Source organism: Aythya fuligula, chromosome 6, assembly GCF_009819795.1.
Source record: "Aythya fuligula isolate bAytFul2 chromosome 6, bAytFul2.pri, whole genome shotgun sequence".
In the NCBI taxonomy this organism is placed as follows: Eukaryota; Metazoa; Chordata; class Aves; order Anseriformes; family Anatidae; genus Aythya; species Aythya fuligula.
In genome coordinates, this window is record NC_045564.1 from 14,481,343 (window position 1) to 14,553,431 (window position 72,089).

At 40.9% G+C, this 72,089-nt stretch overlaps 1 protein-coding gene across 1 annotated transcript; it reads right to left on the reverse strand.

Moving 5' to 3' along the window:
• Positions 1-1,141: 1,141 nt before the first annotated feature.
• Positions 1,142-42,001, reverse strand: ITPRID2 (ITPR interacting domain containing 2). The gene is made up of 19 exons (XM_032189631.1): positions 41,933-42,001; positions 41,507-41,779; positions 41,366-41,414; positions 36,080-36,129; positions 35,177-35,233; positions 32,574-32,610; positions 31,265-31,363; positions 30,544-30,752; positions 28,916-29,613; positions 25,761-25,833; positions 19,513-19,604; positions 14,610-15,860; positions 12,141-12,221; positions 11,655-11,782; positions 10,608-10,758; positions 9,424-9,489; positions 8,267-8,677; positions 1,921-2,045; positions 1,142-1,506 (listed from the first exon to the last, which is right to left on the reverse strand). The coding sequence occupies exons 2-18, from the start codon at positions 41,730-41,732 to the stop codon at positions 1,935-1,937; spliced, it is 3,789 nt and encodes a 1,262-aa protein (XP_032045522.1). The 5' UTR covers positions 41,733-41,779; positions 41,933-42,001; the 3' UTR covers positions 1,142-1,506; positions 1,921-1,934.
• Positions 42,002-72,089: the final 30,088 nt, after the last annotated feature.

A 72,089-nucleotide genomic window follows, 5' to 3' on the forward strand; every position in this document is an offset into this window, starting at 1 on the left:
ATTCTTGAGAGCTGCAAGAGGAGCCAACAACCTTAAGAGTTTGCTTTTAAGTGCCAACATTTCTCTCAAAATAATATCTCACATTTCCAAAGTGTATTGGATACATTGAACATCTGAAAGCTTTTTGAAACCCAAGTTCCAAGCTTTCCTGCCATTCTCCATTCTGTGCACTATGGGCCCAAATCTACATAACTTATTTTGCTTAAGAGTAAAACATGCACAGGGAAGTGTAAAAAAACACTGACACAGATCATAGGCAAAATAAATATTTTATTGGTTTAATATACACTTTTTTTTAAAGAAATCAGCCCTTGTGTGTCTTCCTAACACAATTAAAAATCTTAGAAACTTTTTCTTCTAATATTGTTACATTTGAAACTATTTCTGATTAAAGACCTTGACACAGTAAAGAGTTTTAGTTGCTGGAAATGGCAAAGGAGTAAAGAGATTCCAAGCACAGCAAAATGGGATATTACATATCCACTAAGTGTCTATTTGACCACATAAAACCTCCAATGACTTCCAATTTTCTCCACTGGAACAAATGCATGTTCACTAATCTAACTGAAAATAGAATCAGTGAAGGATAGGGAAGGAAAAGATTTTTTTTTTCCATTTTCCCCATAATACAAGCAAGGTCATTCATCCATTCCAAGTTGCACATCCTAATTGCTTTCAGAATATCAGTACTTTTATTGCATTTTGTTAATATAAATCAGAAGAGACCTGTTCTTGGAATGACTAAGAGCAGTCAACACAAAGACAAAAACAGTGCTTAAAATAAGGCACTTTTCTACAGAGGGATGGGCAAACAAACAGTAAGGAAGCAAATAAAATTAGTTAAAAGTTGTCTTCTACACAAAGATAAGGCTTTCAGTGTCAGAACTTTAAGTAGTTTTAAGTAACCTCATGTCATTCAACCACTCTGCTAATAGTAACCGCCCCAAGAATTAACAGCAATTTTTTTCAACAGGATATTTTCCTTCTTTTGAAGTGGCACTAAGTAACAGCAGTGGAAACAATTATTGGTTGTTTCAAGCTCTCAAAGTGGATCAGTTATTGCACAATAAATACCTCATAGAGGTCAGTGTTTTTTTTTTTGTTTGTTTGTTTTTTCTTTTTCTTTTTTTTTTTTTTTTTTAAAAAAAGTAGGCTGAACATGAGCGTGTTATTTATAAATTGGTTAAGTTTGCAAATTTTCAAGTTTCATGATGCATCACTAAAAGAAATTAGCTACACAAAAATTTACAACAAGGACATACAAATAAATACAAAACCTTTCAGAGAGCCACAGTTTTGTTGATGCTTTATGGAAAGTAATAAACTAGTTAAAGTGTCTAAGTCTTTAGATAGGAACTCAAGGAAAGGCACACATCATAGAACCAAGCGTCGAATACAGTAGCCTATCTCAGCAGCTTTAACGTCTCCTGAAGCAAAAACAACTTGACACTTGCCAGTGTATGCCACCCAAAGCAGAATTCCACAGCATTTCGGACTACATTCAACCTTGCAGAAAAGAGAAAGCAAGAAAAATAGCTAAATTAGATTTCTGGAAGTCTGCTTTCTGTGTTTAAGCATGTATTTTGATAACATTTGTGTCTAATGCAGGCATACTAAGGAAATCTTCATGCATTATGCATTAGTATGTGAAGTCACCATGGAGGACACTAAAAGAAACAAATAAAAAAATCAAGGACCACTACATGAAAACTGACAGTAGGATGGGCCAAACTATAAAACAGCTGATTTTCCAAAGCTGTCCAGGATATCAATAACCTTTGTGTTTAATGAACCTCAGTTCTGATCACTTGTATTTCAGGGGGGAAACAAGCAAGATTTAAGTTAACAATGATATTTCACATGATAAAAAAATACCTTCAGCGAGCTACTGAATGGTTCTGGCAGATTGACAAAGATTACCTGTAGTACCCATTTCATGGCTGTGCATCTTGTTTTGCAGTTGCAGATCTGCTTTGGGGTGATACGGCTGCTAACAATCCACTTACTATTTCTCGCCTTATTTCACCAACAATAGATTCCTTGATCTGAAAGGGATTAGAGGAATTTTTAAGCTCAGTAAGTTATACAACCAATGACTAAAACTAAGTGATATTGCAGACATGTTTGACATTATCAACATATGAAAGCATAAAACACCAAAAAAAATCAACTTTCAAATAGATAAATATAAGAGGGTTTCCATTGGAAAAAATAACTGTAAGTAATTTTAAAGTTCTTACAAATCATATAAATGCAAAGCAAAGTAGTTTTATTTTTCCAGATGGTAAGTATATCTGCATTTTCTACTCAGGATTGCTGGTTTTATGGTAAGAAAAAATATATTTCAAGTATGCAAAGTTCTGAAAATAGCATTTCAAGATATACACAACAAAAGCACCCCAAATGCACCTTTTTTTAACATTAGTTATATTTTGAAAAGGAGGGCAGTATCTATCTACCTCACAGATGCATTATGCAGTAGGAAAGGTCTAAGTCTATGAAGATGAGCTGCTCTCTTCATATAAATCAAGAGGAAGATAATCCTAATCATATTCTCAGCAGCAAAGACAAACAGAGAACTTCAACAGTTCCTCACATCATCTGTTGACCAACGGGATATTGTCTGTGCCAGCAAAGACTGTTTTTCACACTATTGTGACAAAACATTTACCCATTAAGTTTAATTACAGGAAATATAGTTTATAGTTAAAAACAGAAACTATACCTAGTAGGCACCTAACTGTGAGTGAGGCCAGGACAAAGAAGGGACAGAGCATTGGTAGCTACAGTAAAAGAAAAGAAAGAGGAAATAAGGTAAAAAAAACAGTTCTATAATAGCATATTGTGCTGGAAAGGAGAAACCTAGACACAATACAGAAAAATAATATGGGCTGTTCACAAGTAAAAGAAATCTTGGGCACCGATTCATTTTTGGACAGTCTTCACTTCAGGAACCAGTAACAAGTGAGATGTGGTTATAGGGACAGGTGAGGACAATGATGGTGGAAGAATGTAGGCAGGTGAGAAACAGAGCATGGCAACCATGGTCAGTTATGTTAACACTGATTAGACCAGCTAGGCAGTGTCGTTTTCTTTTCCTTACAAAATACCTTTCAGCATCACTTCAGAAATAGCTTTCAAGTGCCCGAGTAGCTGTGATGAATGTGAGACTAAATGCCAGAAAAAAAAGCCCTTATTTCTTACCCTGGTTTTGCCAATAAAAAATCTGTTCGTGTTCTGATGCCCCACCAATACCACGGGACTAGTATTTACTCAGATTTAGCCTTCCTAAAGGCCTTGCCATATTTGAATAGCCCTCTTTTCATCCCTGTGAACATCTTGCAATTATTCTTGTAAGTCTCCCCTTTTCCTGGTGCGTCAAAAGGATTAAGCAACAACGTCAGAAGGGTGGCAGCAGAATTCGCAACGGGTTATTTATCCCTTGTCCTCATTGGCAAGCAATTCAATCCCTAAACCATTAGTGGCAAAGTTCCTTGTTTCATTACTACTTTGCATCAAGCAGAAATTCACAGACTACAATATTACTCGGAAACAGGTTTTCAGCTGCATTGCTTGCTGTTTAATAGACAAAAGAAAAGCCAGCGCTCAACAGGACCCATTTTACTGACTGCCAAAAGTCCTGTGAATATCTATGCTGATGCATGCATGCATATGTACAAAGCTTTAGGACCAATGTCAATTCAGTAAGTGCCTCCTGGATTTAGAAACTCTGGCAGATGGAAAGACACCATGCAGACTTGACAGATGCAGTAGGAAGCATGAGTTTTGTGAGAGCCCACGCCACACAGCAGCCTGGCTATCCAGCAGGTCCCTGCTGTAGCAGAGCTCTGCTCACCTCTTTGCAGTGTTATTCTCAGCATCACAAGGGCTGGGTCTCTGAGGACACTAAAAAGCAGGCACTCTGTGCCCTCCTCTCAGGATAGACAAAAATAAACATCACTTTCCAAAGTAAGCTAATAAAAGCTTCCCAAATTAGCAAGTAAATGGTCTACTATGACAGTCTTGTGATGAGGCAGAGACTGGGAGGAAAGCAGCTCCTGCTCTGTTCTCAGCTCTTCCAACAGCTTCTCACTCGACCTTGCTAATTCACTTGAGCCTTGTGCCTCTCACCTTTCAGCTCAGAACACAACAAGGCCACCCTCTGCTGCCGCTTTTCACTGCCGCTGCTTCCTCACTCCTTTTGAGACCCATCAAGGTCATTCCTGCATGGTGAGCATGGTATCGATTCCTGCACTGACTCAGTCCCGTGTGCCTGTCATGACATTTGCCAATATTTGTCTTTTTCATCACAAGCAATTTAGGGCAAGGTGCACCTTCCATTTACTCTGCACAGGGCACAGCACTATGCCCAGGCTTCCTCTGTAGGAAGGACAGAAGGCAGTCAATGCGCGCTCCACCCATATTTTTAGCAGCTGAATGAAAAATTGAACATTTGAAAGTGGAGAGAACCCACTCCACAAGAGGAGATAAGTTATGATATTTATACTACATTAATACAACGCTAATATTTAATATTGCATTAATAACACAGTTCCACATGCACAGATAATTTCACTACAGTAAACCAGTAATCTTTCTCACTATGAAAGAATTGCCATTACCACAATTTTATGTTGCTGCTATATAATGAACTCCTTGACAGTGAAATGTGTCTTAGTGGCAATTCTGGAGGTAGGCCTTCTGCAGCTGTTGATGGAAAACAGGCATAAGGCTTTTCACTGTCCTCTCATTCTTCATCTGAGGTATGTTTTCTAGAATTAAAAGAATTATCTTCTAGTCAGATTTCTTCTTGTGCCACTTCTTCATGGCAGCACTGATGAGTTTGCATGCTTGTAAAATGAGGAACTAAATGACCTGCCCAAGGGAAAGACGACCAACAGACATTAAAATTTTGGTCAATGCTGAGCTAACATGGCTTTAAATGGAAATGGAAGAGTGAAGATTCTCTATCCAGCCATCTGCCCATCCTTAAAAATCTATCACAATCTCCTCAAACCTGTTGACTTGAAAATTGTACATTTTTTTTTAAAGGACAACTTTAAAATGTCATTTATGATGGAGGACTGTTAGCAAAAGCAAACAAACAAACAAAAAAACAACAACAAAAAAACACATTACTCTTAAACAGAAAGCTTTTCATATTATCCCATCTTCTGAACTGCAGAAGAGCAGAGTGAGATGGCCTGGTTACACTCCTAGTCACACTGTGACCTACATGTCAAGTAGTAAGTACCTCATGTGATACTCCAGAGGAGATCAGGCTGTATTTTCAACAAAACAAGGAGGCCACTGTTTGACATTTAACATTTCGCATTGTTAAATGCTTTTCTGTGGGAGTTAGTCCATTAATGCTAAAAGTTAACACCAAGGGGTTGTTTTTTTTTTAATGCCAGCACATAGTTGCGGGTCAAAGCTCACATACGTTGCAACCCACCCAGGCAAATTCTGTAACACTGCCTGACTTCTCTTTCCCCAACACAAGGTCAGGCAGCTACAGAGAATGGGAGGAATAAGCAATGGTTTAACATTTGTGAGTGCATATATCAAGAATGCATACTAATAGACTTCTTTCTTTTGACAACAAGAACAGAACTCCTTCGCTAACAATAGGGCTACTTAAGGAAGACACATTTCAATTTGTGCTATGTTTTAGCTCTAACGAAATATAAGAGATTTTCCTGACCAATATTTAATAGTACATTCTTGCTCTGCAAAAACTACCATGTGCTATGAACCAATGCAAAACTTCTCATGTTCTGAATCAGAGATGATCCAAAACAAGCTGCCAACACAGCCAAACTGACGGACAATCTCTCTGTGTGCTCAAACATTTACAAAGTGAGTCAAGCTCAGCTATTTGCTGACTACTCGTATCTGAATACTAGTCTTGCAGTTCAGCACAGATGCTTTTAGCATTACTAAGTCCCTAGTGCTACACAACCCAAAGAACAATCTCTATGCAGAGTACACATTTTATTTTTTTGTTATCAATTAATAAAGTTAAAAAGGAATCTTCACATAGGATAACCTCAGAGAAAATACTGACTGAAATAACTCTGTACTCCGACTCCAGCTCCCATTATCGTCTCTGTTGTTCTTACAATACATTTGAATTACAGCTCTCTCCTTCCTCTCTTTTTCTCCTTTAGCAGCATCCCACCATGACCTGTGAAATGCAGATTTCTATAGAACTGTTGGACACAACACAAAAGAAATATTTTGGCTTCAGCTCAGAATCAGCAGTAAAGTGCAAGGCATGATAAGTACATGTGCAAATATTCTCTGAATGCTAGGCAAGGAATCTTTTTAAAAATGGATGAAAAGAAAGCAAATGGACCAGGAAGAGAGAAATTGGGAACTTTAGGAGTATTTTATGACATCTCCTAAAACAAGGCCTTTCCCAAGACTTCTTCCAACTCCAGCACATAGAAGATAGCAGCAGGAGGGAGGCAGGGTGGCAGGAAGACATTTGGAACATAAATGCTTGCCACCCTGCCATGTTCATTCATTTGCATTCAAAGTAGAAGTTTAAAACTGTAGTGTCACAGGCTCCACTGTAAGTATCAATGATGGCCAGAGGGTGTTCAGTTCCAAATGCTAAGCACAGTAATGACGAGGTTGTAGGTCCAGTAGTATATCACCATGAGCTGACTACAGTACCCTTCCTTCCACAAGATAATGCCTCTGTCTATAACTCATCCCACTGACTCTAATGGGGCTACCGATGGGGCAAGGTATTATTCAGTACCATGAGGGCACTTATTGAAAGCTGGCATCCACCTCACCTCACTGCCAAACTGTATCCTATTTTAACACCAGCAGTTTTCTGACTGTTAATGCTTGTGGCTAAGCATCATTCTTTGCAGTCTCAGCTCTGATTATATATGGAGTTACCCAAAGCTAAGCAAAGTAAATATCTTCATGTACTTCCAGCTATTATCTTCAATCAGAACATTCCTTAGTAATGCTCTTCTGCTTCACAGATCTCACTGTGCAAGAGTTAAGTGCCTACACATAGCAAAGCCCACAGTGAGTCAGCCAAGAGAACATCTCCACTTGCAAAGACAGACACAGCAGTCTTGTGGTCACACAATGAGTAAAAGGATACTTTATAGTCCAGTACATTCTGCCTGTTTCTGCACTGGAAGAAAGGGGCTAAAGGAGTGGCAAAAGATCCCTCTGGAATCACAGCTCCTGTTTTATTACAGGAGAAGCCTGCCTCTCATCTGTTTTAAAGACAAAGCTGGTTCCAGTTATTCACTGCCTGAAACCAAACAGACCTGGGTGGCACCTCAGCATTACAACCTGGCCTGTTGCATATTCTTGAGCATGGCACCTCTGTTGGCCTTTACAGTGGATTATGACAGCACCATACTAAAGCTTCAAAGGATGTGCTAAAGGGTAAGGATTCAATGACCCCTAGCTAAAGGCTAAGTGGTCCCTCTCCGGTGAAAGAGAGGGAATAAAACCCACAAGTTCTCAATTCCCATATCTGTACTCAGAGCAGGAAGAGCACCACTTTCTCATAGGCACTGCTTTTGAAAAAAAAGTTTCTTTTTCCCATTTATACTACTTGCCATAAATCTTTTTGTCACGTCACTGACAAAGCAAGCATGTAATTTTAGTGCTGTTTTTTAACCTGGACCACAGGATAAATATCCAAGCACCCTTCAGTTTCATTGACTGCCAGTGAAACTAGTCCAACAGCATTGGTCCAACCTCAGTCTTGATGTCTGAAATAATTTCTCATCTGACTTCAGCTTGCTTTACTTACACTCCTCAAGTTGTTAGTGGTTTGGGGTAGAGGGACTGGGCAAGTATTTTTAACATTTTAACATTTACTACAAGTTGTTTTAGATACAGTGTTTCATCAATCAAATGAAATCCAAACTGGCATTTTAGCAAGCAAACATGACAGAGAAATTTTCACTTGGGAATCTGAAATACTGATGCATAACCAAGAAGTAGAGATGGTAAATTCTTTCTCACTTAGACTCATAGTAACAACTAGCTATTAATTTGTGTGCTAATTACTATCACTGAAAAACATCTACTGCTTTGCTTGAGAAAAAAACATGGCTTGACGTCTCATGACACACTGTGAGTCTTTAGAAATAGGACAGTAATAGTAAGGAGACTTGGCTTGAGAGGGAATAAAAACCTGGTGGCAAAGAGTTACATGTAATTTGGCTTTAATTTTCAGAAAAAAACTGAACATCTTAGATCTCAACCCCTCTCTCCTCACCTCTCGTATAACTTGCTGCAGTTCTTCCTGCTCCACGCTTTTGTGGATTTCATCAACCGAAGGCATTCGAGGGACTTTTTCAAGTTTCTGATCCACCTCCAGCTTGGAGTCTGCAAGCTCCTCAGAGCTTTCCACCTGTTGACCAGTGCCTGCTCTCACTGGGGGTGCTGGTGTTAAGGCAACAGAGGCTCGGTACAACTTCTTGCTCTGACTTTTAGACTTTCCCGTTAGCTCAGAAGATCCAGCACCAGCTTTTCTACTTGCAGTGGAGCACACTGAGGAGGAATCAGAGTTTCCATGGGAGAATACGGACTCTGTACCCTCTGCTGGTAGAGTTTCCAGTCCAAGATCTCCCAGTCCCAAACCCAGTTCAGACTTCAGAAATGACTGCTCTCGCATAAGTTCTGAGACCTAAAGATTCAGAAAAGAAACAGGCCTGAATAAGCATATAAAAAAGTCAAATACAGACACAGCCATGCTTTCTTGTTATTTATTCAATCACTTACTCATTCCCTCCATGTAACAAATATGGCTATAAAATAAATATATGCTTCGCCTTTATGACTGCAACAAAGAGGACCATAAAAAGGAATGGGCTCTTTTGAAAGCCAACAAAAATAAGAACTGTGGCAGTTCCCCAAACCACTGACTTTTGCAATACAGATGCACCCTGCCAGAGCAATTGACAGAGGCACACGTAAAAGCTTGATTTTATTTTTCTTTGCTAAAACAATTCAAGTTCTTTTTTTTTTTTTTTTTTTTTTTTTTTTTTTTTTTTTCCCTGCAGTCTTTGAACTCCTACCACTTCAGTGGTTCAGGAGCTTACTCTGGACTCCTAGCATAATCTTCATAGAAAAATAAGAAATAATTTTCCCTGGAAAACTCACCATCATTAGTCAATAAATGCAACAACATCTCACTTCTGCATATTCCTCTTAAAAATAAACAAGACTTTACAGCTGCTTACACCTATGGTTAACTTTGCTTAAGGGAAAATGCAACTATTTTCAACAGAACTACTGAAGTGAGTAAACTATTTCCAGGACTGTGTGACAAATGAATCTCCTGCGATCTTTTATTTTTATTTTTTTTAATAAATTCCTTCCTGTTATTTATTTATTTATTTTTCTTAGCAAAACATACAGCATGCTACTTACTGGTTCAATGACATTCAGTGGAGAAGGGCATGATAGATTGTCAGCACTTCTGCTACCATACATACCCTGAAAAATTAAGATAAGTTAATGCATTGAGGATTTTTTTTAGAGCTGCCAGAATCTAACATTATAAACACATAGTGTCTCAGACAACTTTCAGTAAAAGCAGAAACTTGGAACCAGGAAGCAAAATGGGTTGGAGAAAGTTTATTTCAGTCATTTTTAAAGCTAGCCCTCTTCTATAAAAGGATTTACAAAAAAGAAGAGATATTTATATGTTTCAAAGAATGCAAGCTTGGCTTGGGATCACAGTAATACCATATTTTCCTGTTCTTGGGTTTCAATTTTTTTCCCATGACAAAATACTAAAGTGGAAGATGTGGCCAGTGCTTTTTCTGTAGAAGAGGATTGGCTAAGAAAGAGGAATGAAACCCAGGAAGAACATATAATACTTTCTGTCTCTGCTTCTTTTGTTTGGCTGATGACAGAGTTGCAGCAGGAAATAGAGGAACAGTCTTCTGCTGAGCAAAAAAGAAGAGAAAGGATATAGCCACACCACCAATAAACAGACACCAGTGTCCTTTCCCCCACTGCTCTTGAGCTTCTGGGAGAGTGTCTGTGCAAGCAGAGCCTCTCCCTGTGTTTGGTAGGGAGTCAACATGATCATCTGAAGGAGCTACAAAAAGAAGTGGAAAAAGTAACCTGAAGATGACTACTGGATTTTCCTCTTTTTTGTTCCATGGAGAGCTGGAGGGAACCATACGCTGATTCTTGGGAGAGAAACACAGTGCCTTGTCTCTATACCCTCCTTTCACAAGGAAGGAAATCAGTGCAGAGAAATTCCAGAAAGATCATCATCACCCCACAAGGATTTCAGACATGAGCACTACCTACCAGAACTCAAAATTCCCAGGGTCATGAAGAAGAAAAAGAAGAAAGCACTGAAATCCCCCAAAATATGTCCTGACATGCATTAATAGCAAGAAAGACCCTCTAATTCTACATCTTTTCCCTAAGATGCAGACACAAAACAATAAAATGACCCCTGATAATAGACACATTGTCATTAGATTCCCCAGATGTCATCCCTTTATAAGAGTTTTAACAGTAGTGGTTTATTAACATTAAACCGATGCACATTACACTGAGAAAACATATAATGATGTTGAAAAAGTAATACTTACTACATGTGTTTGAGGTCTATAAGGGGAAGACATGTGCAGACTTCTCAGCTGGTCTTCTAAAGCAAGTAGACGTTCCTCTAACTGCATCTCTAACTCCTGAAGCTCCATGCGGACAGACTTTCTTAAGCTCTGCAGCTGATCGGCTTCATATCTATACAAAATCCATTACAAAAAGAACAGTGGCATTCACTGCACTCAGCTGCACATCGCAAAGGAGGAATTGGGCATGACAATCCCACGAGCAAAGGACTCCATGCAAGGGATTTCAAGGTGGAACACAGGAAACTCCTCTTTCACCAAAATCATCTGAAAGTCTGAAAAGGAACTAAGGTCTTGCTACACTTATGGAAAGGAAGCTTGGAGAAAATATATCGCTCCATGCTGAAAACTAAACAGGGAGTATCACAGTTCTTAGCTTTACAGTAGCAACTGCGTTTTGGCCTAGACACCACTGCCAAAGTAGGCCAACTGATTTAAAACATATTTACTTTTAAAGTGAGTTAGTGAAGAGTTAATTGAAATAAAGTAAATAAATCAGCAAAAAAATTGTTTCACATCAGCGGTTCCTGCAACCCATGGTGAGCAAACACACAGAGCCAGAATAATGAATGCCATCTGTGACTTGTTGAGTGGCTACTGTGAGTTGGAATTGTAGCATCTGAATGCTATTTTTATTTTTTATTTACATTTATACAGAAAGGGATGGGGGAAATCTAAACTGAAAATCTTTAAGATTTTTCCTCTCCAATATCCTATGATAAAGTCCTTAAAATCCACAGTTGTAAAATCACTTTCCAGAAAGGAGAAAAAAAATAATCATCAATTAATGAGAAATAAGAATTAGAAAAAAAAAAAAAGAAAAAAGATCCTCTAGAATGAAGACATACACAGATGAGAGTAAACAACTATTTCAGCCACAATTCAGCTCCAGCCTTGTTCAGATTGAAACTAATAGATTTTTTTTTTTTTGCTCTGATTTCACAGGCAGCAGCTCATTTCTTGTAGTGCCAAAGTGCTTTCTCTCTTTTAAAAATAAAATCATCTTACCTTTCCTCTTCTGTCATGTGCTGATAAACTGTTGTCTGTTGACGTAACATAGCCAATTCCAAATCCATCATTTGGGTTCTAAATAAATTTAGATTTCGCCTTACAACTTGCAGCTCCTGGAAAGTATTCTAAAATAAATCAATAAAGAGGAAAGAAAAAAAAAAAGAAAAGGTGAAAAAAATAATTAAATAAACTGTATTTGACTATGTGTGCTCTTTAAGTCAAGCAGAAGCTCAACAACTTCAAAATACTACAGAAATTGCATGTTACGAGCTAGCAATAATTCAAGAAAACATTTTCAGTTGCACCATACAAACACATGAAATTACTTCCATGTATTTAGGCTAATTCCTTTTCGACATTTAGGATAGAGTCATGTTATCACTTCAGAGCAAAGACCATGCATAGCACAGTCTGTGACACTTATAGGATGTTTCTTTTTATTTTATTTTGACTAAGTATCATTGTGTGAACAGGGGCACTTACTTCATAAAGAGGTAGAATAGATGATCTCTGAGTAGTGTAACCGGTGGCAGCTGAAGAATCCTGACCCCTCATCACTGGGTACTAGGGAAGAAATTAACAATTTGAAAGAGGAATGTCAACAATCCCATTTATGAACTCATCTTCTCAAATGGTCAGATTCTCCAAAAGCAGCCAATGTTAAAACACAGTCTTTCTGGCACTGTTATTTCTACCACCAAAGTAAATATTGTAACAGGAAAAGGAAATTTTACAAAATGGAAGAACCAGCTCGTAACTGAAGCATGTGCACCAAAGCTCTGTAATGCAAATGTGTTGAAGTTGAAAAAAGGAATAAAAAATTAATCCTGTCTGACACAATAAGTAGGGATAAAAGCTAAGTTTTCTGCACCAGACATGGGTCCAGAAAATGCCTAGTGCAGATTAGTGAAAACTCAGTAGTTGCAATTGTCTTAGCTAAAGACAAAGAGAACAACACAAAAAACAGAATTGAGTAAATTAACGTGTCTCATTTTCAAATCGTGATCACGGTCACATTTGTTGTGGGATTTTCCTCAGTTGTGTGTGTGTGTGCGTGCGTGTGCTGATTTTATTCTTGTCGTTTTTTAATTTCACCATATTGCCTACATTCAAAGATCCCTGCATACCAATGATCTCTCATGTAAACAGAATTGTTGAAGAATTTCTATTTGCATGTTGCTTCAATGTTTGCAGCAAGCAGTTAAAATTCAGGGGCTGTTACATGTAGAGACACGGCACAGCAAAGAACAGTGGAAACAGTGAAAACATTTACCTTTTCAAACATGAAAAAGACAGCTTGTCCAATATAATTTTGAAAGAATTCAAAGGACTATTGACACGCCACGGAAAATTTGAAGCATGTCCATTTACCTAGAGGAGCTTTGCTCAAACATGATCACATCAAGGGGATGGATGTTTTGTTTTTCCTCTCCCAGTTTTCTCTATTCCCTGTTCTGTTGGGAACTTATCTACTCCTCTTTTTTCCTTCTTAATAACAGAACCATATATTTGAAACATCTCAATATTTTCTCTAGTAGACTGTATGTGGAATATGCTGTGTGCCAAACTCAATCTTGTCTGCAGAGAAAAGCAGCACAAGGAAACTATGTATTGGAAACAATAGCTTTTCATAAAAATATCTGTAGTGAGAAGGACCAAACTCTCCAAAATGGAACTAGTCTAGACAAATTACTCTGGAAGGAGGACAAGTGGGCTAGGAGATGTTATTATCCCCTCTGAAACTTTTTGTTGTTGTTGTTTATATTATTATTATTGTTGTTGTTATTATTATTATTGTTATTATTATTATTATTTAAATCAGTGTGAACATAAATTGTGGGTGTAATACAGAGGTTTCTTCTCCAGCAGCTTTAGTTAGCATGGTATTAAGTAGTGACACTATACCCTGACCCCATAGCAAGGCTGCAGTTCATTCACACAAGGGAATTTTACAAAGAAGATCAAATTCTGAAGATGCTCACTCTCAGGCACACCTTGAACAATGGCTGACTTGAAACCCCTTTGCCTGCAGCTTTCCACTGCAGTGCTGTGTCACAATACCAAAGGGATCTAAAAAAGAACACCACAGCCCACCACCTCCAATAAGGAGCAGAGAAGCAGATGTTTGTACTTAGATAAAACCCACAGAAGACACTGAAGCTCTACCACTTCATATTCTTCATGCATTCATATATCAACAAGCAGGGTGTGCAAGTGCACTGCCTATATAGCCACCTGCAGCAGCTTGCAGACTCCTAAGTTGGATCATGAACTCAGAGAATAGCAGTACAGAGGTGGCGGAGAGGGGACAGTTGGTAATCAGGAGGGAAAGAGCAGAAGGTGTCACAGAAACCAGTAAAAAAATATGTGCTTCATTTTAAAGCACTTCTCTGACAGGTGAGATGGCCAAAATTTCAGACATTGTGACAATACTGATTCTTTATAAAAGGCTGATGACTTCATGTTGACTAGATGAACACCCAGAGTTGAACATCCAGAAGGTTGGCAAGAAACAGCACAGACATATGCATGGAACAAACAGTCCTCACTGACATTATTACTGAAGCCATGGGACTTGCAATGAAAAAAAAATCATTCACAGAAGAGACAGATTAAAGTACCATTAAAGGCAATATGTATTTTCAAATCTAAAGCTAATGACTATCAACTTAAACTAATAGCTGATGAAGCATACATTGCTCCTCTCCCCCACCCAAAATTCAACTGTAACCAGAAAAAAAAATCAATACAAAAACAGTGGAGCACTGGAGTGATGATCATTTGACACATTAAACAGAAGCTCTTGAAAGAAGCAGCAAACCAAACTTGCACAAAACGTCCTTTTTTCCTGATCTCCCACACTACACAAAAGTATATTCAGGCTAACATTTTGGTTTGATAAGAATAAACTACGAAACCTCTTTGCCAGGAGAAATTTTTTCTTCCTCTTACCTGTGAGAGGTTCTGCAGGGAGTTTCGGATGTCGTGTAAGACTCGGCGCAGTTGCATCTCCACGGTGGAGGGCGGGTTGATAGCATGAGGTCGATGAGGATATCCAGAGTGCCTTGGAGAGAAGGGACAGCCGAAGGGGGAAAGCAAGGAGCTGAAGGAAGAACCGGAGATGCTCGGGACACTGTGGGTGCTCAGCGTCCTGACGTGCTCACAGAGTGGTCTGTCCTGCCACTCAGTGGGAAGGGAGTGGAGGGAGCATGTTGACTGGGACATGTGTGCTGGCGTGTGCAGTGGGCAGCTCTGTCCCCTGGTGGGACTGGGCTCCTCAGACCGCCTGCGGGGCCCAGCCTGGGGAACTTCTTTTTTGGAGGACGAAGGCGCAATGAACAGCGTAGATTTGCACACAGGCTGGCTGGCAGCTGCCTTGCCCTCCTGTTTGTCATCCTCGGACGTTAGTTTCTCATCTTCCTCCACACGTGTGTACTTGTAGGTGAAAGAAGGAGGACCACACAGAGTCTCTTTTCCAGGAGCTAACTGGACGTTCACAGAGGACACCACTTTCACTGGATTCAGTAATGCAGTTGGGAGAGACTGAGACCGCCTTAGAGGATAGCCCGATTCAGCAAGCCATTGTCTCTGCTTTCTCAGGAGATCTTTTGACTTAAGGAAAGCGCGTCCGGCCCTGGAATCAGATGTGCTGATGATCCTCATCTGGGCTCTTTGCAAAGCAACATGAACCCTGTCCACAGATGATGGGGAGGAGCTGCCACCTTCCAGAGACTCCAGTGACTTGAGGATATGGTGCGTTTGATACTGAGGAAACTCAAATACATTGTCTTTGTCAACATCACTTTCATCACTGCCTTCCTCCAGCAGCTCCAATTCTTTTTGCTCACTGGAAACATGTTCCTCTTTAGAGCTGACCTCTCCTGCAACTGTCTTCAACACATAAGATGACTTGCTTTCTCCTCCATTTTGTTCAGTTTCATAGTCATGGATTTTTTTATCATCTCTACTTCTGCTTTCAGAATGTGCCTCTACCTTTCCTTTCTCTACCTGAGAGATATCATCCTCTTCATCTTCATCATCCTCCTCTTCTTCCTCTTCATCTTCTTCCTCCTCCTCAAACTTATTGAAACAGGGCAGTTCCTTGGCTATTGGTGTCTTCTGTTCCTCACTATGTGATGTCACGGTTGTCTCACTGTCACAGCTGTCAGCACTGCTTCCCATGCCTTGCAAAGACTCCTGGACCTAGGAAAGATTCAAACCAGCAAATGGGTGAACATACTGGAGACTCGTCTACTGCCTTCTCAGGAAGTCAGACTAAGAGTCTAAGTCCATATCCATTAGGCATTATGGTATAATAATTCAAAATGATTTTCACGTGCAGGAGAAACAGTGAAAGAGAACAAAGAAACCATAATATCAGGTATGTGAGAAGCATACTGAAGTATGGCACATAAAGGAGATGGTTTGGGGAAAAAAAAGTAAAAAAAGAAAAAAAAGCAAACTATTCACACATTTTCTTGATTTGACAATAAACTCTTTATTACTAGAACAGAAGTGGCAGCAGTAAAATTCTAGTATTTTAGGTAGCAATGACAAAGGGATATCAGGGTGAAGGTACTGTGGCATGTGCCATATATAAAAGTTCACACTCAGCACTGAAACCAAGGGTTGTGTTAGGGAATGCACACAGAGAAGTGAGGAGAATCACGGATTCTCCTGCACCAAGAATGGGAAAAAACAGTCTGCCTATATACACAGCCCGTTTTAAGTCACAGAATTGTTTGATTCTGGGAATCTAATATTCAGCTGCTCATCTCCATTGAAGACAATCCAGCACATTTACCCTATTCTCCATTCCTTTTTCCTAATACATCTTTCCCTTCTTATTATAAACTACATTTTAAATTCCTTATTGCAGAAGGATGCATTTCCCTATATACTTGATCAGAGCATCAGTATTAGACAGCTGTTAATTTAATAGGGAAAAAATGGCAGGAAAAGTCTATGGATTGCAAAGCATATTCCTTAGGCCAGTCTGATTGACAGGTATATTTAGACGTGGGCACAAATTTTTCATAAGATATGTGGTCACATAAACTAGAAATTTAGAGAAGCTTTACTATCTCTAACTTTTGCAGTTCTCTCTGTTGTTAGGATACTATTAGTTCCTTCTAGAGAGAATATTTATGGTATATATTGCACAATACTTCCGTCTCCAACAACCTAAAGGAGAATTTAATTCACAAAGGTCATCATTCTAAATATGTGCTTAGCATTGCACTCACTGACACAGCCACAAATTAGTATTAAAGACTGTACAGGTTCAGATACTGTTCGAGTCAAAGGTATGACAAGAACAAAAGACTGTAATGTCTAGGTGAAATTAGGTGTGCTACAAGCACATGTATCTGTCTCTCTAATTCTCCATCACATTGTTTACTTACAAGCCAAGCAAACAAAAATTCAAGTACTTAGATGGAGAATTTTTTCTAACTTCATTGGTAACATGAAACTCCCCGGAAGAATATCCTACCCTGAAACCAAAATATCCCCTAGAAATCTTTTTTTGGCTGTCAAGGAAGAAAGGAAATATGATTCCAGTTTGTCAGTTTTCTCATGAGTTCCAGAGGAATGCTATGGCTGCTAGAGTCAATTATTTAACAGTAGATGGCACTAACTTACCATACACTCCTCTGTATCCCCTTCATCTTCTTTTCATAGGTTCTCTTCACTAGCTGCCAAGTTCTCTTATTCCCTAGTCTCATTATTCATCCGTATTTTCTAAATTCAGCTCAGTACTTGGTCTGAATAAAGCAGTGACAGTGGCAGAAGAAAGCCTAGCAACTCCATGGCACAGATCTCATGCAGTCTCAATTTATCTTTTCAAAACAGCATAATAGAAAGCAGAAAAATCTCATCACTTTGCAACCAACGCAAACAAACTCCACTAGCCTTCCAGTGAAGAGGCATTTAGTTGCAACACACTTTTAATGGACTCTTTATCAGGTTGTAACCAATACAATGATCAGGAGTGACCAATTCTAGTCTGAGACTCCTTCTAAAATGCCTGCCAATTTCAGTGTAGCCCCAGTTTAGTACAGAGTAGAACCAGTATCTCAGATTACTATGCTCATTACAGAAACTCATGCTCATGATTTCCTTTCTTCTCTCTGTTGCTCTTGGTAAGTGTAAATTTATGTTTATTGGAGACACAAGGACTAACCTGTCTTGTCTTCCATTTTAGTACTCAGATGGCAAAGTACTAAACAGAAAAGGACAGAATACCAGTACCAAAACTGAAAAGCAAACTTTGGTGGATGGGGAGGATGGGAACCTCCTCCTAGTAAGAGCAAAACGGCTTTTAAAATGTGCTTGGTGTGCCACAAGGAAAGTCACTGTAGTGTAAAAAAGCTCAGTAGCTGAAAGCCACAGAAATGACATTACTGGTGATACCCAAGCTTCCATTGTTGTATTCTCTTGACTGTGGTTTAGGTCCCAGACAGCTATCCAATGGCCTTGAGACCAGGACCCATTCCAGAGTTTTCTCAGGCTGATTGACAGGCCAACCAAACTATGGTTAATACTGTGTGAATGACTTAACGAGAGGCAGAGACCACCTCTCCTAGGTATCAGGTATAATGCTGAGCATATGTATGTACTGGGCAGTCTCATAAGCACCTGGCTAAACAAAAGCATCCCTCCCTTACGTCCTGAGAGCTCTGGTCAGCGTCACTGCAAATTCTAGGACCGAGATCAAAGCAACTGGAACAGGAAAGAATGTGGGAGCTTAAGACTGACTAAATATTAGTATACCTTCACAGTAAAATTAGTATGAAATTGTTTTCACATTCTTTCTGCTGCTAGCTAAAAATAAATAAATAGAAAAGCATTTAAAAATGAGTGGTAAGGCAAAAACGATGCAAGAAATTAAATGATCACCAGAAAAGCTAAGTCTTTCGTTACCTTAAATCTGACCACTGCAGTTATGAGAGGAATGGACTGCAATTCTGGAGCATGAGCCAGTGACAAAAGATATGCCATGAACAGTCCAGAAAGCCAAGTGCGTCTTGGACTGCATTACCAGTGGAGTGGCCAGCAGATGGAGGGAGGGGATTGTGCCCCTGCTGCTCTACCCTGGTGAGGCCCCACTGGGACTGCTGCATCCAGGCCTGGGGCCCCCAGCACTAGAAGGATGTGGGGCTGTTAGAGAGGGTCCAGAGGAGGGCCACAAAGATGGTCAGAGGGCTGGAGCACCTCTGCTATGAAGACAGGCTGAGAGAGTTGGGGATGTTCAGCCTGGACAAGAGAAGGCACCGGGAAGACCTCATTGCAGCTTTTCAATACTTAAAATAGATGGAGAACAACTTTTTGCTTGGACAGATAATGAAAGAATGAGGGGAAATGGTTTTAAACTGAAAGAGAGGAGATTTAGATTAGATGTTAGGAGGAAATTCTTCACTCAGAGGGTGGTGAGGCACTGGAACAGGTTGCCCAGAGAAGCTGTGGATGCCCCATCCCTGGAGGTGGTCAAGACCAGGCTGGATGAGGCCCTAGGCAACCTGATCTAGTGGCTGGCATTCCTGCCCATGGCAGGGGGTTGGAATCTTTAAGGTCCCTTCCGACCCAAGCTGTTCTATGAACAGCACACAGGAAATAATGAATTTAGAGCTTATTCCAGGCCCATGTATACTCAGATTCTCCTATCAGAAAGGCTTTAAAATTTTAACACAGTGTAAATAACTCAGCAGATCCAGTTCAGAAAATGAAAAGTTTTATCAGGACCAGGACTGACAGCCATGATCAAGGTCAAACATCAGTATCCCTCCTTCCCTCTCCAGTTCTCTGCTGTACCATACTTAGAGGTAACATTTCAACCTCAATATGGGAAACTTACCTGAAGCTGATTAAATGGAGAGCAGTCTGTGGAAGAATCCTCAGCAAAGCCACTACTATCCGAGTGCTGACTAGCAGTCCGTAACAGCTGATCTGCTTAAAACAAAGCAAAACCCAACTGTAATCATTTACAGATCATAACTGCTTAAGCCCAGTCACACTCAGTACATGCTTTCCTTTTACATCAAAGTAACAAAAGTAGATAGCACAATTCCTTTTCATGCTCCCCTTTGAACAATTCAGAAAAACAACCTGTTTGTTTCAATCATATGAAGTGCAAAACCTTTCCTCATGCAAAACTCTACTTGTGAAACTTCAAGCAACAGTGGAAGAGAAACTTTTTTTTTTTTTTCTGTGATGTGGAAAAAAGTGTGCTGATGTTGCCACTGCTGCAGTTTTCCTTCCACAAAACTGAATCACTGGTTAATTCACATGCATTCAGTGCCACAGCTGCTTTTGTATTGACACGTACAGGTTTGCCAGCCCTCCTGATCAGAGCGATAAAGGCGTTCAGGCATCTCCTGCCAGCCCACACCATCCCATGCATCCAGTGGAGCAGAACTAGATGAGCAGTGCCCAGGATGGAGAACTGCTAGAGATGGTCCCTCACTGGTTTGGTGGACAAACACAACACATCCCTAACACACTGACTGGCAGCCTGCCAAAGCACATTCCCAGCATTCATTTTGTACTCCAGAGATAAAATCCTCCTTCTTACTCCTTTCTACTCATGTTAGGTTAAGTGTTTAAGTAGCTTAGAGAGACTCCAAAATCCTCACTGCTACCCAGGAGTGGTGTCCTCTGGTGCAAGCTCTACACCACAGAGCTCGTCCAGGAGATCTCAGTAAGCTCTGCAGCATGGTGCTGTGTGACAGTGCATTCTTCTCCACTGTACACAGGAGGCACTTCTCACGTTCAGGGTCTACCTCACACCCCATGACCATGGCAGCCTGAGCAACAACCACGTCTCCTCTAGTCCTCAGCAGACCTGTAAGAGCTTGGGTATGGGATAAGACCCCATCAGCCTTTAGCCCCTGCACCCTGCTACCCCCCCGCCCTGGTGCAGAAGCTTGCTGCTCTGCTCTCGGCAGCTGAACACAGAATTTTGCCCCGCATTCCTTCTTCCACTTAACTGTCATCATATAATTAATCCCAGTTCACAGCTCAATGCATTGGAATGCATTATGAAAACTGTTTTGAAACTGCTGGATATTCAAAACTAATTATTTTTTTATATTAAGTTTGATGAACATTTCGCTAATGCAGAATTAAAAGCCTGCATAGGCACAGAAGCTGGTGAACAACAGGATAGGGAAACTGCCTTTTAAACTTCTTCATCGAGGATTTCATACAGCTTTTAGGGAGTGCCTTTCAAATTGTGCTGCTACTCTGTTATCATGGTAGCCACAATATCCTGCAATGATAAACAACTTTTTTTTTACCACAAGGCAGACATCCCCACCCAGCTCCCAGTGAAGACAATAGGGATTACTTCACTTAGACCAGACCTGGCTCATAGCAAGCACACAATACAATCTACACTGCTGAAGAAGCACGGTTGCCACTGCAGGTTGCCACTACATCTGGGTCTGGTGGAAAGCTGCCACCTTCTCTGAGGTGAATAGTCACAGATTTTGGCCTCCTATGTTTCTTTTCCCATTTGGTGAATTTTAATTTAAAAGAGAAAAAAAAGGAAAAAAAAAAAACAACACAAAAAACAACAAACACCACTAGCCCTGAAAGCCTTAGCTACAGGAGAGAGATACCAAATAGTTCAGATAAAGGAATTTACTGGTGTGTGTACTGGCATCTGGTTTCATTTGCATGGAATTTATCACTGCTCAAGAAAAATATTGACCTGCCTTTCTATTTCCTTTTCAGTCATACATATATATGGACATAGATGTACAGGCTTTGACAGCCTTGCATGACAGATACTGCCAGTTAAGTGGTCAACCTAGCCCACTCATACCTGCCTCATTATCTTTATCCATGGCAAGAGATTAGTGCTGTATGAACAGATTCAAACTGCCGTAGTGCCACCTAAAGATATATTCCTTAATGTAGCCATCCATGCCTGTTGCAAAGTTACCAGGATGTTTTCTGAACATTTTAAAGCAAATCAGAGAAGACATTTTGTAAGTATGATTAGTGGTCTTCTACCATAACCTACCTTTGTCTCTTGCACATTCTCAGAATTCTCCTCTATACCATGTAAATGCAGTAAAAAGTTTTAACAAACAGGAATCTTTACTACTTTGGTCATGAAATGATAAGGTTTGGCTCTGTAAAGATTAGAAATATCAACCATTACATTGGGCTATGCTGGTATGTAATGGTATCCACCCTTCTTGTCAACTGCTGATCCAGATGTACAACCTGCTCCACAGCACCTGGATGTCTCTCAGATCCAAGCAGATTAGGGGGAAGCAAAAAAAAAAAAAAAAAAAGCTACCAAGTTACATTTAGATCTTGGTTAAAATGCCTCTTGGCAACACTGAGTCTTAAGACAAAGAGATGCTGATCAGACATGGCTCCCTCTCTTTACACTGAATACAGAAAACTCAGCATCAAAGGCTGATATATTATTATATACTTTTCTCTAAAAGTGTAAGGAAAGTGTGGGAAAAGGAACCATCCAAGATGAACAAAAAGAGAAGGAACAATCAAACTCATGTCCCAGTTAAACTGAGCACAAATGAAAATGTCCCTTGGATGATTGCTTTAAGTTGTACAAAATATTTAAATACTTTTAGAATACATGGAATACATGCCAAAAAAATGCAGGTATTCAGAAATATAGAAAATAAGCTATCATAGTTCACAGAAATAGATGATGAAGAAACATGTCTGTGGTTTACAAAAAATAAAAACATTACTTAGAGAATCATTATCAAACAATGAAATACTTCATTTTTTTGTAAAATAATACTCAACTACCAATGGACTGACAGTCTCACAGATCCAAACAGTTCTATCAAATAATTGTCTTATGTGTTCTGCGTCACTCTACTGCTGATGCAGAAGAGGAGAAGAAATGCACAGAAACTGCCTGTGAAGCTCCAGTAACATCTATGCTTCTTTTATTTGCAGTATTGGTAAAGCACTTTGTTTTTCATGAGGTTATTGATAAATTGACACTCCCCAACTTAGTTATGAAGTATTCCATTCTGGGATTAAAGACTTGCTGCCCCGTTTTCCCATATTGATCACACATGGCACCCCAGCACTAGTGAAACCAGTCCTGTAGGAAGCACTCCCGCGGAAACTCTTCAAAGAGTCCCCAGGGATTTCTTAGCTTCTGGATATACGAACACAGATTCCTGTGAATTCTAAATCTGTTCCAAATGTTTTCTTCTCACTCCCCCATCTCCTGTCTACAGTGGAGCTGTACCCACTAAGAGCCATAAATACAATAATACATGTATGCTAAGGACAGGAAGTGCTGCTGATGTGCTTTCTTCGCTTTCAAGGACTAAATTTTCAGAACTAGTTACTGTTTTTGAATATCTGTGTCAGATACCACAAAAGAAAGAGGTCTGGGGCTATTCAAAATTTCACAAAGCTGCTGATGGCAGCAACCAAACACAATTGACAAAGCCCTGAGAATACTTTGTTCTGTACATGTTGTACCTATATTTGTCCTGTTTGTTGGGCATTTTTGGAATGGAAGGTACTGCTGTATAAATGTCAGGAAGAATTTTGTTTTTTAACTAATGAACTTTCCTTCCAGATAACTTAGTAAAAGGTGTTTTTTTTTTTTCTGGATGCTTTTGTTTTGTAATGTTTATTTTGTTTTTAATAGCGGACATTTAATAGCACTGTACGTTTACAGTGCAAAGCAACTGAAGCTTACTTGTTCCTTAAAAAAATAAAAATAAAAATAAAAATAAAAATAAAAATAAAAATAAAAATAAAAATAAAAATAAAAATAAAAATAAAAATCCATGAGCAAAAAGATATCTACATTTGAGATTTGCAACAGCAAAGAACAGAATGCCATTTTGGGGCATAATGGGTGAATTAGTTCACCAAGTTTAGATTTCATAACCTAAAAAGTACATCATCCAGAATTCTTTGTCTCCCTTATGACATGTTTCACAAAGACACTACTGCAGCAAAAGAATCATTTGGAAGCCACTTTGAAAAAATATGCTTACCACTTATAAGCAAAGCTAATCTGAAATGTGAAACATGCAGTAATGGGGAGCCTAAGCTACAGCACCCTCAGTGCTTTTCAAACATATGTTATTACTCTCCAGGCTACTTCAGTAGTGAAGACATTTTTTGATTTAAATACTTCATATCTTATTATAGACCCTCTTCAAATGCCTTCCCAACTGCTGTAAATGTCAGAGAAAGCATCCACAGCTCTCTGTAGAAGTAAAATGACACTGCAAGGTTTGTAACATTCTGTATTGAACGGCACTAACCCTGCTAATTAACACAGAAATACCCCTACAGGAAGAAAAAAAAAGAAAAAAAAGTATTAACTTATTCCAACAGAGGAAATATCTGGAACAAATTTTCATATATGGGTGCTTATGTACAGCACAGCCAACACCACTGAAAGTGGTGAGTCTCCATGAGAATCATCAGCTAAAATAGCACTGTAACAGAAGACCAGTGCTCCAGTGTCAAGCTGATCCCACCTCTAGTGATTGCTTGTAAGAGCAGAATTAGACATTCAGACACAACAAACAGCATTTTCAAAGTGACCACTGACACTGGATGTCTTCCAATTTGGCAAACACCTGCTTCCTGAGAAAGCAAAACTATACACCGGTTGTGTTGAACAACCTGCAAAAAAAAATGACTATTTCAAAGTTTCAGGTAAGTTCGCACCAAATACTTTACTTCTGGGTAATTTTACTGTGACCTGTATATGACAACATTGTACACTTTCTACATCTTCCAGGTGAAATAAAAAATTGGTCCCAAACTAATTTTTAGCAAACATGCAGGCTTGCCATCAGCATTGACATGCACGTAACACAGTTTACCTGAGAACTCTAGTCAATACTGGAACAAGGGCAAACTGCCATTGATTCTCTTTGCCAAGTGTATTCAGAAATAGGTGGGATATACTAGCTGGGAGACACAAACCAGCACGCACTACTCCTGCCACACTAGAGACCCGCTGCTAGAACTGCTAGGTGCCTTTTAGCACATATACACATGATCATCTAATTTTTTTTTGCTTGCATGGAGAAAGAGGGTAGTGTATCTACAGGGGACCGAAGCCACAAAACTAGCTTTTTAGAAGAAGAAAAATATACCCATATTTTTTCTACTCCCTGACTGCAGCTGCTAGTTCCATAAGTCACCTTTCTCTGAAAAGAATACTTACAAGTGCAATGCTGTGTTGTACAAAACACTGCTGAATTTGTAGCACAAGCTATCCCTAATAGCCAGTCATTAACCTTCAGCAGGTTCAGAGCATGCTCAACCATACTAATGTAATTCAGCTGACAGTTCACAAGACTGTCAGTTCATTTATGGAAAGGCAAAAAAGATGATCTCTGTGTCTTAAGACAGGTTTGTGTGCCTCTCTTTAGCATTTTATATAGATAGCTAGTCATGTTCACCAAGATACTGCATCAAAGCTAGGCAATGTAGCTAAATGCAACAAGATCTAGTTCATTAATTACACATAACAGTTAGAGAACAACTTAATTTCCAACTTTGGGCAAAGGCCAGTAACAATCACAAAATTTATCTGCCTTGTACCTCTCCCGAGCTTTAAAATATAAATAATGGTTTGAGATGAAAGCACAGACTACCTGAGCCTCAAAAGCCAGTGCATTTTGTCACACCAAGGAATATGACTCCCATGTGGGTGCAGAGACACTAGTCTTCTCTGCAGCCAGCCCTCAGATGAAGCAGTAGCACATAGGCAAACGCTAGTCATACCATGCAATTTAGGTTTAAAACAATGTAATTTTAGTTTAAATAGGTACCTTAAATTACAGGATTTTCTAGGGGGAAAAAAAAATCCCATACAATTTAAATTAACGTTTCAGTTTCACTGAGCTATCATCAATGGCACAAAAGTGAAAACAGGCAGTGAGGTTACAGCGCTGTCATCCTGCCTGTAATTTGGTTGCCACTTTGCAGTAACGTTCTGTGATTTAACTGAAATGGAAGCACACATCTTTCTTCTCTTCTAAAGAGAAGAGAAACTTTAGAAGTCTCAGATTTCAGCATTTCAGAAAGGGAAGCAGTCTCAGCACGCGGCTGTCTACTCACCTTTCCTTGGCTTGGTCACTGCCAGCTGGTGGGAAGCTGGAACGTGTGGTAGATCTCCCTCTGTACTCTGGATCTATAGGGAACAGAAGATGAATATCGTCAGGTCAACTGGAATATGTTCCTGTGCTACTCCAGACTTCACCAGGGTACTACTTCTGGAAATACTTCTGTTGTGTCTTCCACAAAACAGGAAGATAATGTATGCAAAGACATGTAGATTTCAACTGGGAAATTTAAAACTAAATGAAAATTAATCCTCTTACTTAATCACTTTGTGAAACAGCCTTATTAAGAAGGCAGTTCATAGACAACTTCTCAAATGATGAAAAGAATATGCCTAAAATCTCAACAGGAAGGCCTTTGTTTAGTTCAAAAGCTATAATGCATTTTATTTTGGGGCAACAAACGGAAACCTCATGGTTCACATGCAAGTCTACATGCACAAAACCCCCAATGCAACTACCCCCTAACAATCCTCTCTAATGGGCTGCCTGCCTAGTTTCAAAATTACAAGACAATGACATTTTTGTTTCTAATTTCAATTAAATTAAAAATGCAAAATCAGCATAGTAATAGTTTAAAGCCCAAATTAGCATTTGGCTAAAGAAGATACTCTGTCTGCATTGATACCATATGTATAGCAGCCACAAGAGTGCATTTTCTCAATTAGAGGGATTTTGAGAAGTACTTGGCCTGAACTTTTCACCATTAATAAGCAAACAGCATTACTCTTACACAATAAATTGGAAGACTTATCCTTTAGGAGACAAAGGCTGTTTTTCAGAGGTAAATGATTATTTTGCCCAAATGCAGGGGAGCACAGAAGGGGCTTACCAAATTAAAAATCAAACCAAACAACAACAACAACAAACAGGAACAGCAAGTAATCTTACAAGCCCTTTGATCACATCGGCCTTCCAGGAAAGATGTCTTGATTTCCTTAAGCCTCCCAGTTTCCGATGGCTAAATTTGCTTCTTCCAAACCACCAAGCCTCTTCTCACCTAAATACCTTCCACCTTCTGTCCTTGGCTAGGAGACAGCACCCCGGCCGTATCAGTGGCACCACTAGATGAGCACGCAGAAGCACTCCCCTCTCCTCCCGTCCCTTCAGCCAATATCGATGCTGGTAAATGACCTTCGTGGTTCTAATTGGCCATTTCAGGAGAGGGACTCTGGGGGAAATCCTGCCCTGACTCACCCCCACAGCAGCTATCTTCACAGCGACAGACTTCCTAAGGGCACTCAAACCGCCAAGGCATTTGTCGGCATGCAAACAGCTTCCTTGATATATCTGTCATCTTTCTTAGGCATATGAATGCACTCCAAATCAAGAGAAGAGGGTGGGAGGAGTTATTTTCACTGTTTCTAGTACAGTTTATTGTTCATTAGACCCTGCTTAGAGATGAACAAAAATAAAATCAAGCTGCCAGGTATTGTTCTAAAGTTTCATTATTAAAGCTGAATCCCTCCTGCCAGGGATCTGAAGGCAGTTGATATGTATATATTAGATTGCGTAAACGAAATTCACCACAACTCCATCCCACACCACATGTCTTCATGCCAAAACAGCTGTGTTTATGTACTGGCATGACTGCAAAGTGTGTCAACCAAAACTCTGCAAATGCATTGCATTTGGCTTGTGCAGAGTTTGGTAAGCCTTCTTCCTTCCATAACCCCTTATAGTCTAACTTACCCTGAAAGAAAATTCTGTGTTTTTTGTTTTGCTTTTAAAGTTGTTTCAACTTCACCTAAAAGTGCCAAAATCCAGTTTTCTCCTCTGAGATATATAAAACTAGTCCAACAATTGAGAATGCAGCAAAAAGCCATCACCACTCACACTCCTCCCATTTTGCCAGCACAAACATCTGTACACAACAAACTGGATCAAGAAAATTATGCAGCTGAAAAGTAAGCCAGGAATTATTTGAATAAATCAAAATACACCAAGTTTCTTTTCCTCCCTTCAGCTGGATCAATCTTTTGTTCTCATTCCGTAGATGGCTACACAACAAGGGGGTGATGGCACACAGGCTCAACAAACGGCAAGAACTACAAGAGGCTAGATTACCTCTTTCTGTTCAATTATGTGTCTTCAACTACAACATCAGTTGATCTAGAAGTTGATCAAAAGTCTGCAGTGCAAACACTGCACTAGGCAATATCTGCTAAATCATCACTTTGCCATTCACTGTAAAAATCTAAAGCTTTCTATTGGACTGTTTTCTTCACCCATTTCAGCACAGAAATCACCACCCTTCATTTTACATATCCATTTCACATAAATGAAAAAGTTGACTTATGGATTGTTAACATCAGACACTTCAAAATGTGTCCACAAAACCATCTGCTAATTTAAGAGAGCTCTTGTAATACAAAGTGTGAGTCTATGCAAAAATAAAAAATAAAAAATGAATTTTTTAATTTGTAGGCTGCACGTTTACTAGCCTAATAAGTGAATTACTTAGAGGAATCTGGGTATTAGAATCCCTTTGGGATAATGATCAATCAAAAAAAAAAAAAAAAGGATAAATGCATTTACGAAGTTAAAAGGCAGCTAGTAAGAATTTTTTATCTGAGCCACTGCCAAAGGTGCATCGAACAGCGAGTTTCATCATATTAATTTCTAGAGAACAAACAAAACCACATACAGTAGATTGCCATCAAAACCAAAACCATGGGATGAGCACCTTACCCTACATGACAGCACTTTTCACTGTCTTGCTCAATCCACAAACATATTGAGTTTACTTTTAGGTAACAATAAATAAAGATTAACAGTTAGCAATCTACAAAGGCTTTTTTATATATTGAGTCTAACCTAGGTCTATTTCCACAAGAAAAGATCGTGTTAAGAATGGAATAAGTTTTTAATAGGTTTTGCCAGTGACTGCAGTTACCTGCGCCTGATGAAAAGAAGAATGAGAACATTCACTCTGACTTTCAGAAACAACATCATCGTCAACAGCATTATTTCAATAAGAGTATCAATTAGCACAGCCTACCAAGAGAAAGTGACAACTGTCCTATCATCCAGAGAATGTAAAGCATTCCTGGAGAAAACACTGTCAACTGCACAGGAGGGAACATTCCTCTGCTGGCAGCCAGCAAGTTATGTAAACTGTATGTGAAAACAAAGTCATATATTTCCACCTACCTCTTCCATCTCAAAGGAGTCTTTCTGCTGAAGCATGAGGTTCATTATGGAGGGGTTTGCAAGGGGAACACAGGGTGATGCCACAGGAGGCCTTTGTGTCGGGGCGCTGCTTTCGGACGTGCTGCTGTTGGACGTGTTGGAACTGCTGCTGAGGTTGGAAGAGTCCAAAAGACTGGATTCTTCACACAGTCTGTCCTGGGGGTTTGCCAGCCTGCTATTTTGCACATCTGCCACAGGCACAGTATTCTCTTGCTTATCATCAGTTCCAGCAGGCAGGCTTGCAGTTTTGTGAGCATCTGTAGCATTCATCAGACTACTGGCTATCTCCTCCTTTACAGTAGCCAGAAAAGAGGGAGAGTCTTTCTTCTTAGAGTGTTTTTGTAACTTAGATTCATTTTTAGCATCATTTTCCTCACTCCCTAGTTCAGCTGGACTTTTCCCTTTTTCAACAGGTGAAGCTATAGGACAGCCACTACCATCGGCCTGCTGTGCACTGCACAGATTGAGCTTAGACAAAGTCTTCATTAACCGACTGGCTGTATTGCTGCGATTTAGAGGGGGAGGGCTGGAAGCTTCTTTGCTGGAAGACACTGAGTTCATACTACCAATTTTCTGCAAAGGAGTCCCAGAGACTTGAGAATACAAGGAGGAAAAAGCGTTGGCCACAGTAGTAAGCACTTCAATCTGGCGAAAACGACCTGCACAAGAACATAACGTTAGGCAGAGCTTAAGAGGACCTTTGGTGTCATCACAGCTCAGAATTGCTGATCTTTACATCATTGTACAAACTGGCAGTGATAGCTCTTTTCTTCATATCTGAAGAGGGAATTTTCATCACAACCTGCATTCACCCACCCCAACAAATACCTATTTATATCAAGAGTCCCAGGGATGGACTGAACACTGTCTAGTCCAGTAAGCTGAAAGTGATACCACACAGTAAAAAGAAGTGGAAGAAAAATTTTGCAAGACTGTTTGGTAAACGCAGAAGGAGAACAGCATGGAAAGTCTTCACAAAGTAAAAAAGAGACATGGGTACACAACTGCAAGCTAGTTTACAGAGTGCTGGCAGGAAAAGTGTTACTTGGATTGCTCCGTCCATCTACAAAGACAACAGGACATTTCAGCTATGCCCTCATTTCAGAAATGCTCATTCCTGACCTAACAAAGCTCCTGTCCAAGTCAATAGCAATACTGACAGATTTCACCAACCATAGAAGTAGGTCACTGCCGCCAGCTTTCAAAAATACCACATGGATACTGAAGAACACAAGAAAAAGACGGGTATAGCTATTTGTTTTGGTGCTCTAAATCTACAACAGAAGACAAACTTGGAAGAAAGAGACGGGAATGAAACAAAACAGAAGGCAATATACATTCTACGGGATACCCTTCATTTCTTTTCCCAACTATAGATCTCTTTCCTTCGTCCCAAGGTGTCATACACTGATGGTCACCTCTTACCACATTTAAAACCAAGCTAGAAAGTCATTACAGCTTCTGAATGGAATTTGGCTTTTAAACTGTATGGGGGTTTTGCCAGAACACTAGATATAAGACCTTCTTTTGAGATTGTTTACACAGTTAGAAAAAAATAAAAATAAACTTTGCTTCAAAAACATACTTACTCGTCAAAGCAAAATTTGGATTTTCTACTTCCATGCGCTGCATCTGGGCATTCAAAAACACTTTGATATCTATCCCTCTGGCAAATGACGATGAATTAAAAAATCTTGCTGGAATTTTTGAAGCAATATCTGGTTCATCTCTTCCAAATCCAAGGTTATAGAGCACTTCTTCAGGATCTTCCTCATAAAGCTCCAGTAATTCAGAAACACTAGACAAATGACAAGATGTTTACTGTCTATGTCTGACACAGTGCCTTCTGTCCAACTACTAGTTCAGTCCACTAGCAAGCTTTGTCTATTGAACTTTTGACTCCTAAAGCTCAGACTACTTTAGGAAATAATTTTGGAGATATCTGCATCTGAAGTTCTGGTTCACACCACCAGAGACATCAGCCCCAACACATCTCAGATCCGATACTGTTATTTATAAAGTCAGCCCTTCCTCTGCAGAGCTCCAATTTTGAAGTGCCATTTAAGATTTCAAACGTTTCTAAAGCTTAGGACTATCCGTAAGTATTTACTGCAAACCACAACTGAAAACAAATAGCAGTTTTTCAAGCAACCAAATGAAAATTCCCTTCTCGGCTACTAAATGCAACAATGCATATAAATCAAGCCAAGTCCGTTTAACTTAGGAACAGAAGAAGTAAGTTTTGCCAGCAAAACAGAGCCAAATTCCACTGAACTGCGCCATGACCTTCAAAGCATAGCTCTCTTTTACCTTGAAACAGTTGCACTGCTTTTTCCAGAGCCGGTGGAGTTCATACTTCTCCCCTTCTGGTGGAACTGAAGCCTCCTCTCCTTCGCCAGCATACCATTGCTGTCAACACAAATGGACAGGACCACTGTGATAAACCCCTTTTGTTCGGGGATTTGATTCTCCGTCTCAGAGTGGAGCTAAGTCTCCAATGCTGCTGAATTTCTCTTTCCCCGTTCAGCGTTATCTGGTTTATATTAGCCATGTCACTTATTGAAATACAATAACAAAAGCGAGCCCTGGGACGCCTCAGTAAAAACGTATGTAGACTCTAAGTATTTGAAGGCAAATGCAAGCTGAGAAAACAAACCCCGATCTCCCCCGGCTGCCCCACCCTCCCCGATCCCACCCTCCTCCAGCGAGGAAGCCCAGCCTCGGGCAAGCTGCCCTGCCCTGCCCAGCCTGCCCCTGCCCAGCCTGCTGCCTCCTCAGGCAGGACCACCCGGCCCTGCTGCCGCCCTCCCTCACCCTTGGCTGCACCCGGCAGGCTCCTGAGGAAAGCAAAGAGGCTCCAGGCTGGAGGAAACGGAGCAAGATGAGCTCCAAGAGGGAGTGCGGGCCAGTTTCTTTCCCAATCCCAAGCTATTTCCTTCCTGTGTCTGGAGAAGCCTGCTCAGCGTTAGCTGGTACCTCGGGCTCAGACGTACTGTTACGTACTCTTAGGGACAAACCTGCCGAGGGGGAATTTTACCATGCAAATCCTAGTGCGCACACAGCAGAACAACCACAAAGAAACCAAAGGTGAGAGGATTCACCTGAGAGCACATTTACAGAGCCCAGCTAAGGAGGAGCAGCGAGGCTGTGCCAGTGTTTGCTGGAGTCCCAGCAGGGGTTTTATTTACAGTACATTTAATTCAGAAGCTATCCCCATAAAGCAGGAGCTTCTCCTCTCTAAGTCTTTTTCCCTACTCCCAAAGGACACCTGATCTGACAGGCAAAAACAGAAATGGTGAGGGATCAGTGAGCTAAAGAAGGTAAATCATACCACAGTTACTCAGATCTTGTTTCTCTGTGTCATTCCCATCCCCTGTCATCCCCCAAAACTACTTCACGTCTGCTGGAATAATTAAAATCTGCTTTTTTTTTTTTCTGCATTTCATATTGACTATTTCTGTGCTATCTAGATTTTCTCTTTCCTTCTCACATAGACTGGCAGGACCAGAAGAGCTTTAGCTCTGGGGTAGCCTTCACGACATCCACTGCACCCTCTCCACCTCTCCCTTCAATATAAATATTTCTCTGAAGTAAAGAAATAAAAAAAAGAGACATTTACCATGTTTCCATTTGGGTATCACTTCGTAGATGATTAGCTGTAGAGAAACAAGAAGTTGTTATGCACAAAGCTCCTCACAATTACACTACCCACAAGTGACATGAAAAAGTAGCCAACAAGCGCTTCTATGAATACTCCTGCATGTGCCAGATTTTTCTTTCCGTATAAATATGATTGTCAAGTGTTCCTAGTTTACAGCTGATATAAAGACAATCTGGTTTATTCAGGCTTTGTCTAAAATAAAATCTCGCACAGACTCATGTTTACTTGCCATAATGAATCATATTAACTTGAAGTTTTACATGCAGTAAGTTGGCAATTGTTATATAAACAGACAATTTATTGCTTTGCAGTTGAAGACATGATTACCAGCTGAAGGGGGAGGAGGAGGAGATGCAGTCATGTGAAGATTGCTCAGCTAGAAGAGAAGAGCAGCTGGTGCCCATGGCCAGGTACAGAGACTGTGTGCATGTCCTTAAACCAATACAGTTAACTCTTGGTGGGGGCCGGGCCCTGGCTCTCCAAGCTGTGCAATGCATAAACCAAAGCTACACCAAGAAGGGACTCTTGAGGAGGCCAGCCACCAGATGCCAGGCACCTGATCACCAGCCCCCCTGCGGGGAACCCGGCCCTTTCTGAAGCTGCAGCAGCTCAGCTCCACACGTCAGCACCCCAGGCAGCATTATTCTCCTACAACATCAACACCCTGTCAAAGAAGAGAGCTGAGTCCCAGCCTTAAATTATGAGTTCCCCCAAAGAGGCGACTCAATATTAACAAACTTGCCACAGAAGAGAGGCAAGGAGCGCACATATGTCATAGCAACCCTCGGAATCAGCTATGGAAAGAGCAAAGGTATGTCAAATGCTGCCAGGAAAACCCTGCATCTAAACTCGCTGTGCCTCCAAGGGAAATGTCAGCAACGGGGAGTAAAACATGGAAACCTCACCACCTCCCTTTTCAGAGACATAACGAAGGAATTTAAATATATACAAAATGCAGAACGTGCATTTTTTTAAATATCCTTGCATATAATATGAAAGCAAGCCTATCTACATGGATTAATTGTTGACTAGTTCTAGCTGCTGGACCATGGATTTTAACAGCTCAGCAGGGTGCTGGGCTTACGGAACTCTGTCCAGTGCCCTCCACGCCATTCTCACAGGGCTCTGGCTTCCAGCAGCCAGGCTCTCTGTATGACAGGGCACGCAGCGCTGTTCCAGGCAGCTCTGTTGTCCCGTTGTTCTCTCACAGAAGCAAAGCCCCACAGAAACACCCCTGTCCTTGCACATGGAAATGAACCAGCAATTCTAGCACTGAGACCATGTTCATCTGAAAAGGAGGGAAACGACTTTCTGCTCCCCAAGAGCAGAAATCCTTGAGAATGATGAGGGGAAAAATTGAAATTAAAAAAAAAAAAGAAAAAAAAAAAAGTGACATGATTTTCTAAAATGTGCTGACTCCCATATTCTTAGTCACATGCTCAGATCTTGGATGATTGTTAAAAAGAAACTTTTTCTATGAAATCTTCACACTGCTGGCAATCTAACAAGCGGAAAAGACTGACAGAAAAAAATAAAATTAATCCTGTTTAATCTATTGCAGTAAGTGAGTAAGTTACTGCTTCTCCATCATTATCAGATCAACTGTTTTCCTCAGAAGTCTTGAGTCTTTAAATATTAAAGATACTTCCTTCTCCAGGCTGTGTCCCAATACTTCAAAATCACTAGCAAGGCAGCTGTGGATAAAGCGGCTGTCTACTACACAAGTTCTAACACTTTCTAAAAGCTGTAGTTGAAGAAACACTGAAAGATGAAGGTTGTTTTTTAAATTTATTTGACCGATAACAGATACAATCTTAGAGCTCCTATCCTGAAGATACCACTGGCACCCAGTTTGAGAAACTATTTTGTGCTATTTTATTTCAGGATCTACTGTTAGAAGTTTTCTGTTAGTTGGTTTGTGGACACCTCTACCCCACGATGAACAGAGGAAGCTATGGAGGGAGGCTAAACCAACCAAGACTAGCCACATCTCCTTCCCTTTAAAAAGGGAAAGAGAAAGAAAAGGAAGGCATCTAACAATGGCAGAATATATAATATGCCTGATCCAAATTACTTACTCAGCTTTGACATTTTTCATTTTTAAAAGCATTTAGTTCTTAATGAGTTTGCCTTGTGGCTGACAGAATTTCATTTCTCCTTTCAAAAGCCTGCACTTGCCACTCCCAAGAGTTTCAGTGGAAGTGGGGCATGCACAACTGTCAAGAGGAACCCATGGACAAGAACAACACGTAGGGGAAAACACTTTCACACAGCTCCAGCAAGTACTCTGGGCTGTGCTGCAGCTGTGGGCTTTAGCATGTGAGGGCAGAAGGAACTCAGGGCTGACTCTGACCTTCAGGTTAGACCAGCATGTTTAACAAACACAATATTCTTATAAACTCAGAAAGCGTATCTACTTGCATTCTCCTATGTGTTATGTGCTGGTTTTCTAGTCAGCTTTACTTTGACCTAAAAGGAAATGCTATCTTTCAAAATAAAAATCAGATGACTGAACATGATTCTTTTTTTGACAGAAAAAGTCATAATCCTGCCACACCCACCTTCGGCTCCCAGGGATAAGTCATCTTCAAAACTTCCTCCATTTCTCACCAGCATGCCTGAAAATGTACAGTTAGCAGTTCAACAACTGTAATGCTGCAGTGTTTTCTTTTTAACAGCTTAACTAAAGGTATTAGCAAAACACTTCAGTTGATACAACAGGATATAACTAGACCATATTTACAATCCCTGCATTAGTCATACACTAAAAATGCACAAAGAAGTTACATTTGAGAACATAAAAAAAAAAAAAAGAAAGAAAGAAAACAACTACAGCACTGTTTTAGCTTTATGCCCAGAAACATCCCCAAATCAGATTGCAAGCAAATTAATTGCAAGTACAAACCTAGGAGTATTACCCACCATATCTGTTCCTTCTGCTGCTACATTAGCCTCCAGACCTCTTACCAGGGGGATCCAAAGTTTGAGTCCAGGTTAGGCATTCCCCTCTCTCTCTCCCTATCCCAGATTAAGAGTTCAAGCAAAGACTCCAGAGACAGCCAGTAACTCGTCTATGCTGTGTCACTACCTGCAAATTCTCACTGTACTTTGAACTTTAGTATTCGGACCTGCTCAGATAGTAAAATTTTCAGGTGTGGCAACCTGACCTATTAGATGCAGAGACTACCAAATGCTCGCCAGCTCAGAGATAAAACTCCTCATTCTGCTTTTTTTTTTTTTTTTTTTTTTTAAAGGCTTACTAAACTCTCCAGAAAGACTGAACAGGGATCTTTACCCTCCTTTCCTGAGTTTCTTAGGCACAACTGCTTCTAAGTGAGAATAATTCAGCAAGGCCAACTAGACTGTCATTTGTGCCACTGTTAAATTGCCGAGGTCTCGGGTGAACATACACAAGAGCTTGCTTTTCAGAAAAAAAGATCTCAGTAGGTAAAACCTTTCCTTACCCTTCAACAGAGGATTGCTCTGCTCATCCAGGGAGGCTCCCAGAGGCGTTCTGAAACCACAGAAGAGATTAATACCAACTTAAAAACTTGCTGCTTCATGTCCTTCCTTACAGCGTGCAACAAGCTTGTGATAGCAGCGGTTGTCCCTCCCTCCGCCCCCAGAAAGCACAAACATATGAGGACTGGCAATAACTTCCTAAGCAATCCCCAGCCCTCTGAACAAATAGGCTTTGTAGGGAAAAACAACAAAACAGGTTGATAACGACTGCAGTACTAAGGCACGAGCTGGTGTCAAAGCTTCAGGGCCGGCAGCCCTCTCTCAAGGAAAATCATAGAATTCTGAGCAAAACACCCAAAAACCAAGCATGGGGTTTGAATGGACTAACACAGTCTCATTTATATGATAAAAACCTTACCCATTTTCTACAAATTTAAAACTTCTTACCATAGATTTACCTCAAGCTTTGGAGAGAGGGGTGAAAAACTGCATTTACTGATCAAAAAGAAGATAAAAACGTAGATAGCTATGTCAGCTGTCACTTGCCAGTGATGGCATTTTATTGACTCTTTATATTAGCTCTTATGTACATGATCTCTGATATGGCTATTCCTTGAAAGGCAGTAGATTTTTCAAATCCCACTGTGTCCAAAATTAGCAGCAGAAACCATGCAAGTAACAGGTCCAATCCCTTTCTGCACTCTCATTAAATTTATTTACTTTATCTGGGTATTTCTTTGTCTTGTCTCTGAGAGATTTCTAACTAAAAAGACCTGTCACTGTTAAGTAGTGCAGCATAATACTCAAAGTCCAAAACAAATTCAGAAATATAACACTCATAAAGAAGGAAAAAGCGGATGATTTATGTGCCTATATTATGTATGTTTCATTTGGGTTTTTAATTAGACAAATATATAAACCTGCCCAAGGAACTTGAGGCAAACAGTGCTCTGATACAGTATTTGTTTTGGTGTCATGGCCAAATTAAGCAACAGAAGTTTGCATCTGCTTTGTAACAGACCTTATACTTTACAACTCTCCCCCCGCCCCGAAAATAGTTCAGTTTCCCCATGCAGCGCGCTGATAGGAAGCAAGCTCACTTTGACGTGTCTTTTGAAAAGCAAAGAAAAGGCACTGCAGCAAGAGGCCAACTCAAACAGCAGAAGCAGCTAGGTGCACCAATGTGTTGCAGGTGACAGGACAAGGTCCACAGAGACTCAGTCTCCTGGATTTCTGTGTAGGTTTTGTGTCAGGGTTTCAAAGAAGTTAGGGCAGGCCGTCTAGGCCCTTCACACTCCAGCCAGCCCTGTGCTCTGTGGTTACAACCGAGCCCCCTGCTCGCACAGTGGCTATAACAGGCACCTTCTCCTTCTCCCTCCTGTTCCCTGGTGGCTACTCCAGCACCTCCGTCTTTTCCATACAGAAATGTGCTGCTGGTCAAGCTCAGGGCTGCATGAACCAACTGGCAGAAAGCAGTGAAAACAACCACTGAAGCTGGCATTTCTTTCAGAAGTCAAGCCCGTCAGCGCTGCAGCGTATTGGTGGCTACAGAAAAAGCAGCTCTGTCTGTCTGCTTCCCTGCTCACGCTCCTGCACACACATACAGCTGCACTGCATCCCCTTCCTTTGGAAAACCTGCATTTAAGAAGCAGGTGAGGCACAAATTTAAACAAGGGACAAGCACCCACACCAAAATCCTTGTGAACAACAGCAGGAGCAGCTCTGCTTCTTGGTGTAGGACTGTTTTCCAGTGGCAGCACCCTTGAGCCAGCTCCCCAGAGCTTGTCCCCAGGCACCCTGTGACAGGGATGGTTTGGAGGCCACTCCATGTGAAGGAGCTCCAGAGGCACAGCCACAGGCCCTGCCACCTTCATGTGGGGACACAGGGGAGAGAATGGAGGGGCCTGGAAGCACCCCAGCATTGGGAAAGGCTGGAGTCAGGGGCCACTTGGGCCAAGGAGCCCTGCAATTTTTCATTCGCATTCCCACGTGGATGAGTCACACATTTATTACCATATTGTACCAATGACTTAATTCCAGCGGCGGTGTATGCAGGAGTGGGAGGTTCATCCCACTGTGTCCCGGGACACAGGTAAGAGGGCGCTGTGCAGGGCCTGCGTAGGGCCTGGGGCTCTCCCCAGTCCTGCAGCCTCAGCTGCCACTGGTGGCAGGCCGCCTGCATGAGCAATACGAGGGTTTTGCACGGTGCTGGAAATGCCATTTAAACCTCCGCTTTTGCAGCCTTACTTGAGTAGGAGCAGTGTTTATTTTAAAATTGAAGCAAAAAAAACAAAACCTCTTCTTTCTGAGGCATTTCAAGAACTCATTTCCTGTGTATCTACAGGAGATAGTTCCTAAATACCTCCGACACCCCCTGTGCTACTGGAGGAGTTTAAACTTACGGAATTAAAGTAACACACACCACCACACAGCTGACAGACATTTCTCCTTTTCTATCAGTGTAATACAAACACTTTCTCTTCCCATCTTAGTTCAACAGGAGTTAAAACTGGAAGTTTTTGCAAGCTTTCTCATTGCTTCAAAATGCCTTGTCAAGCTTCTGGAGGAGAGAAAAGTCCCTTTTTCAAAGGCACGCGATTCCCAAAACATGAGCAAACCGGAAACTTTGGGTAACATCTGACATTTCTGAAGCCTCTGTAATTCTTATCACAGTGTGATACATGCTTGCTTTTCTTGTTTTGCTGCCTTTTTCTTTTATTAGTATTTTTTTTCTTTAACAAAGTTAAAAAGCATGGGATACAAGTAACACTCATCTCTCCTCCAAAGCAGATGTGAAACAGATATGCCAAGCAACATGAGCTCCAAACTGCTAACAGGTTTAACACAGGACAAATAGTAACTCTTTTTATCTAACTTATAACACCATTGATGCTTTTGGAAACAAACAAAGGAGTAAATCTTATAAGCAGATCTGTTTATGCAGTGGGTTGATAATAATTTTTTTGTGCTACTGCCAACTCAAACCAGAAAATGGGATTTGAAATGTGCCAATTTTATTCTAATGTACTTTTCACAAAAGCTGGTATAAACTCAGACAAAATGGGAATGACTTTTTAGAAAATACGTAACAGAGAAAATACTTTATTTTAGTAAATGAATGCTTGTTTATAGTAATGGTTATATTTTTGTAGCAGGGCTAACTTGTAAGAAAGCAGTTGTGCGATAGACCAGAAACAGATCAGTTTGCATACATTCCCCACACTTTGTAGCAAACAAAGCTCCACGGCAAAAGCAGTGTTATTAAATAATAATTATCTTGGTTGAAAACAATCATAGGTTTTCACAACTGTTGTTTTCAAGTATTCTTTTCATAAACAATAGCATAGTATCTATAGGGCTGTTCTGACACCTTTTACACTTTCCTCTTTTCATACATACATTGTTCTCAGGAGTCAAGCAGTTCAGGGTTTCTGTACATACAGTCATGTTATAACAATGTAAGTTGAATAATCATTTTCCTGCATGTATCTAGCTACTACTGCTCCCATGTATACCATATACATAGAAACTAACCCACTCTGTGATTTTAAAACACAAGGAACTGTGTGCTACTTCAGGCAGCTGAGATCGTACCTCCCATATGATATGAGCAGTATCTGCATGCCCTCTGCATGCTACAGACTCAGAGGCTGACTCCAGCTCAGATATTTTGGTTTAAGAGATCTTTAAAAAAAAAACAATTCAAATGTTATCTTTCTGATGAGACATAAGATTCTTCTGAAAATATTTACAACAGTATAACTACACTTTAAAAGACTTCTGTGAAAGGGACACAAAGGATTTCACAGAGAAGCATTAGCTAAAGCTTGTGTCTCTATATCAGCAAAAGGCTAAGATACAGAATTTGAGTGTAAAATAAGATTCCCACATTTCGTGAATCAACTGCCAGCAATGCATACACATTCCACTGAAGCGCTGGGAGCTGGTTTTAACAACAGATTGCTAGAGGACATGAATAAAAGAGCAAGCTCTGTATTATTATTCAAGATTTGTGACCATCAATTAGCTGTTTGTTCTGCACATTTGCAATAGTGTGCTATTCCTTAAATTATGTACCAAAACGGAAAGGACTACAGTGCCAGGGAAGGTTCTAGACAAAAATCCTGCAGATACTGAGAAAAGCGCCACAGCCACATTAGCAAGCATTTCTCCCTCAAGGGCCTCTTCCCCCTTTGGTCCTTCGTTTTTTCCTCTCCCAACTCAAAAAATAGTTTTCATAAAGCACCAAATCTATAAAATTTATGGACATGCTTCATTAGACTTTCAAGGATATACTTATTTAGGTCTAATTTCAGGTAAATTCAGAAAAATCTTCTCCCATTTTTGCATTTTGGGAGAACAGCTTGTCTGGTTTGAACATTGGATTTTGGGGTACAGCATGATTTCAAGACTCTTGCTGCCAACACCCCCTCCCAAGGCACGGCCTGGAGCGATTGTGAAGAAAACTACACTGAGGACACTCCAACCAGAACGAAATCCTCACTTCAGTTACAGAAGTAAGCTCAGCTCAGCCGCTTACTGGATCAAAAGATCATAAAGGCACAGCTAATCGTAGAGGTAAATCTTCATCTTAAAGTAGCTGCACTCAAAAGAAGGGGAGATCTTGAAATTTTGTTAACTACTGTAAAGCTAATTGTTCACTTCCCCTCACCAGCCCTGGCTCCAAGGGCTGCTAGAACTGAATGGAGAAAAAGACAGGAGAGAAGCAGCTCCAACGGGATGTAGCATTTATGCTTTTATGTGACCGAGGCTGAAGAAAAAGTACTGCAGTCAGCCTGCTCTAAACACCCACAGCGTATTTTGTAACAGCACCAGAATCACCTCGAGTTAAGGAAGTCGCTCCATACGGTAGCAGACTGACAGAGACTTGGCTAAATCCAGCCAGCCTATGCTGCACTGCTGCTGCAGACCCCTAAGCACAGAGGCCACTGCCACATAAGCAGTTTCTTTAAAGCTGGAGCAAGAACCGGGCAACAGGCAAGGCATTAAGCTGGAGCCCCTCTGCGGGGCACTGAGCAGCTTCCAAAACAACGCTGCCTTCCTCTCCCGAGCCGAGTTGCTCCCCTGCCAGAGGACTTCAGAAAGTCTGCAGCCTCCCTGCATGTCACACTGAGAGTAAAGGTGCCCAGTGGCAGCTCGTCCCCCTCCCGCCCTGCAGCAGCACCGCTGCCAAAGCCCGCTCTGCATCCCGGGGTGCAGACGCCCCCCAGGGAGGTGGGTTCGCCCCCCGCAGCAGCAGCAGCAGCAGCAGCAGCGGCAGCACCCACCTGCAGTCCTTCAGCCATATCGCGATCTTCTCGTTGGGCACGCTGTGGCCTGCGGGCAGAGCAGGAGAGAAGAGCCGGCAGTCAGCAACCGCCCGGCCGCCCCCCTCGGGGGTCCCCGGCCCCGCCGCCCCCCGCCCTGACCTGCTTCTGCGGCCGGCGGCAGCTTGCCGCCGGCGTGGTCCTCCTCCTCCTCCTCCTCTTCCTCGTCGTCTTCCTCCTCCTCCTCCTCCTCGCCGCGGGCCAGCTCCGCCGCCGCTGCCGAGAAGTCCTCCGCTTCCGACGCCTGCCAGGAGTCCCGGCTCTTGGCCCAGGCCTTCCTCTTCTGGGTCGCCCCCTGCCACTCCTCCGCCGCCGGGGGCTCCTCCATCGCGACGGCGGCTTCACGCCGGGAGGCGACCGCGGCTCGGAGCCACCCTGCGGGGAAGGGAAGGGAAGAGAAGGGGAGGCGATGGGACGGGGCGGGACGGGAAAGGAGCCGAGCCGTGCCGTGCCACCCGCACCCACACGCTGTCCCCCACCCCATTGCATCCCGTCCCGTCCCGTCCCGTCCCGACCCGCGGTACCCACATATCGCGCGGCGGGGAGGCGGCGGCGGAGGCTGCGCCCGCCGAGGCTGCGGACGGCGGCGGCGGCGGCTGTGACTTCCTCATACCGCTGCGGGGAGAAAACCCGGCGGCCACGTGATGGCAGCGGGGCCGGCGGCAGCTCGCCTCCTGCCGGGGCCGTGCGGAGCCGCACCGCACCGCGCAGCACCGCGCCGACGGGCGGGGGCTCCCCCGCCGCACCCCCGGGGGTTGCGGGCTGCCGCTGAGCCCCGCCAGCTCACCCGCAGCCGTGGCACCTGGGAGAGAGAAGCCTTCCAGGTCCCTCTTACTGCTGGCTTCGGGAAAAGGTGCTGAATTACTAGGCTCACACAATACAATTTTTTATTTTTCTTTTTCCCATCAAGTTTGGGCCATGTTCTGAGCCATGTCTGTTCCCAGCAAGGTGAGTTAGGGGCCCAGCACCTGCCCCACACCACCAGACGCTGTGCTGTGGCTTCCTGCTCGACTGAAGTTTCACACGGGTGTATTTATAGCCCTGGAGTCTTAAAAACTGATTTTTCTGGGTTTGCTCATAAGAGCCTAGCACAGTGTTACTCTAGCTAATAGCCAATATTTCTGTTTTATGCATATGCATCCATAGGTATATCTGTTAAAAATGAATCTTTGAGGTTGGTACATTTGGCGAGAGCCGCTGCAGAATCCTGTGGGTGGTAGGAGCAGTGTGAGAGATTTCACTATCCGATTGTTTTGCTGCTTCTCAGGGAACACAATAGCTTCTGGGAAGTAACAGTTTCGTTGGCACAGCGAAGAGCTGAGGCTGAACAGTTGCAAGCTAAAAGCGGCTACTGTCTGCTGTGCCAATACATCCTTAAGGAGTTCTTAATCCACAAATTACTGACATTATTGCCTATAATTGCTTGTCTGTTGTGACAACACATATTCAGGGAATGTTTGAAATGTAAACAGCAGCCACTAGCTTTTCACAATGCAGTCCTGCAATGCCTGCCACATACGGCGTGGGCTCTCACTTGCACCTTTTTATCACGTCCCAGAAAGTTCCCTTTTGACTCTATATGGATAAGGATCGAACACTCACCATATTAAGTAGGTCATATTTCTATGGAAAATGTCTGGCTTCTCATTTCTTTCTCTACTTGTAACCAAAAAGTGTTTTGTAATGAAAGCTCCTCTCACTTCAGATGGTGATTTCTTAGTTGTACTTCAAAGAAATAAGTGACTGGGGAAAAAAATCCTGTCAGAAATTCTTGTCACTTAAAACAGGCCAACTTGCTTTTTCCAAATTACTTTTGAAACTATTAAAATTGAAAATACATTAGCAGTAGCTAGATAAGAAAGAATTACTACAGCATAGATTCCTGAAATAGGTTTATAACCATAGCACCATACCAGTACTGCTTGGCATCATAATATAAATAAATAAATAAATAAATAAATAAATATATTAATAATAATAATTAAAAAAACTTTTACATATGTCATCTGGGCATTGGACCTGTATACATAAACGTGTATATAAATATATATGAATACACACAGGTACAATTTAGACCAAGGTATCCTGCTAAATCAAATTACTGTCTTTTTTTCTTCAAAGAGTAAAAAGCTTTGAAGATGGTTTCTTTTTTTTATTTCCCTGCAGAGGATTATTTCAGATACAGGATTATCTAAAAAAAATAAAAAATAAAAAAATCATTCCTACATAATTCAAAGAGACATAAACAAGGCACTTCCACCACTTCCTCTGGGGACTCATCCCAGTGTCCAAGTTCACCATGAGTAGCACTTTCCTGCTGTGCTACAGTTATGCTTTCCTATGCTTTGGGCATGAGCAGACTGCTTTCCTGCTGGATCTGGGCATCAAGGGATCCTTCATTATTTCCCAGAGGGCAGAACCTAGCATCCCCCTGAAAGACAAGCTCAGAGCATACCAATACTGTGGCTAACACCCTGTTAAATGCCTTTTGACTGAAGACCTGTAATTTTAAAGGCTGGAACATTTAGAGGAATGATACTATAAGGAAAAAACAAACAAACAAACAAAAAAAAGCACTTCCATTGGACTTCCTAATTGCAGTGAGAACCAGCTCTTGACAAGAGAAGAAACTTCATGCTGCTGCCTAGTGTAGGTCTGATCTTGGGACAAGCAGTTCCCAGTCAGCAATATATCCCGACTACAACTGGATTTCAATGTGGTTGGTTTTTTCCACACAGAAGAGAGGAGGAGCTAACAAATAGTTCACCTTAACAAACATCATAACAAAAAGCATTCCTACATAGTAACAAAACTATGATAAATATTGTGCAGTTATTTGCTTTGGCAGGGTGTGTGTTCAAGAGCAAGAGAATGCAAAGAAACACATAGCATGGTGTCATGTACATCTTTAAAGTTTCCACAGCTCCATTTTAGTAAATGCACTGTGTTAAATTAAGCAATTTCTTTCTGAGTCAAGACTATTAAAAAAAAAAAAAAAAAAAAAAGTCTACTTAGGCCTCTGTTATACTATAAATGAAAATGACAACCTGGCAAGATACCAGCAATAGCTATTGTGTGTCAAAGGAGAAAGGTCTTGTACTGTCTTTTGTGATATTCTGTGTTTGATGGCCCACTTCAGGGATGGGCAATTTGGTCTTCTGACTTCTCCAATACATATCATGCATCTGCAAATGAAAGCAAAAGGCTGGAGGCTCCTTCAAGGTGATGGCTGTTGGGAAGGTGCAGATATCTCTTCAAGTTGCTTTGGCAACTTCCTAGCTTCTCCAAGTGCATCTCAGCACCCTTGTCCTGTTTCTAGCAAGAGCAGAAGATCAACCAGCATTTTCTTGTGTCTCATAGGACACCCTCTATTTAGAATCACAGAATCATTAAGGTTGGAAAAGACCTCTAAGATCGTATTGTGTTAAGCCTTTTGAAATCCTTGTCTCTCTCAGAATACTGACAAAGCACTCCAGGAGCATCAGCCATTTTAGACCTTTGAGGATTTTCTTAACATACAAAAGGAAACCTTATTTTTTTTTCATACCATCAAAGCTTGCAGGAACCTAAATCAAGTAACAGAAAAGGTAATTTGCTAAGGCAGAACAGAGAGTCTCCTTGCACCCTATAAAATACACATGTTCCATAAAATACTAAATGAAAATGATGCTCATGAAACAACATAATGCATTTCATTTTTTAAAATGTTTTCTTTTTTTTTTTAAATTATGTATTTAAAGTGAAATGTTGCAAGTTAAAGGCAATTGCATCTGGAGTGTCATTCCAGTATCTTTCTTTACAAAGAAGAAAATCCTATACTGGTTTGGAACCATTACTGTTACCAGACAGATGTTCTCTCTCAACCATATGGAATAAAAAGGATGGAAAATCATCTAGCAGTTTTACTCTAATAAATTAAAGTGTTCAGACAGTGTCTATAGCTTTACCAGTCATTTTGTTTATATAAGTGATATACATGATGTTTCTATACAGACTTTTTTTGTAATAGTAGTGCACTTTGGGCTCTTTTCAAACTTAATATTACCTGTTTTATAAAGTGACCCGTATTTCTAGGACCTCTTGCAGCAGAAGGAAGGAGGAAAAAAACACTTCCGTTAGGGCGTTCACAAGAACTATAGTATAGCAAGAGGAAGTTTCTAAAGGAAGAGCCGGATATCTGTACTGAAGAGGATTACAGCTGCACCACCAAATCGGATGGAGGCAGTTGAGTCCAACTGTACATAAATGTATGAAAAAAAAAACCACTCCATATAGAAGAGGAGAGAGTAAAAGTGGTTCTAAATCATCCAAGATGTAAACACACTCACATCACTGAACTATGTCAATGGGCCGTTGTAATTTTTGAAGATATGATCTTTGCCAAGAAAGCAGTCTAAGGGAAAAATACTCCACAGATGTAGAATATTAAGTGTGGTTCATTTCAATTTTAAAACTGACTCTGAATTCTCTCCTTCAATGCTGTTAATTTTTAATTCTTTAATTCTAGAGACTTCTTTAATTTTAGAGACTATCATTCCCTTCCTGAGCAACATCCTTACAAGACTATGGCTCTAGGACAGTGTCCATTTACGCATATGTATCCTATACTACAGAGTTCTGTGTTCTTTTTACAGCTGAAGAACTGCAAGACAGTCATTTCACTTATAATGTTCTCCCTCATCCTTTTCAAATATTGTGTTCCAAATGGCTGATAAAGAAACAACCCAAAAAACAGAGAAGAGATAGATTTGCCTGCATTTAAAAGCCATTTGTTTATCTTATCCTCCACAATGAAAAGCAGCCTACCAATATTTTGTCTTATTCTTGCTGTCACTGAAATCACTGGTAGAACTCTGCATTTTAAATAATTCAACTTTTTAACATATATTGAGGTATGGAGTATGTTCACTGCCTAACAATGATCCAGAGGACAGCAAAACAAATCAGCATAGCATACCCAGATGTGACCAGCATACTATACTATTTTCTACTCACCAGACAGATTTATTTATTTTTCAATGTATCAGTTGAAGTTTCATCAGCTCCAGAATGGAGGCAATCAAGTATCCTATGGATTCAGGTTTTGTGGGTAGATATTTTACTTCCATTGAGTCTTCCATCATTGGAGCATTTGTAATGTCTCTATTCTATAGATTTTTGTTGTCTGATGAGAGACTTCATGGTGCAGCCTTTGCCACTTATCTGTCCAACTATCTGCTTTATGAAACAGACTGAAACATAATGCTAAGTTCTCTTCCCTCCTAGCATTGGGCTGAAATTTGCCAGTGAGCTCAGAAATTAAGGCTGGAGAAGGAAAGGAAAATAATCTATATAAACAGTTATTCTTTATAATTTAAATAAAACAAAACAACCCCCACCAAATATAAACTTGAGATTATTCCTCATCACCAAAGTCCACACAATATATATGTATAAGCAAGCACAGAGGACATGCCCCTTGATTGTCACCTGGAACTGACCAGCCCAGTTTGCAAGACCAGTTATTTACAAAAATGTTTTGTCATATATCTATGCAATATACTGATTCATTTATGGGCTTGACTCAGCTCTAAAATTAATGCATTTCCTTTCCTTGGGAAATGCAAGAAATTCCAGAGTGATAATAGTATTGACTTTAAGGCGTTGACCAAGTTGTCTTATAGTTGTGACTAGTGGTAGGACAAAAAACATGAGAATAAAATTCTAAACTGAGAATAGCGAGAGCTGCCAAGTAAAACCACAGCTAGGATGGGCTAGGCAGTCTTGGTGTATTTGTATTACTTGGTATAAGTCACATCCACTTGGTGTTGAGACGTCCGTTCAAACAATAGTGCTCAGTGCCATCGGTATAAACTCCATCGTTGGCAGAGGGGGGTGGGAGGGAGGGAGTCCAGGCTTCATAGCTCTTTTAGACTAGCACTTGGCCAATAAAAGATTGTTGATTAAAGAATATTGCGGCAAGAAACAGAAGAAAAAAATATGTTTAAAATATCGGTATATTATCCCCATTAAAACAACGTTTGAATTAAAGGAAAAAAATCCATCTTTCCCCTATTATACATAAATTAACTACTCCTGAACTTAAGGGTAGTGAAACAAAACAAAACAAAAACTCTGTGCAAAGGCCAGAATTCCTCTGTGAAGCTGCTTAAAGAAAAAGCCATATTTTACTTCACGAGCTCTTTCACACCGATCAATAAAATCTGAAGAAAGATTTATTTACCCAGCTCAATAACTTCTTGGTGAGTCACTGTGCTATTTAAACCTTTTTTTCATAGACATTTAATGGTCAGGCGGTATCATTCTAAAGAGGATATTCCAGTCTAACAGCTCCATCTTGTCGCATGTATTTTTAAATGTTTATAAATGGATCCTCCAGTGTTTGGAGTGCAGGATATTTCCCTAGCTGACTGGTCAGAGTCTAGTCTGATCCAGTAGCAACCAACAGCCATTCCTGGTCTGCAATTCTTTGGTGACTTATGTGAATTTATCTGATGTGGCCAACAGAATTGGCTCTCACTGGGCAGAAGTCCAAGACACGAAAGCATCACATTTTGTACTAATCAGGTACCTCATTGCTGTCTACAGTCCTGGCTGGCAAACTCTTCATGCACAGAAGTCTCATTAACTTTAAACATAGCTCATTAAAGAGCACAGAAAGGACTGTTGGTAGTGAAAGCGATGCCACCTACAAATGGGAACAGAACCTGTGTTGCTCAGAGAAATGGCTCTGTTACACAGAAGTTCTAGCCTTCTGGTGCTAAATCAGAGGGTTTTGTCTATTCAGCCCACTTTAGATACTAAATTAATACTGCCTTTGGGAGCATTCATTAATTCAAACTAACATGTCTCCAGTCCCTAAACTCTGATAGAGATTCTCCCATCCATTTAATAAATTAAAATATTAACTGAAAGTCTGAATGCAGTATGAAAAACAAACCAACCAACCAAACAAACAAAACATACAAACAAACAAAAAACAACACCCAAACAAAAATTTTCTGACATCCAGAGGAAAACTTTTCTTAGCTCTACAGTGGGAATAGTCAATGCCTGCACACTCCCTAAGAGGCTGGTTAATCCCAGAGTGCTCTTACTTTCTGCAGCTCTTACTTCCCACTTGCCTGCAGCTAGCGAGTGCTCTCGCACGTACGTTAACATCTGTGCCTCTTTCCAAGTACTCAATCACTTACTGCAGGAATGGCTCCGATTATCACACACAGAAAACTGTGAGCAGTAGATATGGAAGGGTGAGAAAAAACTGCCCTACTAAAGATAAGGACTCTGCCATTTGTGTAAATAAGTCAGAAGCTAGTTTGATTAGGGCAGATATTGCACAACATAACACCTAAGGGATAAGAACATGACATACTTTTACCAAGGCTCTTATCACTGCTGCTAGAGGACAATGCTTGAGACTGTGACAGCTTATTTTGGTGCATGGCTCTTTCTTAAGCAGGCTCCTACCCTCACCACGGGGACGGATGGGTCACAGTATTTTCAGTCAGTGTTCCCTGATACCAGCAAGAAGTCAGCTTTCAAACATTGCTCATATATAAGGCTTTGGCAGTATTGGAAAACTTGTTTTATATTAAAAACAAACAAACAAACAAACAAAATGCATTAGTAATGTTTAAAACAATTTTGAGCCTTCCATGGATGAAGGCAGTTGTTCTGGATATAGAAGCATGTCATATATGGTCCTCCCTTCCTCTGTCCCATACCCTGGTGGCTGTAGGGACCACATGTGCTGCACACTAACCTCTAACATGTAGGGAGTGTCAGTGCTGTCACACTGACAGCCATTAATTCTGTGAGCTCGTCTGTGTCAACCCCATCTTGCAAATGCCCCTTTTCAGAAATTACAACTTGCACAAAGCTGGAGGAGGCCTGTGCATCCTCCTGCCCTCCCACAGAAAATGCTGCTCTTCTCTCCTCAACGCATGCTGGTACACAGCCAAAGAGCCACGTATACAACAAGAGTAAGGCCTGAGGATGTGGAGCCCGCCACAGTGTGCTGCATTGCAGCCTCCACGAAAGGTTGAAGTTTCTGAGGAACTGCCACCAAAGTGATCAGAGGAAGGTAAGAAATGTTGGTAAGGGAAGAGGGAGACCTCCTCCTCTACCTACCATCCTCTGAAGGCCCCCAGCACCATCCAGATGGTTTGACCATTCCAAGGAGCTAAGGAATACTGTGATAACTTTTTTTTTTTTTTTCTTTTTTTTTGTAACACTGAAATATACCTAACAATCAAAGATGCAGAGAAATTAAGGTCTGGAGAGGCCTGACCTTTGATACCACATCAGTATCCTTTTAGAAAATAGTGTGTAAAGATTTGGACGTTTTCCCCCTCAGTTATTAGACAAAGTATGTTAATGGCACACTGCCACAGCCAAGGTCACATTTTAAAGCTGAGTTCTCCAGGACAATAGCTTGGAGTTTCATGGATCCAAAAGCCTTGGCTTCACAAGGTGGGTTTGATCAGAATGCCAGAGTTACCATGCAGGAACAATGATCATGTCAATTAACATTACTGGGTGTCTCAAAACCTAGCTTTCACAGAAAGCAACGGCATCTCGAATGAGAGCTGCAGCAGCTCTATCTCCCTGCAGGCTTTATCGACCAGCCTTTCCAATACATTTTTGTTGGTGGATGTGTGCACTCATGCACACAGGACAAGATCACACAGAAAGGCTTATCTGAAGTTTAGAGGTGATTAACTTCATTTAGGCAGCAAAGAGCTACAGGAAGCACACCTCCTTGCTGAAAGAAGGTCTTGCTTTCATCCAGACAAATGATGACAGAAGAAAGACTGTCCCCGTATTTTCAGTTATGGCATTCTTTGTTTAAATGATTAAATGTGAAGGAATAATTATCCTGGCACTACTGAGCACACCACAGTCTAGAAGCTTTTTATTTGCCAGTTATTGTTTGTATTATAAATGCTAAAGTGAAATGACGCAAGTGCCCTTTTCGTTGTCATATTGTTTGCTTTAGCTTTTGTTGGATCTAATCCAATGGTACCTTTACGTAGGCTTCTGTATAATTAAGATAGTGTGCACAGCCTCTGAAAGGAAATCATTAAGAGTCTCTTGTGGAGAACGCACCAATTTCCATGTCTGTGCCTTTTAAGTGAGGATTGCTCACCCTCCATCGATTAACTTCATGATAGTACAAACATACTTTAAATATTAATCCTGCATTAAGGCTCCAAAGAAGCTTTCAGCTGGGAAAAAAAAAAAAAAAAAAGAAAATGTCAAGCCACCTTTTAGGCTCTAATTCCTGACAAACATGAGTTTCTTGTTTTTCCTGATTGTATGTTCCTTTCTGAGAAAAAAGATTTTGGAAAAGGTTTTGCTTCCACCTGCCCCCTCCTCCCCTCACCCCCCACCCTCAATATTTCACATGCTGTTTTCAAAACCTTAGAAAAAATATAACAAAACCAAAAGCAGCTATCCAACCTTATTGTTCAGAGCTACTGGCAGATGTCTTGGTTAGAGATGTTAAATCCAGAAATCAAGAGCACAGGTCTGCTACTGGGGAAGAAACCCGGTGATTTATCAGCTGAGCCAAGATGATGAATGAATGAATGTACAGTTTTTCCATGTATTTGCTCACCTGCAGTCACAAATACAAAGCAGAAACCTTCCCATTGCCTATAAATAGCTAACATTTATGGCACCAGCTCCGTGGCTGCTGTGCGAGTTGCTGGGCCAGTGCGAGCACACGGACTCACCCGCTACCATCCCCAGCATGCTTCTGCAGCACCGCAGCTCTGGCTCCTGTGCTTGGTCACTCATGCCTTCAGCAGTTTCTGCTGGGCTTTTCACATTTTCACAATTTTGAAAATAAGTCATTCAGTCTCAAATCTGAAAATATTCTTCCTAAGACTGGGAAGTTTTTTCATATTTCTATAATCAGGGCACTTCTAGCCCTCTACTTTATGACTCAAAACATATTAGGCAAAGACATTAAATTACTGCTTGCGTATGAACCACCTGTAGACCACTGCTCTTAATTTTTCTACAGTGTCTCCTCTCTACACCTCACCACAGAGGGTATAAACCTGCTCTTTATCTAACAGGCCAATTAGGAGAACACTAAAACCAAACTGCACCCATTGTATGAGAGAGGGAAAAGCTCTGTTCCTGCTCTCTGATCACCCATCTTTATTATGAGTTCAAGCTACCAACATTAAAACCAATTCAAAAAATTGAGTGGACTGGATTTGATGTCTAAACCTGGTTATAGAAGTGAAAATGAAGAAACAAAAATACAGCATACGGATATTGCATGTATATTTGTAGATGATCAATGCACAATAGTAAGGAATGGTTATTGAATAGGCGTTTGGTAAATTTTTAAACTTAAGACTAAACAGTAAGTACATTAAAACAGGAACTGCTTGACCCAACATGCTTTAGCTAAAATTGTAATTATAAAACCTGATTAAACAAGGCTTCATTCCCACATGCAACTCCACCTTACTGCCTTGGCAAAGCCGTAAGCTGGTAACACCCTTTAGCTAGTTTTCACAAAGCACATTTAGCAATTAATAAAAGCAGAGCGGAGGAGTTCATGTTTATTTCCAACACACTGATGGTGCTTAGGGAATTTGTGCTGCCTGACAAAGGGTGGTGTTCCCGAAAAAACACTTTGAAGTGGCTCTGCTGAGCTCCTGTTTTCTGTCTGAGTTGAAAGGCAGCAGAGCCCATCCAGCGCCAAGGACCGGCACAAGTCCTGCAGCCCAGGGCCCAGACCACCCTCCTCACCCCCTCCTGCCAGGCCAGAGCCCATTTGCTTCACAAAAGGTCCTTGCGCTCCCAGCAGCAAATTGCTGATAAAGCAATTCTGCCTCTGAAGTCAATTAGAAAAGGAAGTAAATTGTTCTAAACATAGATGATTTTTTCACAGCATCCATACTGTAGCCACTTGCAAGCCTTGCGTGTTGAAGGGTATCCTGATATATTGGTTCTAGAAAATCAATACTTATGTATTAGTTACACTGTAAACACATCCATTAAGCTTACTGCTTGCTGGAAAATCAAATATGAAGCTTTTGGCAACTTTAGCTGAGCTCCTATTCATCCCTAGCTAGACTGCATGAGGTTTCAACAGCTAAGACAACTGAAACAAAATAGTTATAAATCTAGCTTCATCTGTACCATCAAAGACCATCTGAACCATCAATTTTCAATTGATGGTTCAATTGAATAAATTGAAAAATTGAAAAAAAAAAAAACAAATTTCAATTGTATTTAAATTTCTCACCCACTTCTGGACAAGAGTCAACAGCAAAATTTTCTTCCACCCCCATCCTCTGCAAGTTTTCTGTGTCTCTTCTATTTAAATGAAGAAAGAATGCGCAATGTTTTTCAGACTAGTCCCAGTATCCCAGCCTCAGGAATTTGTCTTTGTAGAAAGACAACATGGCTGTAGCACAAAACACGCATTTCTGACCAGAAACACTCAAAGATTTGAGGGAAAAAACAACTGCTTCTTAATAGCTGAAAAATTGTACCAGAAGAAGAGGAAGATGTTCAGAGCCCAACAATTTGTTTCCTTTTATCACAAGCCAAAATACTGTCACCAACCAGCACTGAGAAAAACATGAACTTTCAGTTCTCCTTTATTAGTTTTTTTTTTTTTTTTGTGATTAAGTTGCTCCATTGGTAAATCCCCAGAAATGAATTGCTGAAGCCATGAAGTCAGATGAATGCGTATCAGCAAAGGTGTTTAATTCATCTCCTTATTCTAGTGTTAGCAAAAAAGATTAAAAAGTGAAAACACAAAGTAGATGCTAATTCAAAAGTACTGCCCACTTTAAAGCATTATGCAGTAGCTCTAGTCACACAGTTTTACAATACCATGCAGAAATGAACTGATCAGCATCTTTTTAGTAACTTTGGAGGATTAGGGTGACCAATCTGTTGGTATAATTGACAGTTTTCTTCTAAGATGCAGATGCTTCCTGACTCATGGGCTGGCAGCACAGCTGCTCTTTGTCTTGTGCCGTGACCTGCCTGGGATATAAAGTAGCTGTTCCAGCAGCAGGCACAGCTGCACTAGGTCTAAATGATCCCACCACGAACTGTACAGCTATCCGAGTCATGCACTAGACAAAGCACAGAACAAGAAAATCTTTGGCACACAGTTAAGTCAAGCAGCCCACATGCCAGAGGGAGCAGGCTGGACCCCACTCCAGACAGTGCATGAAAGCATCAGCAAGCAAAGGCTCCTGAACTTCTCTCTACCTGATCCTACCCCTGTTCTTTGAAAAATAGTTTGCTGTTATTGTTTTTTAAAGTTTTCAAGGCTGTGTGTTCTCAGTAAATATGAGCTCTGGTGGTCACAAATCAGAGCCAACAAACTGCAGTTTGGTGGTGAGCAAATGTCCACAGCTTTATCTCATCTCATAAGATGGGGCTGAGGAGCTGCCCTGCCAAGCAGAGGAGAGTTGCATTTATTTCTCTCCATATTTTATGTGACTCCCAGCCCAAAGCTTTTCCCCTTGGTTTGGTGATAGTGGGAAAAGACACTGGAAAGTCTCCTGGTTTATACATGGATTTTTTTTTTTTTTCTTTTTTTTTTTTTTTCCTGTCAGAGCAATTTTGGGAAAAAAGCAACTAAATAAACCTGAAGTACATTAATTTTTAAAGTTCATTTTTCTGAGTGTTTACACCTGGTTCCTATATTTGTAATAGTGATGGTTCCTTTCCAGGCTTCTTATTACAGAGGATGCACCATCCAGTGGTCATGAGGTCAGAGCATCCTGTCAGGCAGGCAAATTAAAACCTTCTGCTTTATAACAGAAGAGAGTAAATGCCCCCAAGAATGTAAGAGTATCAAAACAGGGTTTTGAGCTTAATCTCTCTTCCATGTTACTGCTACACCTTCAACCTCTGAAAGTCCCTCTGACAGGGACAAATCCCAAAATAGGTCTTTGTGAGTGCAGTGGTTGCTGACTCTGCTGAGCACAAGGACAGCATCTTTTGCAGCTGCCCAAAGAGAGACAGCAGTGCAGGAAAATGTGCAGCAAGGACGAAGGGAGCATGTGGCATTTTCCAGTATTACTCCGTAATAGGAACCTTAAAGCTGCCAGTGCTATTAGTGCTCCATCAATTACTGATATCACCAAGGGCTCATTTTTATACAAGAGTACCTTAAAGAGCAAAGCCACCCTCCTCCCATTTTATTGTCTACTGAGATGAAATATTTCACAACAAAAAAGCAAGAATGCTGTGGTAACGATGACAGTGACACAGAAAAAAAAAAAAGAAAAAAAAAAAGAAAAAAAAAAAGACGACAATATTAAAAGGAAAACTCCAACCTTTTTTTTTGCATCTAAAAGGAAAGAGTGATAGAAATGCATTTTAATCATTAACTTGGGTTAGCTTTCACAGTACCTGAGAAACTGCCATATGGAACATATTCCGGTGTAGTTTCTACTCTTAATGGCCTAGAGCTTTCCAAGAAGCAAACTATGTGGTACATAAACTGATATCAAAGTGGCCTTGCCTTCTCTCCCCCTAAAGCTACAAATACATCATCCATGCAAGAGCCATTAATGTACATTTAATGTGTCTAGAAAAAGTCTGAGTGAAACACTGTGGTTATTTGGAATAAGCATTTGAACAGAATAAAATGAAGTAGTGGGAGACTGGAGGAAGAAATTCCAGCAATGCTACCATCCCACTTTAATTTCTTCTCAACAACGTCCTGCTGTGCTTTAGACCAGTGTGTGAAGGATGCAAGGCATGAAGAACTGAGCTGTTTAGCCCTTCAATTATCCAACTCAGCCATCATCACAAAAGATGGTGTAGAAATCTTGATACTTTGCACTCTTGGAAAAAACAAAAATCAACACCAGTGGAAGGCAAATGAACATCAGTGTCACTACCTTACAGTCTCTATATAAGAGACTGTAAGGTCTCAAGATTTTTCAAATGAATATTTTTCAAACAAATGTTTAGATCTGGGGACAATTCTAGTGTTTATAGACAGATTCTGTTTGCTTTCCTAGAGATGTTATGGCATTTATATGAAGGACTGGGATTAAATTACTAGGAACTGATTTTCTGTCTCTGGAAAAAAAAACAGCGTCCTCAGATTTTAATGCGTGGCTTAGAGAAGAAAAGTAGGGCAAGCATTAGTGAAATGATTCTTCAGGCTGAAGTTTGGCCTCAGGAGATCTGTTTTGAATTCTCCCATATTACTTCAGTAAAACAATTGAGGAACATATCACAGGCACATATCTCAGTGCAGGTACAAAGCCACATGTGCAGCTTTGATTGATGGAAGAATGTGGTAGATATACATGGATTCAAGCTCCATCAATTATGCTCTGAGTGAGTGGACATACAAAGAACCAATAGTTGAGCTAACAAATGCAAGAGCTCATTGTTTCTTCAACCTCTTTTTTTGCTCGCAGTAGGACAATATTTCTTGCTGCTTCTCTCTGCAAAGTGAGCATTTTAGGAAAAGAAAGCTAAATGGACATCACAGAATATTCACCAAATGTCACTATCAGACTGATGTTACTAGAGAAGGCATGTTGTACACCAAACTCATCTTGCATGAGGCCTATATCAACCTTAAAGCAATGAGATACAGCAAATTCATTGATGAGCTGTGTCCAACACTTGTTTCTGGATAATCACAATCTGAGACAAAGCTAAGATGTGAAATAACAAAAGTTCAAGGACAATTCTACACAAATCTTGAGCAGAAAAGCACCAGTCCAGCCTTCTTCCCCCACCTCCTACCCTCCAGACAGCTCTTACCTCTTCATAAACCAGGCTGTTCTCAGGACCATTTGTTCTCTCCAAAAATCATCCAAGTCAATTTACCTGGGTCGCAAAAGGGTGGGAGAAAGGAAAAAAGAAATCTCAGCTCATTTGAATTTTGAGTAAATATGAGCATAGTTTCTGGTATATTCTTCTATCAGATTTGGCTCTCCTTTGGTTGGGTGGCTTAAACAGCTGTCTATTTGCCCATAGTTGTGTAACCTTTTTCTACAGCTTGTTAATTTGACTTGAGATTGCAGCATATGGTTCCCTTCAGACATGACTTAAAATTAAAAAAAATAAAAATAAAAAAATCTAAAAGTCATTTGTTTAAAGTTTGGAGAGAATAAGAATCCTGTAATTTTCAGCATTGTTATGAAATGGGTGAAAAGTTTGTTATGTATTTCCTTGCTGGTGTGCATTCTGCTGCTCTATAACCACTTGCAGAACCACTACAAAAATTAGCTTGCTGTGCACTAATTACTGAGACAGCTCTTGCCACAAACATTACAGTGGCACATAACACACCTTGGAGGAGCAATGACTGTACTAAAGGTAGTAATTGAAATATGATGGCCTTCAAACAAAACAAAACAAAATAACAAAAATAAGCTAACACGGGATATCTTTCATAGCTTTGTAACCTGTTACACTCACATTTTATGGATGTATTAAAACTTGAAGAAAATGCAATTTTATTCATTTTGAATTAAGCATGGTAAAAGGAGAAATGTCAAGGAGCTAACAGCAATAGAAAACTCTCAGAAGATCAAAATACAAAAGATCCTCCCCAGAATCGCTTTTCTTTGGCTGAGGGATGAGGACGACTGTATATGCAATGTACGGGGGACAGTGGTAAACAATCGGAGCTGAGTTCCAGCTGGAGAGAGAAAACAACAGCAGCAGGAGGGAGACACACAGAGGTGGCAGGACTAGTGTTAGGTTTTGTAATGATCAAAGTGCTGCTTCATACTAAAGAGTTGGTAGAAACAAGATGTTTCTTCAAGAAGTTTTGATAAGCAGTTTTGCTAAGAAAGCTACAGTTTGGGGCAAACATGGGACAAAGCTAAAAGAAAGATGGACAGGGAATCATTAAGGACTGACCCTTGCCTGGTTTAATAACCTCAGCTTCAAGATGGATTGTGAGTGACAGGGCTAGAACAAGCACTTTTGAGAAGTCTTATAAGCAAATAATCAAGAGGCATTTGCTTCAACTTACTGTTTCCCTTTAATGGCTGTAGGCTGAATATATTATTTCCAATCACTCTCTTATGCTATTTTTATCCCCATGTATGGACATCACATCTCTTGTCTTCAAATAAGGCCTTTGGAGTTCTTCCCAGCATTGTGAAGGAACACAGAATATTGCACTTCTTATATTTAGCTACTGTAGATTCAAGGCAAGCATTTCTGATTCTCAAGGATGAATGCCTTGAACCTGCACCAGCAGCAGGCTATATTAATGACTTCAGCTAGATAGAGAGATAGCCAGCACTTGTTACCAATACAGAGAGTGCATTTCTCTTTGCCTCCTCTGTCAGATTGTCTGAGTGACAGGAAACATGGTAACTGGACCCCATAGCTCACTCTGAATATGATGCACATTTTACTTTTTGAAGAGTGAACTTGTGGTCTGATGATACGGAGGAGAGGATGGAATTTCAGCTGAACTGTCCATGTATCCTATACCTCTGAAAGAGATATAGGCTTTGACAGCACAAAATGGAGAAAAAAAAAATAAAAAAAGGTATAATGGTATTTGCAGAGAAAAATCATTGCTCACAGAGAAATGGCAAGTCACAATATGTCTCTACAAAGTGCCAAGAACACTTCTGTTGTGCAGTGGGTAACTACAGCGTCTGTTTCCAGCCCTAACTCATACTAAGGCTTATTTGAGCATGCAGATGACAGCCTGTGAGATTGTGCCGAGGCACGTAGGACAGTTGCTCCATTTGAAGGTACAGGTGATGCTCAGCTGCAGGAACAGCACTCACAGGCCTGAACTGAGAGATTATGTCCTTTGTACAGTGAAAGGCTTTGACATCTGTGGTTCACAACATCCAAGACTGAGAATACCTGAAAAGCTTCTCCAGAGTTTAACACCATCCAAAGAACAAGTTACAGACCAAACCTTCAGTCCAAGCCTACTTTGTGAGCTCACAGCTTACCTATGATGCTGCCTCCTGCAAGCCACCATAACCTTCAATGCCAGTTCTGTGCTTTTTGCCGTCCCCACTGCAATCACCACATCTTATTCATGTACAAGTCACACTTGTGAAGCAGCCAGCTGGGAATAGAGAAGGAACAAGTAATGTACAAAAGTGATGACTGATTTAAAAAACAAAAACCTAAGTTCCAAAGTGTAATACCTACAACTGTAAAGAAAATTAAAAAAAAGTAATCCACTTAGAAAAGGTTATCAAACATCCATCAATCATTCCATTAAACATTCTTAGAATCATAGTCTCTTGAGTTGGAAGAGAACCATAAGGATCATCGAGTCCAACTCCTTAACTCATACCTAATCGTAATTCTAAACTCTTAAGACTAATGAGCCAAAGACTCAGGATTTCCTGGCCCACATGCTGATGTCAATAATAGGAGAGGAACAATGCAACATGATCACTGGCATCAGGGAGCAAACTTTTAAAGTACAGCCACAGCACTCACAACATCAGCAAATAATTGTTCACAGTAGCTGGCAGGCAGCTTGGAATGGTTTTATTATTAGTCTGTTAAACTTTTTTTTTTTTTTTTTTTTAAAAAAAAAAAAATCTTCAAATAAAATATATCTTCTTTTCATCATGAAAACTTAATTTCTTTTCCTGAAGGTATAAAGTAATTGGCAGAACAAAAAAAAAAAAAAAAAGCCTTTTAACATTCAACATGTTTGAACATCAGCAGCTGCCTGCTGGTGCTCTCCATACATTAGCGAATCTGAGCTCACATCACTCTTCTCAGGGGTAAGAGTTACCAGAACATTGACTGCACCCTCTAAGAAAACTCGAGGGCACCAAGACTGCCATCATAACACAGGGCATTCTCAAAGAAAACTCTCTTGGCAACTGGAAAAACAGTCTCAATGCACTTGGACTAGTCCACATCTGCTGTTAAAACCTGAGGAAAAATATTTGAGCCCTTTCAATTACTGATAATGAAGTTACACAGACAAGAGATTAGATTGTTCATTTAGAAAGCAGTCTAAAAAATAGCCTATACATTTTATTTATACCCTTTCTAAAGTCCTTGATTCAATAGATTCATTACATGTCCCTCCTGTAGCAGCTATTACTATGGAGTTGTGGAAAAAGAAATGCTTGGAAATTTTTTCAAATTAATTCTGAGCATGTTGGAATTTCTACTAATTTCTATTAAACTATTAAAATATGACCACTACTTGAAAATCTTGTGTTCAGGGCTTGTTCCAGCTAGTGCATTCTATCATCTTCAGTGTCTCTTTTTTAGAGTATTACTTTCTTTTCCTTGTTTTTCCCTCTTATCCCTTACCAGTGAAATGCCACCATCCACTGTCAGACACCTGTCCTCCATTCACAGGCAGTTCTCTTCATCAGTGTAATTGTTTCAGGTTTAAATCCTAAAGGCAGTGGTAGTTTTGCCTTTCAGGTTAAATTCAAGAGTTGGCAAAAATCCCTAATAAGTTTGTAAACACATTTCTCTAACTACAAGGAACCATCAGGGGTTTCTAGCAACAAGAAGGATTCCTTCCCCTCAGCCTCCCCTCTATAGCTTCTTTGCCTGCTACTATTTTAATGCATCAACTCCATTTTTAAATTCTTATGGGACAAAGCAGTCACTATTAGTTTGAAACACAGTAGTTATGATTCACACAAAAGCTATTACTTAACTAGGAAATAATATCAAGTAAATAGCATTAAGAAAAAATGTAAATCATGCCTCGGGCACAGGAACTCACGTGTTCCACTAGGAAAGCCATCCTGAAGAGCCTATTCTGGGCTCCTCAGAGCACCACAGACATCATTACCTAGCTGGCCTATCCATGAACCTCCTGATATTTTTAGCATGCCATCAAGGAAAAAGTAATTTGTACCTTAAAAATAACTATTGCTTCCTACATTGCCTCTTTTGGAGAAAGAGCTAGAGAATGCATGGATTAGAAATACATAGGTTTTTTTCCAGGACACCACTTAAAAAAGCCACTTTCTTTCCCTATTGATCAACTTTACATACTTGTATTTTGTTGAATGACAAACAATAGCACAGAGGAAATTAAACACTGAAATCTGCAGACACTCTGTGGCAATATTTGTTTAACAGCTGCCGAACCCTGGAAGTAACAGTGAAGCACATTATGTAAGAAAATTCTGTAACCCAAACAGATAATATTCTGGTTAACATCACAGTGAGGCTCTACTTGCTCGAAACCTCAGTTGTTATACGAAAACAATGTTCAGCTGAGGATCTGCAGCACAGAACTCTTTGTTCAGTCCAGAAATAACAGCCTAGACATGTTCAATAAGTCAAATTCAGGCAAATACATAATTGCCTTTTCTTTAAAAAGAAACAGTTAATACAACAGATTACTTGGTCTTACTTTACCTTTGAGAAAAATATTACTAGTGTGATGAATTGTACACTAGGTTTTTCCAAGTCTCAGAGTTAAAAACTGAATACATGAAAATAAATCTGTAAGAGTTCAAAGCTGCAAATGCAGACCTGGACAAAGGGTTGACATAAAAAGTGAACTAATTGAACCCATATTTCTTAGCAGTATGTAACAGATTAAGTCATGATTGGTTTATGAAACTAAACAGGAAACAAACTTTTTAAAATCTTCATAAATAAAAAATGTTTATGAGCTTTAACCCAGAAGAAAGTTGACAGTTTGCTGAGAAGATGTTTTTCCTGGTGCAACCAGGCATGTTTTTAACTACAGTCTGAAGCTGGCCAGTAGATTAGCAGAGCTTTAAAACGCATCTTCATAAATTGTACATTTGTTTGACTGTTAGCAGAGATATTTGAAAAGAAACAGTAAAAAATTGCCATTTCAAAAGAGGCCGTATAGACTTCTCAAATTACCAATGTTATGTTTTAATTCCAGACAGATAACATTTCAGGTAATGATCCAAACTACAAACAATAATTAAGTGAGCAACTTTTAAAATCTGTTTAAGCTCTGCACAGGTTGTTTCAGAGGACACACAAAGAAAGGCTTGTAGGAGACCAATTAGGCAGCAGTACATTTGGTAAAAACATATAATTTTCTGAATAAAACAGTATAACTCATTTGCAACAGTTAAAAGTTAAAAAAGAAAAAAAAAAAAAAGCTCTCACCTAGAGTTTCACTTAGAGTTTCACTAATTTCAACCAGCTGAAAGGTTTGAAATCAAGAGATTTGCTTGTAAGTCCACAATCAATAAATGCAGCATGCACTGAAGACCACCACCTCTTCTTCTGCTTAAGAAAAATCACAAAATAATGCTAGCAAGGAAGATAAAGTGTTTATTCAACTGAATCTAGTCAATTCTCAATTGAGTTCAGAGGAGTCTGTCCTAAATCTATAGTTCAATACACAAGTGTATGCTAATAACATCTTCCTACCTTACCCATCAATTGATTTTACTGGGATTAAGCACATCAGTTGCACACTACTCTAGGATCGCTGTTGTACAGAATCAAAGACCTCTCTCCCACCACATTTTTCTTTCCAGCAGAAACATAGCTAATGAGATCTGTTTAAACCTTCATGGCCGTTGATATTCATCTGTCTCTTTGAAACTTTCCAGCCTTAGCAGAAGAGACTTCTCTGCTTTGTGCTCTTCCCAGAGGACATTTGCCATCAGGACAGTGGCTGCAGCACCTCCACCATGCAATCAAGGGAGGAAGAAAGGAGGCCATTCTGCTGTTCCTGGTATATCTGAGCACTCCCAAAGACACACCAGAGCTGCACAGTACATGAGATTTTATCTACAAGGGCTAGGTTGCCTTTATGAGGATAGGAGATATCGGGCTGACCATTCAGAGGGCAATGCCAGAGATAAAGATCGCACAATAAATTTGTGCTAGCTGCCAACACTGAGGCTGGTCAAGTAAGGAAAGTGAAAACAAAAATCTAAATAGAAAGATAGGGAACGTCCAACTAACCTGAAAGTTCCCTTGGGTTGTCTCTGTATTGTAGCACAGGAAATAAGGTCAGGGTTGGGACTAGTGATTTCCCATTTGCTTTCAAAGCTTCAAGAATACAGCAAGAATTCTGATGCTCAAAATACCAAAAAAAAAAAAAAAAAAAAAAGGCAAGAAGAAACAGGAGCACTAGAGGAAACAGGTAAACAGACTAAAAGCATTCTCTCTCTCCCCCTTCCCCCCCCCCCCCCCAATTTTTTAATCTGTTAAGAAATGTATTTTCTTCCCTTCAGTTTAGGTATTCCTACCCCTTTGTTTCTGTTTGTCTAAAAATTTGTCCAGTTGGTGCCTGATTAAATAATTGCTATATATGAAGAAATAATTGCCATATATGAAGATTCTGCCATTTCTCTGAAGAGATGTTTCTTTGTTCCTATCTTTTCAACCCATCCACTCACATTTCTGAGTTGGTCTTGTACAGTTACTTTATGCAGACCTTCCTCTTCCCATCCAAACTAGTCTCTCCCTTGCTTTGAGATCCCACAGAGATCTGGACATCAGTTCAGGGTGAGCCTGGCAAATCCTCATTAAGAAAGGTTTGATACTAGCCCTTGCTTTATAGCAACAAATTGCAGAAAATCTCACTATGGGCTATGTAATGCAGATCTTATTTTCAGTGTTTTTCATCTTCACATCTGAGCAACATCTGATTGAACCTAGGAACTACTTGGAAGGTTTAGCTGCCCCTAGACCTTCAGCAGTACAGATAAAATACACAGATGAAGGCTGCTATCAGCTGCATTTTATTTACTGTAGCAGAATGTCTGTTCACCTTGAAAAAGCCCATTGTGCTTCACTACAGCCACCCAGAAGACAGACATCCTATAGCCAAGCTGTCTAGAGCCTGCGCTCCTCTATCTCATCTGCTCCTTACATTGTAGATTCATCTCCAACTTCTACTTTCTCATTCTCTGTTAGCTCCATCCTTCACTCAACTTACAACTGCTCAAAATTGTGTTTTCCCTGTGCTGTCTCTGTACTTGGGATGAGGTAGTTACAGAGCTACCTGACAACTGTCCTTCCCATTCCTCTTTGCAGCACAAGCTCAGAGACAGGTCACCTGCACCATGCAACTGCTGGCAGTCATCAATAGCATTTTGCTTCCTCACAATCCTTTTTATATGGTGTGTGCTCTTACTCTGTGTTTATAAGGCACATGGCAGAAAGTAGGGACAACCTTCCAGTGTGGACCTCAGGCACTCTAGTAGAATATTTCTCTAAAGAAACTAGAGCATCCTCCTTTGTACAATAACAACATTCTGGCATTTCCTCAGCTTTACGGAGAACTAAGAACTAAATCAGTCCAGGCTCTACCTATGGCTCTGGCACAGCTCTCAGGTCTCAGAACGCATTGCCACCTTTATGATGGACACCACATGTTTGACGAGGCTTTTGCCCTTCTCTTCTCTCCAAGTCCCAATGCTCTGCTCATTCACAGCTGCTGAGGACCAGGTGCAGAAAGGCCACTGTGCCATGGCCAAGCAGCCGAGTGCAGGACCTGGCACTGTACCACTGACAGCAGCCTGTGCAGGACAGCTTGCTCTCCACCACTACAGTTTTCCTCCTGTGTGATTCACAGCTTGCCCACAGCTGCAAAGTACATTAGTGGGAGCGATCCAGATGAAGATCTTCACTTTGTTTTTTTTTTTTGACACTAGAGTTTCCAGTCAAGTTTATTTAAGGTAATGATGCAGCCACTGATGAGGGCAACTTCCCCGCCGACTGCCATGTCAGTGCTATACCTGCAGCATACAGCCTTAGCACCCACAGTCAGTATGCTAGAAAAAAATATTCAAATTTCTGATGCATTCCAGCACACCCAGCATGTACCAGCTCACGTGCAAACACACAAAACCTCCAGTGGGGAAGTTCACACTGGCTTTGCCGTTCACTTCTCCAGTATCCCTCAAAGAGCTGGTGCAGCCTGGCTCACAGCTGTAGTTCAAGTGGGACTTGGTTTCTGATGCTCATCATCCTCTTGTCCACACCTGGAGGCAGACCAGAAAAGCCCATCTCTGCCTATATGGAGATGTTCAGATTGCTCCAGAGCAGATCTCAGATGTAAGCCAACACAGTGCAAATGGTTCAGGGGGACCTGGATCCCTGCATGGAAGCAGGACCATGCCTAAACACATTTACCCTTTTTTTTTTTTTTTTTTTTTTTTTTTTTTTTTTTTGAAAACCCTGCCTAATGTTATAGCTTAGAGAGCCATTTCACAGGTAGTCCAACAGGAACAACTCAGTCCAAGACTTGACTACAACTTAAACTTTTTAACTCAGACTCATTTCTATATGAAACTACATTTCTTTTTTGAGGTTGAGAGCAGTGCAAATATCACTAAGCCCATACTGTGACCAGATAATCGGTAGCTCTTGTAAAAGAATAGCTGTAGCTGTAATATATATGGCTTTTTGTAACACTGATTCTCCAATTCAAGCAAATTTACTTAGTACTTCTTGTGCTACTGCACTCCTCAGAATTAAATTGACATCAGCCTAAAATGTTCCGTTCTACTGGAATTTTTTCAGTGAACCACATTCAGCTCCAATGTACAACACCAAGATGCATGTTGCCCCTATTCACACAGAGTAAATCCCATCCCTATTTTCCAGCTTACTGCACTTGAACTTTGCAAAGTCCATACATCTCCTGTGTTCACCCCCACCGCGCAGCATTCCCACCCCTGCTAAGCGTTTCCAGCAGCACGCCCATCTAACTCGAATTACCCAAGTGTTTGCTTTTCATATGTTCATCTATTTTTCTACATCTTAAGATATGAAAATGAGGTGCTTAAAAGTTCTTAAATATAAATTCCCATGTTATTACAGGACATTCTCCACTGCAAGCAACCTGTAGCATTCCCAAGAGAAGTGATTAGTTCATCTCACACGGTATGCTTAAGGCTGGAGTAGACTTTTATAACTTTGTCTTCTGCTTCAAACCAGGAAGGTAGAGAACATCCCTCAAAAAGTAAAGTTCAAAATAAAAGCAAAGAGGGATCTATGCATGACAGTGAACTATTTTTGGAGACAAGATGCTGCTTATCCTATGGTAAATGACTATGAACACCTGCTGTGTAGCGTGAGCTGGAAAACAATGACTGGAACCCAGCTGAAATCATGGCAGAGATGAAATATTGTAGAGCACAGGGCTTTCTGCTTATTTTCCCCAAAAGAGAACGATTTTTTTTTTTTTTATTTTTTTTTTTGTGGCCACTATTATACTATGACCAGGTGCCTGACAGACTTCAAAACCAGGCTGAGGAGGAAGCTATGCTCTCAGAAGATATCCCAAGGCAGCATCACACATAGTGTAAGCCCCTTGTGCCAGCACAGAGGTTCCTCTCCTGCAGACAAGGCACCCAACCCTTGCAGCAGCTCTCAGCTCCCAAGTCAGCATTTCTGCACAACTTCCATCAGTTACTACTCCTACATGCCTGAAAGAATTTCGGTAGCAACAAAATGAATGCAAAACTGTAGTCAGGGTTTCAACACATTTCAAACTTCAGGAAAACAATTCACCTCCCCTTTTCAGTGGAACAGATAGAAGTATTCTCACAGAGAATGGTGCTGAAGACCCATGCTGACGAGGTGGGCTCCAGGAGGGGAGAACACCTGCTCAGACCTTGTCTCTGCCCTCAGCCTGTGCTCAGGGAAGAGGAGAGGTTTGTGCTACTTGGTCACTCTCATTAAAATGACCTGGTTTTGCTCCACAGCCATTGAGTACATTCCTTGGATTCTTTCCCTTTATGATTTGTAGGTCAGGGTTAGAAGTCACTGCTGAAAGCACAGGAAGTCAAAAATCACTTTTTCAGCCTTCTGTCACCTGGGGGTACTTCTGCGATAAACAGAAGGCTTAAGGAATGGAGCACCTTTTACAGCCCCTACCACAAACAGCATACCAAACCTTGAATTCCTCCCCTTCCTGTGTCCTCAGCTGGCACAGAGGAGTCTGTGCAAATCCATGCGCATTTGCAGGAACACTGTTTGTGCCCCTACGAATAAGCATCCCACTGAACAAGGCAGGGTTCCCATCTCCACCACACTTCTCCAGCTTTCCAGGAGAGAAGACAGGTGCTGAGCACTGAGGGATGTACACCACCAGCCCCTCCATGCAGGAGCCCCAGGAGGTGATGAGACCAACAGCCTAACTGCCAGGCCCTGCATGGGGCAAGGCCGCACTGCTCACAGTTGCTGGGGTGCAAAGTGCCCCCCGGAGCCCACCACAAGCACACCTCAAACACAGTGTGCCACGTCTTGCCACTGAAATCAAGCCAGCCTTATCCATTGACCTCAAGGGGAGAAGGACTGAGAAACACGTTTTCAGTCATCACCTTGAGACTTAGAGGTGCATTAATTAAGGCTTACAGGGGAATTTAAATCTGAAGTATTAAAATGCAGCTAGGGCAGTCAGGATACAACACTGACTGTGTGAAAACCCAGATTAAGGTATTTCACAGTACTTGTGACCCACACAAAAGATTTTAAAATATTCACACCATATTAAATATCTAATATCCTACCATACTCTAACACAAGCTAAAACATCCACCAACAAGCTCTGAAAGAGAAGTCACAAACCTTCATGCCAGAGAAGAAGGCCCAGGGACTAGGACCCAGCCCCACAAGCGACAGCGTGGGATCAAGGCAGGAGGCTGGGTTCTTCCTGCCTCAAGGCAGACACCATCCTCCCAGAGCTTTCCAGAGCTGAAGAAGCTATTTCACTTTATGGCCTGCAACGTATATTTTTTTCCTCTATTTTTGCTTCCAGCTGCATATTTTTATAGGACTGCTGCCCTTACCTATTTCAATACTGGCTCTAATTATTCCAGTGAATACTTGCTTCTGATTTTCCTGTAACTACTTAGAGAAAGTGAGCCTAAAAAGGAAAAATCGAGAAAAACTAGGTTTTGCATTCATTTAGAGGTATTCTGTTCAAAATTAGACAAAAAATGTTTGAGGTTTTATTCAAAACAAGTTTTTAGCAAGAAAGTTACAAGAAATTATGGGAGAACTGCTAAAGGTCAGCATGTTATAACCAAATTCCTGCCTGTTAAATTACTGGTATATTATGCTTCCAAGAAAATCTGTGTTTGACATCTGTTTTCTTTACGAGAGATCATTAGTAACAGACAGGCCGAGTCATATCCTCATTCTGCACTTACCTCAGGTTTTGAAAGGACAAACCTGTCCCTCCCTAGATGCAGGACTAGATTCAGACCTGGCCTCATTGGACTTGTGCACTACTGTGATGTTTTCAAGTTGCTTTGGATTCAGATATTACCCAAAAATGAGTATTAATGAGGAAAACAGGAAGGTGAGCTGGAGACGAGCTGGCTCTGCTTCTCATCATTTTGTGCTCACTGCTGTTCAAGATATTTTTTTTTTTATCAGGTCAGAGCAGATTTCTCTTTATGACATAGCTGGCAAAAAACTTCCTGAAAAAAAAATTGGTGGCTGGTAGTCAAATTAGGAATCAGTATGGATCACAACATCCTGCTACTTCTAAAGAGGTTGGCACAGTAAAAAATAAAAAAAAAAAATAAAACATGCACATAGCAGAAAGCTCTGCAACTGGAGTTATGGAAAGCAACTGTTGTTTTAGCACATGCTAGGAAGCAAGTGTTTTCCAACACCATTTGTTGTTGAGAGGTCAACCCATGAAATATGGAGACATCTGGATATTTCAAGGTCAGTATGTGGTTGTGGATACGAGCTCCATGGAATGGCGGGCCTCTCTGGACATGACCTGAAAGAACCAGACAAGCACTGCATCCTTCCCCCACCACTCCAGACATCCCGAACTCTCCTTCTTCCACCCCCAGGTCCCTCTTCCTAACCCCAGCCCAAATGTGAGGCAAAGAAAAAAAAAAGGATGCCTCTAGCTGTGGTGAAGATTTCAAAACTATTCAGCCTTCATCGAGGTTATAATTGCCCAAATATTTGATGCCACAATTGGAGATAAATGTTTTCGCAAGCAGGGTTTATAGATAAACATGAATATTATGAGTGTGCCAGTAGCAAAGAAGTGCTTAGAAACTTTGGGCAACCCAGTGCCTGTGGTTTTCTGTACCTTCAGGTGCTTTGCCATCCCAGACCCAAGTATGGAGCACCCATTGCAAGAGCCTGGCTAGAGGACTGCAGGGACATGGGATCAAATACTTCCACTGTCTGATTCTAAAGGTTCTGGGGTTAAGTTACGCAATTCAGGAAAAAAAAAAAAAAAAACACAAACCACCAAACAGGAAATCCAAACAGATTTTCATGACCATCCAAAGTGTAATAGTGAAGTTTTAAAGGATTCTTGAAGTATCACATTGCTCATTTCACTTACTCTTTCCACATGATGAACATTGTGGGTTGTTAGAATGCAGACACTTGAAGTGAAATGTAAACCTAGGGTCAGTTCAGGATCTTTTTTTTTTTTTTTTTCTTGTGTGTGTGTATGCTTCTTTTTCTTTGTTTTTGAATTATACGCAACCTTGGAAAAATTTTACTTCCATACCTCAGTTTACCCACATGTGGGATATTTACTTCCCAAACTGCTCATAAAGTTTAAATCCAGTAATGTTGTCTGTAACAGGTATCAAGCTCTGCAGGTGAATATTAACGTTTTCAACCTACATCACCAATTCTGCAGTGTTTTAAGAAAATAAATGGCAAGCACTGAAGTAGCATAGAATAGGCTGGGAAGAGGTGAACTGTAAAAGTGGTAGGGCTTCATTTGACAGTTGAGGAAAAGAATACCAAGCAGAATTTGGAAAAAGCAGGCAAAAAGAGGGAAAAATAAAGATTGATGAAATGGTGCTTTGGAACCTAGTGAGATAAAAGGTTATACAACCACCCATGCCCACCAGGATGGGGCTTAGTTTATTTTTAAGTGACAGGGATCATGCAAAATTAGTTAGAGCAGAGACTGCAAACAGCAACAGCTGCCCTACTTCTTTAAAAAGCAGTTGCTGAATTAGGAGATTGTTCTACCAAAGCTGAGCATGGTTTCCACGCTACACAAACACTAACTGGATGTAAAGCAGCCTTCCTGAAGGCCGAAAACTTCCTCTTAAATTTGCATTGTTTTGTATGATACTTCACTTTGTTTCTCCCTACAGTGGAAAAGACTTAAACCACCCTGCTCCTAAATGCTAATGTTTCCTTTAATCTAAATGCAAAAAAGTTACTTTTCAGGCAAAAAGACATTTAAAGCCTTGTAAGTCACATTTCATTTGTAAGTGCTGTTGTGGCTTCCTTCTATATAATGCTTTGTTGTGTTTTCCTTCTATATAATGCTTTGTTGTGTTTTTATTTTATTTTATTTTATTTTATTTTATTTTATTTTATTTTATTTTATTTTATTTTATTTTATTTTATTTTATTTTATTTTAAAGTTAGAGACTATGAAGTTGTTTGCAGTAAATTGTCTCATCCAGCAGAACAAAGATAAACTAAAGACTTTAGTTTTGCCTTTAAAAGGTGTGGGCAAAACACTGGCACAGGAGAGTGCAGAAATAAGGACTTCCAGGAGCAGGCAGGGGCCACCACACCTGACATCAGCTGGCAGGTCCCTTTTTCAAATACTGGGTCAGCAGCAATGGGGAGCTATTGCCATTCACTGACTTTAGCTCCTTCCAAAAGAGTACTGATATTTTAGGCAGATACCTAACAGACAGACATTCACAGCATCAACAGAAAAAGCAAAGCTTTGATGGGAAGAAAGCTTGAACTATCCTTAGGTCCTTCTGATGCAGAGCTGAAGCAGATTCGGGAGGCGGGATACAGAAGCACTGCTAAACCAACAATTTGAAGAAAGCTAGTGTAATGCCACCCAAAGGACCTAACTTTTCACATTATGGTAGAGGAGTTAAAATTCATGACCTTTGAAGAGAAATCCATCTGGAGACTTGTTATTTTCTCACAGATGAGACAATTATAAGGAATAGCCCTTTCCTTTATCCCTCAAGGAAGTTTCTAGCTTAGTTAGCAACATGAGTTATTTCTATGGCAACAGACAGATATAAACACAGGATTATAATGTTCAACAAAGGATCAAGAAGAGGAAGAAATAGGAGTTGAAGAGAAATACCTGGAAGAGCTACAAGAGCTGCAGAAGTCACTAATTCCTTAAAATACATTTCTTCCTCTCAACAGGACTCCTTACCAAAAAGGTACAATGCTCACAGACTTTGAATTAAATAGCAAAAAGCCAGATGACTGTATACTATTTTTGTTGAAGGCATAACAGTAATTGGAGTAGCTGGCACCACTGGCACACAGGACGGGGTATGTCGAGGTGCCATGCGGGGGTCCCTCAGACATCGCTGTCACAGCTGCAGCCAGGCCACCTCAGCAGAGCCCGCACTAGAAAGCAGGTACCTTTACTCTACAAGTGTTGCTATAGTGCCAGGATGTCCAGCACATAGGTATGAGTAAACTTAAACACCCACACGTGCCTACATACACTAAACAGGGCCAAGCAGGTAATTATAGCATTGTCAAACCAAGACTGACCTTGGAGGAAAAGCACAGGTGACACCTTTTAAAGTCTCTCCCTGTTCCCTTTCACTTCTGAAACCATGTGCACCACTCCCAGATGTGATCAAGCCCTACCAGCAGAACAGCACCAGGCCTTTGCTGCTCATCCCAGTGCAAATAGCTGCATGGAGCACCACAGGGCACTGAACCCAGCCCCCTTCAGCTTTCCCCTTTCATTTTCTCCAGCAGGATCAGCCAGCCCTCTTGGCCTGGGGAACGCTGGGTGCAGCCCAGGGGACGCACACCACAGGCCAGTTCAGCAGAGCTGGGTGTCCTGTACCAGCAGAGTACCTGTGCACCAATCCCACAGGGCCAGTGCTTGATTGCTGCTCCAGAAAATTCATTTTGAGCTGGTTTGGGTGTGCCTGTGTGAGCTGCAGTTACTCCTTCAGATTGCCCTAGAGCAGCCACTTCCCAGGAACATCTGTCTTGTGGGATCCCAGCCAGAGGAAGAAATTTTTTTATTTTTTATTTTTTTTTTTTGGTTAATCACCACCCTCATTTACACTAGACACATGCTGCCACATGAGGCTGGGAAAGAAAGAGAAAACCCAGACTGCACAGAGACTGGCAGCAGGTCTGAGACATGGCCCCACCAACCAAAAGAGCCAAGCAGAGGCAGGTGCGTGGGAAGCTCACAGCAAGACAGGCCAGGCCACAAAGGGATCTTCATGTTCCCACAGCTGATCCAGGACACACAGAGATGGGTCTGGCACACATTTAGATCACTTGTCCTGGGCCATAAGTCCATCAAAGGGCAATGCAAGCACATCTGCGCTTGGGCACGGCCCACTGGACAGCCTGTCAGGAAGCCGTGAAATAATAGGGGTAATACTGCTTAAAATTAGATGTGAAAGGAAAGACCATTATGCATCTTTTGAAGCTTAAAAGTAACTATTTTCTCCCAAAGCAGGGAATGGTTGAAGGGAGCATGTAGTGCTTCAGACGGACTTAATGCAGGAAGTTCTCTTCATCCTTCAGCATCTTGCCAAGAGATGCTGTGCACTGTCACTCAGTGGTACAATCCCAGGCCCTGCAGCACCATTTAGCTTTTAAAGTCCCAGTGAAAGGTCTGGCTTTGCTATCCATGCCTTTGGAAGTCAGGTGCAAAAGCCCTGCACAATCTCAACCATGAATCACTGCTGTGCTGGCAGAGAGGAAGGTGGGTGACAGTAAATACAGTCAGACAGAGTAGACTGACATAGCC

Bases quoted from the DNA above. Each gene is read 5' to 3' on its own strand.
- ITPRID2 (XM_032189631.1), bottom strand. From the start codon at position 41,732: ATGGAGGAGCCCCCGGCGGCGGAGGAGTGGCAGGGGGCGACCCAGAAG. The intron at 31,364-32,573 runs GTAAATGTCTCT...TTGTGTTGACAG, and splicing joins GATACCCAAATGGAAACATG to CAATGGTATGCTGGCGAAGG. The intron at 12,222-14,609 runs GTAAGAGGAAGA...TTTCTTCCCTAG, and splicing joins CCCTGCAGAACCTCTCACAG to TACCCAGTGATGAGGGGTCA.